Source organism: Microcebus murinus, chromosome 1, assembly GCF_040939455.1.
Source record: "Microcebus murinus isolate Inina chromosome 1, M.murinus_Inina_mat1.0, whole genome shotgun sequence".
Classification (NCBI taxonomy): domain Eukaryota; kingdom Metazoa; phylum Chordata; class Mammalia; order Primates; family Cheirogaleidae; genus Microcebus; species Microcebus murinus.
In genome coordinates, this window is record NC_134104.1 from 74,614,008 (window position 1) to 74,686,096 (window position 72,089).

Sequence of the window (72,089 nt, forward strand, 5' to 3'; positions counted from 1 at the left end):
GCTGCCTGGAGGCATTTCTAGAGTTCCTTGAAAGAAAATGTGGTCACAGCACACAAGCTTCAGATTTCTTTGCTGCAACATGCACTATGGATTATAAATCTGAAGCGAGAAACCCAACCCAAAACTTTTTGCAAACTTGAGTGGTTAGGAAAACTTAACTGAGAATAGATTTGTGAGGGGATGTGTCATCAGAAAACCTAACTGACTCTCAACTTTCCAACTTCCCAGTCATATGATCTCGGTTAAGTTATTCTATTTCTTTCTATTTTGATTCCTTTATCGGAGAAACAAAGATATTAACTTATGGGCCTATAAGAAAAGCCACAAGAAATGTACGACAGATCTTTGTAACCTGAAGACATACAAGCAATGAGATCTTATTTTTATGCCAGAAAAGTAAGATGGAGAATGCAAGTAAACCAGCAATAATTTAAGTTCCACCACTACTTCCCTCAGACTCAGTAGGTGCAGAAAAGTACGAAATACTTAATATGGTCACAGGACCAAATGTAAACGTTTACAACCTGAATAATGTAGGTTTAAATGCATGTTTGACAGAAGACAAGAGAGAAAAGTTGCTGTAAAGAAGGCTAGGGTTTTCTCACTAATATCTTTATTTCCATGGACAGGAGATGAGATAGAAACTGAAGTGGATAGAGAAGTAAAAGTGAAAAATCTATTATTTAAGTAACAGACATAATCAGTAGTGAAAATAATAAACATTTAAGAAAAAAGGGAAGGAGGTGTGAAGTAAAGTGTATGCAAACTAAATCTTATTCTTTCATTGAAAGAAGTCAATAGATAATATCTGAAGTTGGTTAGTCAATACATAGACATATGAATATATTTTTCAGAGTTATGGAAGTAACCAACAGCAGACCCAGGAAGAAAGGCTATTAGAATAAGTTACCACTATGTTGGAAGTAGAATGGGGTGGGTTGGAAAGCTATTGGTTTCAAACATAAACTCTTATGTATCATTTTTCTTTACTATTTGATAGACTATAGAAGAATAAACAACCCTTAAAGGCTTATGTTTTAGCTTATCGTTGGTAACATCAAGATAACTTCAAACATTGCTATTATTGCTATTATTGCAGATTTCATTCTCAGTCATCTCTTTTCTTTATTCTACATACGTGCTAATAGGACACCTGTGACTATATAAATTTAAATTAATTAAAATAATTTCAGTTCTTAATTCTCACTTGCCATATTTCATAGCTAGTGGCTATTATGTTGAGTAGCATAAAATTAAAGACTTGTAGAATTTTCCATTATTGCAGAAAGTTCTATTGAATGACACTGGTCTATACCCTTACTCTAAGCAATCTTATCCACTCTTAAAGTTTTTACTACCACTCATTCTTGGATGACTTCCTGACCTTTATGTCTAGGCAAAGACCCTGTTTCCTGAGCAACATGCTTTCATATATACCTGCTCAGTAGACAAGAATATTTTCACTTAATGTCCCATAGCCCTTCAAACTCAACTTATCCAAATTTTAACACATCATATTTCCCATGAAAGTCACTCATCTTTCTACATTCCCTGCCTCTACTGTTGAACCATCATTTGATGAGTCACTAGAGTCAGATGACTGGTATCTTGCTTGCAGCTCGCTCTCCTTGAAGATGACAGCAGCCCAGGAGAGCCTCAGCTTATCTCCTCTTCCTAACACACTTCTTCTGCCCAGAGTATCTACCAGGCCATCATGTTCTGCTTACTCTAGGTGTGACCTATGTTTCTGCTAACTGAGCTCCATTCTGGAACCAACAAGCTCCTGACTGCATCTCTGGAATTCACCCAGCTAGTTGGATATGCTTCTTTTTTTCCTCCTAATAAAATGCCATTCCTCACTTTCTGCAGCTATGACACATTCTGAATGTTGCTATGTGTTTTTTTATTTACCCACAACAAAGCCTTTGAGGAATAAAAAGGAATTTGGTGAAATCAAAATACTATTTCTTTCTAAAGTCAAGGAGAAGGCCTGAGTTGGTCTGCTGCTCTGTAAAACCAGACCACAAAAAGGCAGTGGTTTCACAGAAGCTTAAGCATGTGCTACTGAAATGGGTTGAAACCAAAATGCCTATGGCATCAGAATCATAAAACACATGTACTGATTGCCTATTATAAGTAAAGGACTGTGCTAAAGGATAAACAGAGATACCTTCCAGGAGTTCACAGTCAGTCAAGGGGGAAAGAGTTTAACAATATCTTTAATTAAAGTTGGATTGTGGATTCAGTACACTGGCCAGCTCAACATCTATCCCAACCTTGGTCCAGTGGGCTTTTTGTACTACAGAGGTTAGAAAGTTAAATGTAGCAATTCTCATATTCTTTTGTAGCTAGATTCTGGATGTAATTATGTTCTAATTTAAACCAGATCTTCTACCTAGGAGTATACAATTTTGGCCAAGTGTCTTAGTCTGTTTGTACTTCACTTACCTCATCTCAAAATGGAAGTGGTGACATTAATATTATATTCTGGGGAAAGTTATTTGTAGATTCACTGATATAATTAATGCAAATACCTTAGCATACTGCTTGGTACATATTAAGCACTCAATAAATCTTTGTGTAATTACTATTAAGAGGGAGGAATGAAATGCCCTTCCCAGTCCTGCTTTAAAATAAATAAGGAGGACAGTGTCAGAATATGTCACATCCATTTTTCTGGTGCAGATCTAGCAGACACAATGTGGTTCTGGAGCCAGTAGTCTAGCAGATGCTCCTGATCATGAGATTATAGCTAAGGCGGTATGGTCCTGGTGCCTGCTATTGGAAGAGCAGCTTCCTGATAGGACACTCCTACATATGGCAGACATAAATAATTCCTTGGTAAGCCAATTGTGCAGGGTTGTTCTGAGAATCACTTCTGGATCCCAGCCTAGACCTTGTGTCTCCAGCTTTTCTAATGATGCTGTAAGTACTTAATTCTATATATTAAAAAACACAAATATGTGGTGTTTAAAATAGTGAAATGGTTTGTGTTATGTGAAACTGATCCCAATCTGATAGTGGCAAAAAGGAAGAAGTAGCATTATGTCTCTGCCACTAGCAAGCTGTGGTGGCTTTCTCAGGTACGTATGACAATAACTGAGTCATATCATTATTTCATATCTCAGTTTCTTCATTTATAAAATGGAAAGCTGTCCTGAGGCATGATATGGAAATGGCATTCCATTTATTCTGCCCACCAGGAAAAATTTCCTTCACCACTCTCTTTCATTCAGGACCACCATGAATGACTAGGCACCACAGCTGTCCACGTTCAGATCATACAGCATAACCATTTGTAAATCAAGTTCAATTCCATTTTTCCTCAGTCCTCTGGTCAGGGGAACCATAAAACCACAGGTGTGGGTTAAGAAAGAGAAGAAAATGTAGTAGGAGTAGGTGCCATATTCCTCTGGGACACTTGCTTGTGCAACATACTTGTGCCTTCAGGATCTGCTTGAAACTTATCTTACACATATTATCCCAACTGACAATAGAGTACCATTTTCTGTGCCCAACTTTATGGTTTCAAGGGTCACACAGTGTCTGGTACATGAAGGGCAGCTTAGGCTGTATGGTAACTTGGTGGCCTATGGTCAGGTATTCATATCTATTAGAGCCCAATAGGAAGCCAAAAGTGGTTTCTGGAAAGGAAAATAGGTATCTGGGAGGATGGCATATCTGTGCTTAAAGTCCTACAGTCTACCCAGTGATTCATCTAGAGGAGCTGACCAAAGTTTCCATGCAGCTTCTCTCTAGCTGCCACAGATAATTCAGGCAGCATGGGATCTGCTAGAATATACAGCCCTGTAAATATACTTTACAGGTAAAGTAGTCTAGACCTATTTTGAATTCTTCTCCAGTTCTGGGCCCCACTCAAAACTGGCAGCCTTTCAGATTACTTGGTCAATGGATTCAAGTAGCAGACACAAATAAAATATATTTATCTAAAAACAAAACAACAACAACAACAAAAACCAATTAGCATTATGGCTCTTTCTTAGTCATTAAGGGCAGCAATATACCATTTCCCTTAGGAGGTGTATATTGACATGTCCCAGACCACTGATCCCGTAGAAAAGTCATCAATGTGACTTTTTTGTGAAAAACATAAATTTTTGAGGGAATATATTTCTATGAATGTGTCTTGCACAAATTTTAGAATAGTTGCTACTTCCTGCTCACCTGGTTCAATAAACATGATATCATTGATGACATGGACCAGCGTGAAGCCTTATTGAACAGAGAGGGGATCAAATTCTCTGTTGACATAGAGTTGGAAGGTTGATATAATCCTGAGTGTTTTGCTGGTCCTGCCAGCTGAAAGCAAACTGCTTCTGATGATCTTAATAACAGGTGAAAAATAAAGGAAAGAAGGAAGGAAGGAAGAAGGAAAGAAGGAAGGAAGAAAGAAAACAAAGAGGAAGGAAGGAAGGAAGGAAGGAAGGAAGGAAGGAAGGAAGGAAGGAAGGAAGGAAGGAAGGAAGGAAGGAAGGAAGGAAGGGAGGGAGGGAGGGAAGGAGGAAGGAGGGAAGGAAGGAAGGAGGGAAGGGAAGGAGGGAAGGGAGGGAGGAAAGGGAGGGAGGGAGGGAAAAAATGCCAGATTAATAACTGCATACCAGATGCCAAGGAATGTATTGTTTTTCTCAAGCAATAAAACCACATCTGGATCAACAGCTGCAGTTGGAATCAGCATCTGAATAAATGTATGATAATACATTCTCATTCTGCATTACTTCTAGACTTATAACCAATTCATTCCTTAAAAGGTCAGTTAAAAAATATGCTTCAAGAGAAATTATATTATATCTCAAAATAACTGTGAAGTTTTTCCAATTTATATCAATCGAAAACTGGGAAACATGTATGGGCACTGATTCCAAGGGTATTAGATCAGAAATGTAATACTGGACCAGAAAGATGTATTGATTAGAGTGCACTAGGCCAGGATTCTTAATTCAATGTGTTTGAGACACTAAAAGTGGCTTTAATGATTTGCTTTGTTAATTAACTAACACATAGATTCGAAGAAAGTATACATTAATGAAGCTGAAATGCCAGAGGGAGGCATCTAAAGACTTACAGAGATTGGGATGCTAAAGTGGATTTATTATGTAAAACCTCACCTAGCCTCTATGTCCCCTAAGAAGGTCCAAAGATACCTCCTTCCCCAAGGCCATGAGAAACATTCTTGGACATCTCCATGGTGGCTGTCTTCTGTAGGCAAGAATGACAGTGGCAGCTGCTGCCATTGAATCAGGATCCCTGAATTCAGTGAGAATGATGGTATCCTGGAGTGGCAGGTGCTGATCCAAGTAAGACTTCAGATCGCTTCCGCATGTATAGATGAAATAAGACTGAAGTAGGCTGCCCATCTGTTTTTGTTTTAGAGACATCATATTCAGCTAACCGATGGCAAAAATCTCTGTGGACCAACCCCTTCTGTTTACTGCTTTGGCTCTGCTGTCCATTGTGATAAGCATGCCCACCTGTCCACTAGACAGAAGACAGAAAAAGTCCCATTTAAAAACAATGTTAGTTTCCAGGTGCTAGAGAAGAGTGAGTTTGACACGGACTCAGGCAAAACTATGGAATAAAGTTTTAAACAAATAATTTAGAAAAAAATTAACAAATAAGTTAAAAAGGTACAAAAGAAAGCAGTGATTACTAGTTCACTAAGGGTAACCCATACTGAAGTGGTCTCATCTATTCCTTGAGTGAGCTTACCAAATCAGAAAATAAAGTTCTATATTATATATAGTTATATATGAACTTAACCATAACTTTTATGTGAACAAATAGTATAATAGAGAAAACCTGGATTTCATTAATAACAATATAGTGGCAAATAAAGAACAATTCTACTCTATTCTGCACTGATCAGTCTATATTTGAAATGCCATGTCAAGTGTTGAATACAACAATCTAAAAGAAATAGTGGCCAAACAGAATAGTCCACAAGGAAGAGACAAGTTCTATAAGGCCTCTGGATAATGCATCACATGAGGCATGGTTATAGTAACTGGAGTTCTTGTCTCAGAAAACAAAAACAAAACAACTCCTATTGCCTTTTGAGAGAGCACTGGTTAGCTGCCTTTATTTGAAGTGTAAGAATATGAAATAGGAAATTGATCTGCTTGGGATAACATCAAAGGATGATCCAGTACCAAATCAATAAATTTCTGAGGAGGAAGTCTTGAGCACAATACTCAGAAAAGCCTTCTACTTGCTGTAGCTGCTTAGTAGTGGAATTAATTGCTTTAGAAAGCAAAGGGTTGTATGCCCTGGAAATGTTTATGCAGAAGCTGGCTCTCCATCTACTGTGAGTGTTTTGGTTGAGGACATTCCTGCAATCAATAGGAGACCAAACTAGATGGTCTTTAAAGTGTCTTCCAATCTCAGAGTAAATTATTCCATAAAGAGTGAGTAGGGAATATAGAAGGAAGGAAGGAAAAGTAATTTCCAAAATGCATGGGATAAGCCTGTGAATGGGACACAAGAGACAAGTTGGTGGTGCAGAGAACTTGCCCCAGTGCATCTACAATATAGCATCATAATCTCCCATATTTACCATAAAAACACAGGAGTTCATTAAAGTGGACTTGGCAAATTCCATTTGCTTCACTGAAAAGGGGCCTGTGAGATGTTTACTAAAAGGTTTTTAAAAATTGGGTGTAGAATAGCACATAAGGTACAAGATCTATGTTGAGAAGCAGTCTCACATTTCACGTTGGCTGCAGCTCTGAAATGAAATACAGCTCACATTCTTTGTCTTGAATTTTGAGGCTAAAGAGAAGAGTTAGGAGAAGATATCAAAATTTCTTTTTGTGGCTACAGAATTATACTAAGGAGTTGCCACAATCAAGTGGAATGAGATACATATCAATCAACTCTCAGTCACTCCCAAAGCCTCAAGCAAAGTTCTTCCTTAGCCTCTGGGGAACTGATATCTGCAAGGAAATCAGGAGTCCTGGCCCCCTAACTGCTTTCGGAGCATGTTGTGGGAGGTGCAGACCAAAGGTGAGTTTACACACCAGTGACTAAAGTTTCCTGCCACTAAGCATAAGAAGTCACTCATGAGCAGCGTCCCTAAACCACAGCTACAGGATGTGGGCACAAGCCCTTGTACAATTGTTGGCCAAGAGCCAATGAGCATTCATCCCTGTGCAAATACTTAGGCTTTTTTATGTTGTTGTTAACCTTTGAAAACCACAGGCATTAGTCTGTCTTTTTCTTCCCCTTGGCACAAGTCATCTCCTTTTCTCCAGCTTGGTCTCTTGTGTGTAAAGAATTTCTGAGGAGCTTTTAAGCCTAAATTTAATACTTTTGCCCTCCCCTCTCCTGCCCCACAGAATGCCAGGCAGAGGTAAATCTGCCTTACAAAATATCTGCTGGCTCTTCTGGCTTCCGCAGCTTTGTTTGGGCTTTTTGATCAGATAGGAAATCAGAGAACTCCATGAGTGGCCTTAGCCTTTAAGAAAATAAAGGCAATTTCTGGAAATTCCCCATAAACAATTGTGACCTATTGTTTTCTCATCTCAGAATTAACCCAGCAACTATGATACATCAATTCAAAAGACATGTCTTTTCCAAGGAATGGAGACACTATATTGGAAAAAATAGTGGGGCCAGAAACAGGAATTGGAAGATGTATTCTAATCCCAGTATTTCCAAAAATTCACCCAACTTTTGGAGCAATTTCTTTCTAGTTTCTAGGCCTTTGCTTTACACTCTGTGAAATGAAAGCATTGGATTAGATGGTTTCTGTGCTTTGAGGTTCTGTGAATTGGCTCCCTAGAAATGCTTCAGCAAAGGGACAATGAAAATGAGCCTCAAGGCAGAAGATCTAAAAGTAACCAATTCATAAATTAGCTTCTCTTTTCTACCTTAGTTGTGCTTAGGATGGCCAAAGATTAGGCCTCCAAAGAGGCCCAATTGACCACTGGGGGTCTGACCATGGTGATTTTTCACAGCTCCCCTTCATGTAAATGTTAAGGAATCCATCAGTTTTGACTGTGTATCCAAATGTCCCATATCGTGACATGGAAACCCAGGCTGAACCTACTCCAGTCCACAGGAATTTTGGTGGGTTTATTTTGTAGGGTTTTTGTTTGGTTTTTTGTTTGTTTGTTTTTTAGGGAAAGAGATATCAGATAGACGGCACAGGTTCTAAGTCAACAGGAGAACTTTCTAAACATCAGAACTGCCAAGGATGTATCAAAAGACTGTGAGGAATTTGTCAATGCAAATGTTCAGGTAATTTCTGAAATAAAACTTATTGGAGATTTTCTAATGGGAATTCCTGAATGAGACAAAGATCAAATAGAGAAGGTCACCAACCATGACATTTTTTGTGGTGATATGCTTTATACTATACTTAAAGCCTTTTGTGTCTAATTCTATTTCCAATTAAACTTACCATGCCCCTTTGACAAACTTTAGTGGTACAGATAGGCTGAAAAAAAAAAAAAACTAGGTATACATACAAGTCCCCTAGTTTGTGGCTGTCTGTTGAGCTCAGGGACATAGAGCTCAAGTAAGAACACCAAGTGTCAAATGAGAAAACCATAGGCCATAGATGCATCGTGACAAAGAAGCAATTTCTGGAGGGAACTGAATTTAGTTTCCTTGGATATTGTCCCACTTTCTGTTGCAAAAGTCACATCACTCTACAGGCAGGTACTCAATGCTTTGTATTCAATAAAAAATTTAACCTCATTTAATTGAGTCCACACCACAGCTTTATTAAATAGGCAGAAGTAATATCATTGTATGTTTCCATTTTGCAGATGAGGAAATTAAACTTCAGGAAAGTTAAAGTAATTTTTCAGGGTCTCACATGATTGATTCAACTCTTTACAAAGGAAAAGGAATCTAATTATCTAATCATTAGTAAAAATTATTTGGAGAATCATAAGGTCACTGGCCTTAAAAGATTATACCAATGATTCCACCAAGTGTTATAATGCAGCAATCCCTTTTATAGTATCTACTTTATCTAATCCCTTCTTGAGCATGTCAAGGTATGGTGAGCTCACTACTTCAAGAAGCAACCTGTTCTGTTATTGAACATCTATACCTATAAGAAGTTCTTTCTTATCTTGAACTGCTATCCAAATTCTTGAAAACCCTAAACCTCTGGTCATAATCCTGCTTTCCAGATGCTGTTTGTCAGATAATATTCCATACGACAGTCCGAATGAAATGTCAAGATAGTTCTCTGTCCTCTCTCAGTTTGCTCTTCTCCATGTGAAACAGCTTTGGTTCCAGTAAATGCTTATCTTATTGTCACAGACTGGTCTCAGGACTACGAAACATCACCTCCTCTTGTCCCTTCTGAGTTGCTTCCATTGATGATGCTTCACTGTGTCCTTCAGAAGGTCATCTGGGAATAGTCTGGTTTAGGTTCCAGGGGGACAAATGTGCAGAGAGAAGTGGATTGTCAGACTGATCCTTAAATGGTAACTCAAAAACATGTGCTGGACATTTTGGAGGCTTCTGCCAATACATGCTACTATCTTGAGGCAAATGGGGATTTTTGGGCAGCAGTATTATAATAATTTGCCAATTATGCCTACTTCAGAACCACTGCCAAAATAATCCAACGACTTTTCATTCCACTCCTGTTGACAGGACAGCTAAAGATTTCAACATTTCCTTTCACAGTCTGAATAGAAGTTCCCTGCCTTGGGGACTGTAACAATATTTACCATCATGGGGTGAGTAAAGTGGGAGCTGTAAAGTGGGAAGAGAAGGAAGGAAAGAAATATTAATGGAAGTAAACAAAGACAAAATAAAATGAGTGTGATTCAAGGTTTGGGTTGTGAATACCTATATCAGATTTATGTTCATGAATATATCAGAGGACAAATCCTCAAAACTGAGGAAGCAATCTTTTTGAAGAAAAGACTTTAAAAATAAACTTTACAAAAGCCAAAAAATAAAATTAGCTGGAATTTTAAACTTCAATATCAACCAAGGTGTATCAATTTTGGGTCCTGGAAAAATTAAAAAGCTTATTGTGATAATGGCTATGGTGTTCAACATAGGTTTAGGTTTCTAAACAAATCGAAATAGAAATGTTGTTTCTAAACAACAGAGGTTTAGGTTTCTAAACAAATCTAAATAGAATAAGGTTTTAAAATGAAAAAGAAAAGAAATTTGAAGAGATGCAGATGACATAATCTCCTGAGTTGTTCAACATTAGACCTAAGTCAGAAAGAAACAAAGAGGAAATGAGAGAAAAAAGAGGAATAGGGATAGAGTGAGTTAGGATAGTGTTTTTGAAAGCATAGTCCTCAAAACCCTCGGAGATCCATGGGCATTCTATATGGGGCACATCTGAAGCTTGAAAAGGAAAGGGCCAGTGGCATTCCCATATCCACTTTGACCACAGTGGTCCTACTTATATCTCGTTGATGTATTGGGCTTCTGAAAAAGATATCATTAGACGGAAAGGGTCTGCTTTTAAAAAAATATTTGATCAAAAACAACAAAAGGAAATGGACTATTGAAAGTTCTTGATCAAGTTAGTGATATGTTCAAATTTTCTTTGAGAGTCTGGAAACCAAGTGCAGAATAGATTGAAACGGGGTTGGTCTTGGAGTTGGGATTCCAATTAAAAGGCTGTGGTAATAATCCCATGAACAGAATTAAAAACGTGATCCAATAATATATCTATGAGAGTGGGAGGGAAAGGGAGTATATCAACAATTGCAAAAGAAAAACTGAGCTTTAATTCTGACATTTGGGAATTGGGGTACAATGCTAAGCCATATACAGATGTGGAACTATATGGAATGCATTTGTCAATGAATTTAGAGAAATCAAAACTGAGAGATTTCAGGAGTGAATACCTGGAACCATAACAATGCCACAGAAAAATCCAAGATTTTGAAGATGCTGAATGTGAGGGGCCATTGGAACACTGATACGTAGATGATTGGCATACAGAAATGCAAAATTGAATCTTGGAATAAAAAATAAGGATGGAAATACAGACTTGGAAATAATTTGCATAAAAATGATAGCTGAAGTAATAGAGACAATGAGACCCCAATGAATGAGACCCCACATCAGGATCAGATGGCTGAAGAGTAAGACATGGAAGATGCCTATATTTAGCGAGCAAGAGGAACATGAACCCAGAGAGTCTTCCCCAAGTTTATGATCAGGAACTCATTTAATAACATTATTTTATGGGCTTAGCAGTATTTATTTTCTAGTATTAAAGAAATTTGATCATTCTTATATGAGGTCTGAAGTGTGTGGATCTATCAGTCCAGTCAAGCTTTTAGATTTCCTAAAATACTGAATATTCAAAATAATGTAGTACTATTAAAAGTAATCAATTGTTTCAGTCCAAAAATATGGTGGGCTGAAATGGAATCTTCAATAATGACATATTTGTGGATGACATACTTATGGTACCAAAAAAGAGTCTCAAAAACCAATACTCCCACGGGCAAGGGAATAGCCAAGTTTGTTGCGGTTTCCAATGAATGACATCAGCCCAGTGTAGGTCTCAATCAAAATGGGTTCAGTTAACACCATCAGTCTCCTTCCTTTTCCAGACCCAGTGGAATCCTTGCAGGCATTCTGGATAGCTGGAACAAGCTTAGACGTGAACCCAGACAGCTAAGGAAGAAATGGAGAAGGTACAGAGTTAGCGAATGCAGAGTTGGTCCACAGACACGCGCCCCCTTCCCAGCCAGACCTCACAAAGTTCGACCACTCTCCTGGAGCTACAGTTACTCTTACTTCTTAAATATAGATTGTTCAATTTAACAATCTATTAAGTTAATACAGTTAATCACGGTGTTTAACTCTATTAAGACTAACTTTCCTCAGGCCAAATTTTGCTTGTTAACATCAGAAATAAATAATATGTGATTTTTCAGTTTGTCTGTTATCCATATAAATTTACCAAGTGCCATTTTAATTTTAGCTGCTTTAATTTTTTATGTGTTTATACAACTTGTTTCCATCAGTATTAGTACTTTAAAGTGATTCTCTGTGTTTCTAATAGATGAAATGACATCTGAAATCATTCATGAAATATTGATGCAGCACATCCTAGACCATATTCTGGGCATGTACTAAGTGCTTGAATAGATAGGCAAAAATCCTGCTTTCCTAGAGCTTACATTCTTGTGATAGGAGACAAAAAGTAAAACAAACAGATACAGGGGATTTTCAATAGCGATAAATCCTAGGAGAAAAGAAAAATGTGGTGAAGGCATAAAAAGTAATGGATGTGACGGTCACTTCATATAGCATAGTCAAGGCAAGTCTCTCTGAGGAGGTAAAACTTGAACTGAGACCCAAATGATGAAAAACAGCAAGTCAAGTGGAGAAAATATTTCAGGCAGGAAAAAAAACAAAACAGCATCTGCAAAAGCTGTGACTTAAGGATAAGTTTAGTTTATTCAAGGAACCCAGAAGAGGGCTATTTAACTGGAGTATAGAGATCAAAAGAAAAAGGTTGGGGGGCACTGGGCACAAAGACTCTTTGGGGCCACATTAAGAACTTTGTATTCAAGTGAGTTTAAGAAGAAGTTCAACTGTTGTATAATTTTTTTTTTTTTTTTTTTTTTTTTTTTTTGAGACAGCATCTCGCTTTGTTGCCCAGGCTAGAGTGAGTGCCATGGCGTCAGCCTAGCTCACAGCAACCTCAAACTCCTGGGCTCAAGCAATCCTCCTGCCTCAGCCTCCCGAGTAGCTGGGACTACAGGCATGCACCACCATGCCCGGCTAATTTTTTGTATATATATTAGTTGGCTAATTAATTCATTTCTATTTATAGTAGAGACGGGGTCTCGCTCTTGCTCAGGGTGGTTTCGAACTCCTGACCTTGAGCAATCCGCCCGCCTCGGCCTCCCAGAGTGCTAGGATTACAGGCGTGAGCCACCGCGCCCAGCTATAATTTTTATTTTTAAGAAAGTAATCTTGGCTGCTATGTAGTCAACAACGGGATGCCACTAGGATGCAGAAAGAAGCCAGAAGGCAAGATGAGTTTGGGAATCACTTCAGTAGTTCGGGCAAGAGATGAGAGTGGCTTAGACCAAGGTGGCAGTGGAAACCACAAGAACTGGTTAAATTAGGAATATTTGAGAGGGAGGGACAGAGCCACAGAACTAGCTGATATGATTGAACTTAGGGGTGAAGAAAAGAGAGGAATCAAAGATGACACTCAGATTTTTGGCCTGAGAATCTGGATAGTGACATTGTAACTGAATTGGGAAAGCCTAAGAGAGGTAGAGATTGGAAATGGTGAGGCACAGGGATGAAAAATTACATTTTAGATGTATTGTTTGAGTTATCTAACCAGTAAGCCCCTCACAGATTTTCAATAGGCAACTGGACTTGTGAACTGGGTGCACAAAGAAACATACAGATGAAAAGTTCATGCCTGTAGTGAAAACCTCTATAATAATAATTGGATCCAGAAGTCAAAAATGGTATTTCCAAAGTGAAGTTAATAACCTCAACAAGATAGGATATGGGACAGAGGGTAGAAATCAGCAAATTCAGAAAACTCTTGTTGGCTAAGATGCTAGGCATTGTGGGCAATGTAAAGGTGATGTGATAGATAAACTGAGGGTGTAAGAGTTAGAGATTTGTCCAGTGCCAAATAACCAGTAAATAGCTGAGCAAGGGCTTAGATCCAGGTCTCCTGACTTCACTCCTAAAGTCTTCTCTTGTATAAAACACTGCTGTTATGAGCAGTATTACAAATTATATTTAGGAAATTTAGTATTAAAATTTTAACATTTAGGGAAGTATTCTTGTTTCTCATTTGTGAGATGGATAGGTAAATATTGGACTCATTAATTTTCAAATTATTTTTCTTAGAACACTATATTTCTTCATAGGTTAGCTAACCACATATACTTTATCACCCCATCCTAGATTCCTTAGAAAAGAAAGAAAGTGTGGTTGTGATAATGTTCAGATAAAAGGTTTCTGAGGGTTTGGGGAGAGGATGTGGACAAAAAGGCAAAAGCTAAGCAGGTACCATGTTTCGGTCCTTTCAATCACATCGATCAGAGTTGATTTTATTTTTAAAAGACTTTTTAAAAGATGAAAAGCACTGGACCAAAGCTGCCTAGGAACCTATGATTTAATCCATAAAGATCTACAGTGTCCACTCTCCCACTGACCTTTCAAAACCAAGCTCAAATCCTTTCTCTTCCACAATGCCCTCTCACACACTCAAGGTAAAAATTGATCTTTTCTTCTGTTACATTTCACTTATACTTCCACTCAAATATTCCATCTCATTTTTCTAAGAAGTAGAGTCACAAGGGTGGCTGTCTATACAACTAATTCAAGGTGTCTCCACCTTGGGACTGTTGCTATTTTGGGCCAGCTAATTCTGTGGTGTGGGGAAAATGCCCTCTGTGTTTTAGGATCTCAAGTAGCTTCCTTAGCATCTACCCACCAGATACCAGTAGGGCTTCCACCCCAGGTGTGACAACCAAAAATGTCTCATCGGGACACTGGGACATTGCCAAATGTCCTTGGGGCAAAAAAAATATCACCCCTTCTTGAAAACCTCTGAACTAAAAAAAGTATAGCATGATGTATATAATATGAGTGTTGGGATCAGACAGATCTGGTCATAAGTTACAACTATGGCACTCACTAGCTGTGTGACTTGATGCAAGTTATCCAACCTCTCTGAATTTTATAATTCCTTTTTCCATAAAATAAATATGCCAATAGCACCAAACTTAAAGAGTAGTTGTAAATATTAAGTAAAATAAAGGGTTTGTATATAATCTGTGTGTGCATGTGTGTACATGGTGCACCTGTGCTCACATATTGCATGAAGGATTAGAAAAATGGAATGAGAAGAGGCTGGAATTTGGAGTCACATTGCAAAAGCCATAAAGGAAGCTTGTTGCCAATAATCAATACATATTAACTGTTTTTTATCATCATTGACATCCTCATCATCATTATCACCCTCATCAAACCCTGATCTCCTGAAAGCCAAAGCGCAATTCTTCTCAACATTTCCATTGGAACACCCTCTGGATTATCAGGATGCCTTTTCAATAAGTTTGTCAAATTGGATTATTGAATGCTTCCTCAGTCCTCGTCATAAGCTTCATTTCACCAGAATCCTCCGTGGCCTCGGAATCAAAGTGCTGGAAAGAAAAACTTGACACTATTTCATACTCAGTGAACTTGGCATTTCATTAGAGTCAGATGCACTTCATTTCCAGTCATTTCTGGGAGCTCTTTCAAAGAGGGGGGCAAGCTTACAGAGAGACAAGCAGTGCATTGAAGGAGAGGCAGACAAAAGGCCAAGGCCCCAAGCTGGCTCTTGAGCATTTCAAGCACCTGAACTCAATCTGTGTGACAGAAACGCTGTGTCATCTGATATGAATGCCACCAGCCACATACTTTTCTCTAAAAGCTTTTATACACCCACCTCTGGCTGCCTCTTTTATTCCAGTCTCAAAAACGAAGGGTCAGGTTTTAACAACTCCAGTTACACAGGGGTTGCGTGCTGGTTAGGATAAAGTATAGCTGTGTCTGTGGTGGGGGCCAGGGGGAGTGGAATATTCTTCTTGACTTTAGAGCGATTATTTACCAGCTGGGTGCCTGGGCCACAGGTTTGCTTCAGGTGCTGTCTGCCAGCAGTTCACCACCTAGAGTCTCAGTTTTCCTTATTACAACCATCACTTGCTTCCTGTTTACACTGGGTAAAGAGACCAGGTTTCATGCCTGCAGGCCCACATTCCTCAGCTGAGCAGGTTTTCCAAGCCTTCAGGCTACAGGTTTCAGCCTCCCTAGTGGGGAGGGAAGCATCCTGGCACAGGAGCCAGCCATTCAGTACCCAACACTCGAAACCACTTGGGAAGTCACACTGCTCCACAGACTATATATACCATCCTTGCTCATTTTACCTGGATTTATCTTTATAGAGACCCCATGACTGGGTAAATTCAAGTGTATAGAGAGAAATAAGAGGAGGAGGCAGAAGCATCTTTGTTTTCTACAAAAGAGGTTTCTACACATCCTAATTTCCAGCCTCACCCTATTCTATCTACCCTACCTTCCTCTCTGAACACAGGCGTGAGCAAGCACGTGCTCACACACACTTTAAACTCCAGCTAAACTGAATTAGTCTTTATCCAAGAACATTTCATATACCTTTGTAATTTGCAGGTTTTAACCATGTTTCCTTTACTTAAAATGTCTTTTCTCACCTTCTTTGACGCTTAAATAACCCATACCTTGAGTTTCACATCAAATGTCATCACCCCTGTTAACTTTTGGACTTATCCGTTTCCTCTTTGGGGTTCCTATAACCCCTTGTGAATCTCTCTATTAACGGTGGTACACATCAAATTATAGTTTGTTAATTACATTTCTGCCTCTTCCTTCTACACTATAAATTTCTGGAGGGCAAAATCTGTTTTATTCTTCTTGGTATCCCAGGTTACTAGCACATTGCTCATCCCGTAGTATTCAATGCCGTGTAGGTGCTCAATGAATAGTTGTTGAATTGTTGTGCAAGGAACCAAAGGGCTCAGGATAGACGGTTGAATTTACTTGCTAAAACACTGGTTCACTTTCACAGTTCCCTTGAAAAGATGGGTAAAAATGCCAGGAAAGAGTAAAATCAGTTGGTCTGTAGATCACTTCGATATGGTTGTAGAGCATCAGTAATCCACTCACTACTATTCACTATTATTCACACTCTGGGCTCAGTTAATAGTCCTTCCCAGCAGTACTCTCCATATACTCCAGGAGCCCCGAAAAGCAATGGTTGGAAAAGAAAAGATAAGGTTACAAGTTGCAAATACAAAGTGGATGAAACAATTGAGAATAATTGGGCCAGGTTGTAATGTATAATATTATATTATAGCATATCATATCAATTCATATGAGTGCACACACAGTTTCTCTCTCTCACACACACACACACAATTCCTTCGGGTTTATACCCATTTCCCTGAGTATTAGCAAATGTTTGGGTGTGGACATAGAATTATTATTGTATGACCATAATCAATTCACTTAATCCCTCCAATTAAGTGTTCTCATTTTTAAAATAAAGATAGCTATCCTGGCCTTCCAGGGCTTTTGTTAGGTGAATTACATGAAAATATCATTCAAACTGTAACCAATAAACATAAAATATAAATATAAACAGTATATGAGATTCTATGTTCTGTAATATTAAAATAAATGGCCAAAAATTACTATTTTCTATTTTCACAATTATTTTATACAAAGTAGGTGTATGAACTGAATAGATTGGAAAAGCTTGGAGGGGTTGAGATATAAAACTGTCTGGGAAGAGGCCATTTGACCACCATGTTGGCCAGATGTGGAAGTGGTGTAGAATTAGTGAGATGGATAAAAAGAAAAATAATATATTTTAATATAGTATCGTATAAATTTGATGGTGATTTTGTAGATCAATGTTAAGAGACTTAGAGAAAGTACAAATCTAAATTTGAATGCAATTATGCCCATAAATGCTCCTTCCTGGGGTACCTTCCTGACCAACCAGCCCCATGACTCTCAACTTTGACGCAATGTCATATGATCTGAAATCACTACTTCAGCTTTCTTTAATGAGCTTCAGATCCAAATTTCTAACTGACTGACAACCCACTCAACCTCACATTATATGGATGTTTCAAAGCCAACACATTCTAAATGGAATCCCCCAAACTAATACTACTCTTCCAGTTTTCTCCAATCAAATTAATGGAACCATCCACTCAAGCCAGAAACCTTGTCATCTTTGACTTCTTCTTGTCACCTTCTATACCCTGTTAGTTACCTGCTTTCATCAATTCCACATTGTGAATAGCTCAAAACCTCATCTTCTCTCCCTTCCTACTGCTTCTAACTTAGTTTAGGCTCTTAATTGTCTGAGCCATTATAATTATAGTGGGAACCATATAGTTTATACTCGAGCTAAACCAAATTACCGTTTATCTAAGAACCCTCTGTGTACCTTTATGTACTTCCTTTTCACTTGATCCAAACTTCTGTTTTAGTTCATTAGTACCCATTTAAATATCTTTGCATTTTTATCTGCCTCCTCTCTTAAGTGATGCCTCCCACAAGGCAAGAATCTTGTCTCATTTCTGTTTAGATCCTTAGCAACAATCCTAATACCTACACATTTTTAGCATCAGAAAAATTTTTTTGAATAAAGACATTCTAGATGCTTTAGAAACAAACATTCTGGTAAGAATAAGTTTGAATATTTTAATGTATTTTTAAAATAATAAGTTATTCCATTATATTGTAAATAACTTGAACATTTTGACTGTGTAACTCAGTTCTACATTATTGCTGCCCCTGCACCACAGTAGGTCTGTGAAACTGAATTAAACCACTTCAGGTATTTGATTTAGTTGTGCAGTTCCCCCTTATTCCTCTACTTTTTCCTATATCATTCATAAGAGAGATGGAAAAACCAGTTTATCACCCCCTTTCAAAATCTTATGTGATGCCAAAATATTCACATTAAAAGAATTCTAGATCCCCCAAATTATCTTTCTTCTCATTGATTCTTTTACAGTAATATAACTGGGTCTTAATCAAAGCCAGCCTTGGAAAATGTCCTAAACACAGATAATATTGTGACATAAAAACCCACAACAAAAGAGAAACTAAGACTCAAAGAACTGGATCAAAGTCCTCATCATCTCACATTCCAGATGGAGATCGTTTGTTTTCCTAGAGAGCTGGGACTTGGGGTAGCCTTTGAATAAGAAAGTGCCAGACTGTTGCCAGGAAGGTAAAAGAATTTGAAATAATAATTTAAGAAGAAAGGCCTTAAAGGAAATATACTTAACAGATCCATAAAGTAGTTTTATTGACTAAAAACTAACCAACCAACTAACCAACCATCCACCATGATCATGTGTGTGTGCACAAGCTTCACACTTGCTGTTCTTACACAGTAAGAGCTATAGGAACATCAATTTCCTTTTTTGTCTTTGCCAACAAGAAGGATAGGGCAAACTTTAATGCTCTAGTCTACTAAACTACATCTATAGGTATTTGGAGAATAATTATTCCATGTCCCTTTTGATATCTGAAATGAATGATGAATATAAAGATAAACATAAAAAGGACAGAGAAGGTAAGAATTTCTAGGCTTATAACACACTTTTATGTATATTTGGTTTCGTTGAAAATATGAAGTTTGGTCTTTCACAGCATTTCTAGCTCCCACTGTTTTACTTCCTGACTCCTTAGAGTGTCCTAGCACTGCCTAAGGTACATGGGGGAGATGAGAGAACAGATGAGAGAATAGCAGAAGACTGTTCTTACCACTAATGAGTTTAAAATCTACTTGAGGAGATGATATTTAAAGACAAAGAATATTCTTAATTACCTTACACTTTATGGAGTAATTATAGACACGGCATCACATTTAGTCTTACAGTGGTCCAGTGAGGTTGGGAGGAAGAGCAGTTTTCATTAGCTCCATTTTAGAGGTGAGACTATCAAGGCCCAGCCAGAGAAATGACTTAACAAACATGATCACAAAGCCATATCTGACTATACTTTGCACTATTCTGCATTTTTCCCTGAATAAAATAATTATAATTTAATTAAATATGGAAACATTTATGTACGCTATAGGCAATAAATGCAATTAGTAAGAAGAAAGGAGTATATGTCAATATAAATATGATGTATGTTTATACATATAAAATAGCTCCAGTATTTACTTTAAAAAGTTCTATAAATCTATTTAAGTTTTTGTCTATATAAACCCCAGGTTGTATTTTTTTTTCTAACAGCATGTGTTCTAGAAGCACATAGCTCCACCAACAAAGGTAATCTAAGAGTAATGCCCAGGATTCCTCCTACCTTGCAAATTTCGAGGAACTTCTCACTGGTGTATTTCACAGGGTGCTCAGTAAAAGTAGCATAAGGAACCTCAGTGGACCACGGATTCCAGCGGGACAACAGGGACTGCTCCTCTGGACTCCCCCAATAGATTCTAAGGCCTTCTCCTTGTCTCCTACAAGGAAGGAGTTTTCCATTAGATTTACCAAAAAGAAAAAGGTAAAAAAGGAATGTAATAATACTTCAATCAGCCTTTATATTGCTGTGGAGATAAGTGGCTTACCTCCCATCTAGGTAAATTATACAAAGGAATTTAGGAGGTGAGAAGAAAAGGATGAATTTTGTTTCAAACATAATGAGTTCAAAATCTTGTTGAGAATTCTATGCAGAAACGTTTAATTAGAAATGTAAGTCTGATACTCAGAACAGTGGCAAAAGCTAGAAATGTGAATATTGACCTCGTGCCAATGTTCCGATGTTAAGAGTTCAAAGAGAAAGAGAGGAGGTATCAAAGAGCTGGGCCAGGAACAGAAACAGTAAAGTGGAAGGAAGTTTTAAGGAGAAAGGAGATGACATAACAATAACAACTGTTTCCACAAGGCAGTAAACCTAAACAACTGAGAAAAGACATGGGACTTCCCAAACATGATCTTTAAAAGTGATGAGGACCAATTCAAAATGCTCTGTGACCTCAGCTTCTGTATCTCCTGGTCTATTCTCTGCACACATTCCATTCAGTAAAATTGCAGCAACGAACATGTCAAAGCTTGTACGGAGACTGTGCCTGCCCCTTCCACTAAGTTCACAGTCCAGATCCACAGTCAGTGGGAAGGAAGTAGCTACTATCTTGCATAGCCCAGGCTTGGTCATTTAGTAAACCCACGTGCAAAGTAAGAGAAAGTCAGCTCAGGAGTAGAGGGAGAAAACTTATGGCAGAGATTTGGGGCAACATTGAATAACAAAACTCATTTCTGTGGCCTCTTCCTTTTGCATGTGTCCATCAGAATCTATGGTTTGTAGTTTTGGACATCCCTGAATGCAAAGCGATGCCTGGAGGTTAAGCTAAGCTCAGGTGCCTTGCATTCAACAAGCTTTACGTTGCTTGTAATTCTAAACAGTCCCATGGAACATCACAAAGATCTCATTTCTTCTAGAAATTAAATCCTGGGATTTCTAAAATGAAAAATCAGAGCTTAATTGTGGTGCCTTCACAAAGCTGTCACTTCCTGTATTAAGGAAGGATTCCTTTGGGAATGCTATTGTGGTTTCTGAATGTTTATCCATGTGGAGATGTGTATAAACACAATTTCACACATACGCATATAACACCTCCCTCCCTGGTTGGCTGATCCCGGAGTTTCTCACAAAGGAAAAGTAAGAAAAGAGCCTGGCACATGTTGCTGGCCAGTTCTCAGATTTTTGACGATTATATTTGATAGCTGGGATTCAACTTTTTCTGTACTTAATCCTTTACCCAAAAAGAAAAAAGAAAAAAAAAAAAGGAATACAAAGAATAGAAACAGAAGAAAAACAGAGAAGAAAAGACAAATATTGAGCATAGCTCTAAAGTTTCCTTTCTAACACTTCTCAGCTGCTGTACTGACATTTATTATCTTCCCTGTACTTTCCTTCCTTCTTTTATTTTCTTCTGGCCTGGCAATAAACCCTAAACTCAATGAATATTCTATCTGTGCTTGTTAATGGAGCATTCTGGATTGAGTCTGTTAAAACAACTTGCACAATGGAATTATTTATTGCTTCATATGTCAATTTATGTGCTGGGTGCAATTTTACTTTTATCCAAAAGGGATGAAAATCTGTCAAATAGCTTCTCTAATAAGTACACATTATATTCTTCTACCTTAAGGAAACCCTAAGTGAAGTTTAATCATGAAAATCAAGAGAGGCCTTATTTCTAAATAAGTGATCAATTTGAGCATAGCAATGACCTTTCTTAAAGAAAAAGTATGCTTCTAAGTATACTAAGACAGAAAGTTAGTATACTTCTAACTATACAAGTTCAGCCAACCTCATTTCCTGAACTTCAGAGGTAAAATCTAGGAAGATAAATCTAAAATTAAGTCATCTCTCAAAGGTAAAACTAAGGTGAAGCTTCTCAGGCCCTCCAGCAAAGCCTTTAGCATCTCTTCTACCAAATGTCATTAGGGCAATTATGGAGACTATAGATACCTTTATGACCAGAAATACTTTATTTAAGAGTAACTTGTGCTTGACATGAGAAAAGTCATGTGAGGTGACAGAATGGAGGAAAGAGTGCAATGAACAGGATGTCCCATGTAGGTCTATGTTAGAGTCTTGGTTTTGGCACTTAATACATTGTGACAAAAGAGAAGCTCACTTCTCTTTCTGAATTTTTTTCTGAATCTAAATCATTTCTCTTTCTGACTCTTCTGACTATGTTTTCTCATATTAGGAAAGAATCTGACTTCCCCACTTGTTCTCCATGTTGCGACATCCATGACCTCAGTAGCTGTGTGAATGCTATCAGCAGCTAGGGTCATAATGCCACCAACATTCACCTAGGCAAGTCATAAACCATCCATAAGAAGCCTGTGGGCGAGGCTTCTATAGTTTAGAGGCATCACATTAGCCCCCCTGAGCAGAATACATCCTCTGCTGCAAAGGTCACAGCAAGTATTGTTCTAGCAACCCTAGGAAATTTTAGGACCTCCCACGATATTTTACAGACATGTGAAAATGCAAATCAGCAATTATTTGATGGAATAGCAGATTAAGATTTACAAACTGTAGAATGTCAGAGCTAGAAGGCCTCTGAGAAGTTATAGCCTAGTGCCTCCTTTCTGTAGATAAGAAAACTGAGACACAGAAAATACCAGAACGTTCCCAAAGCATTGCTTTAAGATAAGGATGAGTATGTGGGAATTCGGTCTCCTGAGACCTCGTTCATTGGTCTTTTCACCATTCTAGGCTATAGCTTCTAAGTATTTTCAGAGTTAAGGTCCTGCTATCACACAACACAGCCTTATTTCCAAACAGACACAAAGTTGAAATCATTGCTCTGAGGAGTCTGCCATTATTCACAGCCAGGAAAAAACAAAAAACAAAAAAAAAACCCTGCCCAGAGATCCTAACTAATCCCCAGAAAGAAAGTCTCTGTCTCAAAACAAATTATGTAAATTTTTATATATACTCAATAATATAAATAAGAGATTGCAGGAAAATTAGGTAGCACTGAAGTAAAGGGGAAAATTATAAAGAAGTTACTCTGTCTGGGTAAGAAGACTACATCTTTGTCACTGAGCTGCTATGGCGGGTTAATCCAAGTGGTGGTACAGTCCGGAGTAAAGATTTTTTTTTCCTGAATTCATACTCTGGGTGTACATCATGGCTTTTACTAGCTCAGTGTCTTGGGCATTTCACATCACCTTCCTGATCTTTAGGTAAAAATAATTTCATGAAAAGCAGGAGGATTAATGGATGAGAAATGTTTTCTATGCTATAAGGCATTGTTCAACCAGCAAATATTGAGTGCCTACCATGTACCTTAATGCCTATTATGTACTGTTAGAGTATATGCCTAGTTCCTTAATCACCTTTTCTAATGGGTTAAAAATAATCTTTTAAATCACCTCAGAGGTGGTTCCTTAAAACATTCCTAAGTTATCTATCTTCAGTTCCAGCATTCGCTTAGCACATTCTGTGTGCAGGGTATTGCTGTGGCAGAGAAATGCATAAGCCTCAACCCCTGAAATCCAGAAGTCCAGAATCCAGTGATCTCTAGGTCGATTTTTTCTTTCTCCAAGACCTCAAAAAGGTACAGATAGAAACCTGCAAGTCTTATTACAGAATCAGAGGATCACCCATTACAACTTATTTTAGTCCCACTTTCTATTCTCAGGGAAACCAGTTGGATCTGGTCTCCATTTCCACAGTAGTGGAAGCAAGGAGGGCAACATATTCTTTACTTGAGGTAAATTCTAGAGCCTCCCAGAAGGTTGGGAGATGTGGGGGAAGGGTTTCATAAGGAGTTAGTAGAAGAAGAGGGTTTTTAATAGAGATTTTAGGATCCTAGACTAAGGTCCCTTAGAGGTCAGTTTCCATTTCTCTTATTTTATAGTTACAAAACTGAAGACCAGACTTCTCAAAGATCACAGTTCTTCCTTTAGTCATGTTAATTACCTCTTCTATTCAGTGACTCAGACTCAGAACTCTACCCAAACACCATTGTTGGTGGGGTGGAAGACCTAACCAATTACTACTTTAAACCATCACAGTAGACCTATAGATGTTTTACCTTCTACACCAAAAAAGTAAAGACATGGAGAAGAGGTGAGGAGGTTTATACAGAAGAAACTACTCATATTTGTGGCAAAGGACCCAATCATGAAAAACAAATATGGTTCAACACTACAAAAAGTAGCTCCAAGTTAAAAAGAGGGAAAACTTTCTTTGATAATAAGAAATTATTTCTGTTTGGAAGGATTCCTCTCCTTGAAGTCATTTTTAGCTGAACTAAAAATGCTAACTAGTCACCAGTCCGGCTTAATATGTTCATTCCATGCATTCTTTTTCCTTCAGAAAGAAGCCATGGATCCTTTTGCATAGGACAACATAGCCAGCTTCCTGTCTTTTGACTCCCCACTCTCTTCTCCTGACCGGCAAAGATTCTCTGCTGTGGCATTAAAGGACCTGTTTGCAGAACCGAGTAAGGACGCTGAGCTTCCCAGAACTCAGATGGCAGCTTCCACTATTACCTCCATCAGGGGCCCCTCCTTTCCACTCATCTCAAATCTCAAAGCTCCACCACAGAATTAAAAACATAGCTCCGGGCACCAAACAGAGATTTATGAGGAAGCACAGACATTAACTCTTGCTCTAAACGCAGGGCGTGTGCTTGTAAGTATGGGTGAGCAAACAGAGGGAGGCCGCAGGGGAGGAGGCAGGCAGCAAGGGGGAGAGAGCAGTTCAGAACAACACAATCTAGTTTCTGAATGTCTCCTTTTTTCCTCCCTTAGGTTTATATTGCTGAAAGGCCAGCCTTCTAGGCCCATGAAATGTTAGTCCCTTGCTTATTTAATCTGGACAAAAGCTGGGACAGAGTTGGCACCCCTGAGGGTATTCAATGCTCCTTTGCTCATTGAATGACCTCAGAGGAAATATTTTCCATGACAAGAACCCAAAAGACGCTGGCACAGAGTCAGACAATAAGATTTGCAGAATGTGTTTACATTCTCTCCATGTCCTCGGGCTGTTCCAAACCCATCGGCAGGTGCTGCTTTATCTGCTCTCTTTGCTCACCTGGCTCCCTCCCAGAAGTTTCCAGGGCCTTCAGCTCAGTGAGATTAACCGTTTACTGACATGGGTAACCAAGACATTCTATGGGTTATATTACTTGAGAGGGAGGAAGTGAAAAATAAAACTCATCAGTAATGTCCATAAAGACAGGATTCCGGGGCATTGTGGTGCCATGGTAAGAGCCTTCAGTGAGAATTAGGAGGCCTGGGTTCAAAAGAAGATCTGCCACTAACTTTCTGGGTAATTTGAACCCTTTACTTCTTCTCTGTGGGGTCCAGGGTCTATCTGTAAAACCAGGTAGTTGAAACTAGATCATTTCTAATGTCCTTTTCTACCCCTTATAAATTAAGATCTATGATGAAAGACCAGAATACTTTGTATTTTACTGGTTAGACAAAAAGCCAAAGGATAACTTAATGAATATGAGAAATTATCAGAGAGTCACTGAGACCTGGTCTTTTTTCTCCTTAAAAAAAAAAAAAAATCATCTTAAACTGAAGAAAAGACCTGGAGTTAATTCAAGAGCAGAATTCAGAGAAAGTGAAGGTGAATAATTTAAAAAAGTGTTACCGGAAAAAAACAAACATGAAATATCCAAGGATGGAAGTTCTTAAATGAAATGTTTATCTGCTGGGAAAACTTTAGACATGCTTGTCCTAGACATGGTCACGTTCACAGCTGAGGAAGACTAAGTTTCCAAACCAAAGGTCTAATTTAACATTTCATGACTCAATGTTGGGATGTAGGGCGTGTGTGTGTATGTGTGTGCGCACACGTGTGCACGCAGCAAATACTTATGCTAAAATAAACATGGCCACTTATGACACCAGGTACAAGTAAACCACTTAATAACCTTTGTTTAATGAATATGAATGAATGAATAAATCACAGACCAAGTTAGGATGTCTATGAATTTGAATGCCATATTATTCCATTTTTAGAATGTTATATGTTATTATGGTAAGATCTTTGGACTGGCAGTCAATAACATTTGCATCTAATTTAGCATTTATAGTCACTTTCTTTGTGGTTTAGACCCAGGCACAACATTTATAAGCACCTATTTCCCTTCTTATAAGTAGTGGAGGCATTGGGTTAGGTAGTCTCTAGAGGACACTCCAACTACATGCAAATCCAACACATTGGACCCAGGAGAACAGAGGATTGCCTTCCTTTGAGTTTCATTCAAATAATACACAGGAAAATTTTTTTCCACAGCACTAATATGAGTGGATTATTAGGATGGAAGTCATTCTAAAACTCATTTATTTTCTTAGATATATTACACTAAAAAATAACTTTTTATTACTTAACAGAAGTCATCACATACCCACACATTTTAAAACCTGGAAGGAATTTATTATTCATCATTTATTTCCTATGCCCTTGACTCTTTAACTTAACCAAAACATGGACTGAAATCTAGGAAAGTACTCAAATTAATACTCTAAACCCTATAATATTTCCCTATACTCTAGCACCTCCTTTTACAAAAGCCAGCTGCTGTATATGGAGAGTGAGACTATTTGCCTGAAGCTCTGAAAGACTCTTGACTGCGAAGTTTATTAGTTTTTATGTCAGCTGTCTCTCCCATCACCATCAGGCTGCCATTTCTTGCTGCTGTCAACATTCCTGACTTCAGCTACTCTTCTTCTAATTTGCTTCTCCTAAGCTTCTATTGACAGGGAAACGATGAAAACATTACTACTGGGACCATGGGCAAATAAACAAAAATGTACTCTTGCTCAGGCTATTTCTTATAAGAAAAACGTATCCAGTTTATAGGAAAAGTTTTGGTTTCTCAGATTCCATTTATGTGGAAAGCTAATACAGTGAAGGTGACAATCAGAAACTATACGGTACTATTAGTCATGAGCATCAAAATGGCCTATGTGGAGTCCATGCCTATAAAAATAAAACAAATGTGATCCTAGGATTAAAAATGATAACCTTCTTTTCACTGATGGGGATAACATGAAATTTTGTCATTTTTAGAGTCATACCTTGGAAGACACTGGCAGTGTCATATTCTGTACAAAAAACCCTCATATCCGGATCTCTCCTTCAAACTTTTTAGGGTGTAACTCTCCCAATATTGAACACATATTTTAAGTGGCAATATTTTAAGCAGATCCCTGATAGCATTCTTCCATAAAGGCCAGAAAAAATTGCTCTCGATAACATTTTAATGAGGATTCAGGGGCAGAAACAATCTCTTATAGTTGAAGGTATCAAAGAAGGCTTCATTCATTCAATACATGTTTATTAATCTTCAAATTTGTACCAAGTACCATGCAAGGACCTTGAAAGATACATAATAAGCCCTCAAAACACTCAGAGCAGTCTAATGACTTTATCAAATAAGGGGCCTTTTAGCTGGGGTTTGATGGACATGAGGATTTTGATAAATCGAGAGGGCAACTGAAAGAGAATAGCATTAAGTGCAGTGAAGACAGAGGAAATCACAAGAACAAGGATCCACATAAGAAAATTTTTGCATGTGCCATGTGCTGTGATGATTTGTATTTTCATGGTGATCATATTTCCAACTGGGCTACACATGAGGAAGCAGGATGGAGAGAGAGAAGCCAGAAGAAATTTACAGAAATTGGGAGAGGTTGCGGTGGAGGGTGTGGTGGTTGAATAGAATACTGAACGGTCTGGAGTAGCTTAATCCTAATGTGGAAGCTAGTGAGGAGCCACTGGGGGATCAGTGGGGAGTGTTTTAATTAACTGGGGAAATTTGTCTCTGACTGCCAGGTGCAAAACTACAGAATGAGGAGGCACTGTGTGTTCAGAAGTGAGTGAAACACAGGCTAAGCAGGACGCCTTCCTTGGTGCCCAGGCCAAGAGTGATGCTGAGCCTTGCTCTCTCCCAAGCTTCCTACTGGTGTTATTAAGAAGACCAAAAGCAATCAACAAAGAGTAAAATCAAATACTTGGTGGTAGTAGTGGTGGTAGATAGCAGAAGAAGAAAAGGAACAGAGAAACATTAACTATAACTTTTATCTTCAACAGACTCAATTATGGTTAATTCTCTCTTCTGTTAAGTGGGAATAGTTAGATGTTTCTCAAAAATATACTATAAGGGTTCAACATAATTAAGAATGTCAATTCTCTAACAGTGCCTGATACATCGTAAATATTCCATTATTTGCTCGTTAGAAAGTGCCTTCTAGCACACAAGACATTTTCTCATTCATTATCTCATTCTCTTCCTAAAGTTGTTGTTACCTGAAAATTAGAAAGGAGTTGTGAAATGCCTAAAAATACAAAGCTAGTGAAAACTGGGATTGACATCCAGCTATGACTGGTCCAAAGTTAGATCTCTGACCTGGGCTTCCAGTCCAGAGCCCTGAGCTCTATTTGCAAGGTATGACTGTTGAAGAGATCTGAGGGTGGTTGACAAAAAATACATTAGGAGCATTGCTGGCAGAGGTCGCTCACTCCTAGCAACGCTCAGATTCTAGGTCTGGACCAGGACTCTGTCTGCAGTGCTGGAAAGCAAGATGCAGGAATCCAGGCTTTATCTGCTCCAGTTTCAGTTCTTCTCCTTACAAACAGCAAAGCAAATCTGGCAACAGGACGAGTAAAATCTTAAGAAGGGCAACATTTAGGCTGCTTCCTTTCCAGTCCATTACCCTGGCACTAAACCTGAGTGGGAATCATATAAAAAGATTAAAAGAAACACACTCAAATATTAATGCTGTTGATGCAACTATGATATTATTTTTCTTCTTTTAAAAATTCTTACTTTCTATTATTTTTTCAGGGAAATGATAACCTGTATATTTAAGATGACATCATACATCATAACAGCAAGGACTAATCAGTGCCAGGCAGTGTGCTGAGACCTCTATATTCATTACCTCTAGTCCTTACCACAAGCTCACAAGGTAGGTGCATATTCAACATCCAAAGCCATCAAGTAGGAAGTGGTAGAGCTGGTACTAGAACTTAGGCCTCTCTGGTCCCACATCCCCTGATAATTCCATGGTATGCTATGGCTACACAGTACAGTGAAGAAAAGAAGCATTTATATAAACCAGTTGTTTGGTCCTCCAGGGAGCATAGGTAAAGATAATTATTTGGGAGGTCACTCTTTTAATTGCTAAGTTCAGGTGGTGTCTCTTCACCTGAACTAATCTATCCTCTGCCTTTTCCTACAGTTCTTATCCAACCAGCTCAGAAAACTAAAGGTACTTCTAGTTGCCTACCAAATTCAGAAACAAATTCAGGCTTTGATACTCAAAGCCTTTCAAGTACAGTTCTAGCATGCATTTCCATTATTCAAAACCACAACTCCTCAGGGCTCCCACCAGACAATTGAACTTGCTGAGCCTGTCTTACAACCTTTGGGATAATTTGAAATTATCCCAAATTTCATACCAATATGAAGTTATTCTGTATGCTTAAATCATCAAATGAACTGTGATCTGTTCAAGAATAGGGTCTATGTCTAAATCACGTCCATTGCCAACATGATATGCATCTTGTAGTAGATGGTCAGTTTGGAAATGAGTAGAACCGTGCATGGTCTTCACTGTAAAGAAATTACAACTCAAAACAAAATGAAAATGTTCATTTCTCTGAAGAGACTGATCTGGCGGCTGCTGTTGCTTTTGTCTTTCCTTAGTCTATACTTCTGAATTGCATTGTTTACAAATGAGGTTTAAAGTCTTTCTTATTTGTTTGAGGCAGATGAGAGAAATCCTTCATTAGTTTTGAAGTGTACAAAAAATAAGATTTTTAGAGAAATTCCCAGGACAGAAAGAGTTGTACCTTTGCCTCTAGGTATCCTATGACCCTGTTTGGAAGCATTTTGATACAGATGCTGGCTTGCCACATGTGTATTGAGGCCTTTCTGTGCCAGGAGGTTGTCAGGCACACAGAGGAAAGGGTGACTTTGGCAAAGCTACCAAGAAAAATGCCACACTATAAAGGAAACATTTTGAGGCAACTCCCTCTATTATAGATTGGGACATTTAACAAATCACATGGGCCTCAGGCTTTTGTAAAATTTTGTCTCCCCTCTTAAAAGGAAGTTACTTTCGAGCACCCTAAATTACCAAGTTTCAACATGTACAGAGTAGCTACGTTAAAAAAAACAAATACACAACACCTCTTCCGAGAAAAATGTTTTTCTGAATCTCATCTGTTCCCGTTTCCTCTCAAGGAAGATTGAGAGCAGGGGGTCTGGAATGCACACACGGGCTATAGACTAGCTAGCACGCACTGCTGGCCAGCTCTCCATGGCCCCTGAGGAAACGCCTGGGCCACTCTGGGGCTTAGTGGGTGCAGAGGGCTCGGGCTGAGGCATCAGGAGCCCAGGTCTCTCCTAACACATCCCTGTGGATCACACTCCTAGGGTTGTAACAGTGTTGCTTTCTCCACTTTGGAGAAACTTGAAATGGAACAAATTTCAAGAGATTATATGTGATACAAAATTGTTTATTTTTCCCTTTAAGTTCATGACAACATTTCCTGAGGGAGTTTGTTTATGGTATTTCATACAGTAAAAATGCTTTCAAAGCAGGGTCATAGACTACCTGGATGCAAAGGTGCAACTCCTTTTGTCCTGGGCGTTTCTCTAAAAATCTTATTTTTTTGTACACTTCAAAATTAGTGAAGGGTTTCTTTCATCTGCCTCAAACAAATAAGAAAGGCTTTAAAACCTCATTTGTAAACAATGCAGATCAGAAGTATAGACTAAGGAAAGGCAAAAGCAGTTATGTGGACAAAGCGAAAACGCTCATCTTTAATGTCCACACATAGACCCTCTTGGCCGTGGTCAATGTGAGCCACTCAAACTGTTCAGCAAGAACTGGGTCTTCAGCGGTCCCTCCTGTCCCTGCTCAAAATAGTCTAGACTACCTCCACAGGTGAAATTCAGACAATGAAAATCCTGCATTACTTACAAGGTAGTTTGATGTAATAAAAGAAGTCATAGAGTTCAGAGGATGGAAATCTGAGTTCACATCTCAGCACCTACATTACTTGTGACCTTGGAGAAGTTATTTTAACATGCACAGTCTGTTTCCTTATCTGAAAAATGGACATAAGGATGCCTATTTAGCAGAACTATGATAGGACGGTATGTAGAGTTCCTGTGGTGTCTTATCATAGGTTAAAAGAACTTCTTTAGAAGAATTCTGAAAAGTAAATCAGAAGGAGAGAAATTTCTGAATTCGTTTGCATTCCTGACAGCTTTTTTTGCTCCCACCATGACATGCCAAATCAGAAACTTATAGAGGCAAAGAAAGAGAATTGTATAAAATAGTAAACTATGTACAAAGTCAAGAAATTCCAGACATTTCCTGAAATAGAATGATTCACCTACATTCCACAGTGTATATTTGCTTTGGGGTAAGTCAGCTAGGGTTGACTTGGAGTTTTTGATTTATCTTCATGTTGCAATAATATCACTTTGCATACATATGAGTTGGGGTTTTATGATTTTGATTTTCTTTAAGATTAACCTCTACCACAGAGCTTTGTATTTCCACCCAGGCTCAGAGCAACAGTGTAGATGAAGACCTAGGATCCTCCCTCCCTTTCTCCCAGTCCCAGTGTTTTGTCCTACAGTGTGGCAGGTTTTGCATACATGAGTGAGAAAAAACAGCCCATGTTTCCAATTTCCATATACAGGTTAACCCTCCAATGGTAACCTCTTGGTCATCCCTCAGCCCTACGTATATGACAGCACAGGCTGCTCTTGGTAGGACAGACCCACTGAAGAACCCACATAGGCCCTGAAAGCAGATGCAGGGCCATTGGGAAGAGAATTTTATTGCTTCAGTCACTCAGAGAATGGCCTAGAAAAAAGCTTGACAAACTTTCATGTGCATTTGAATCACTTGGGACCTTTTTAAAACACAGATTCTGATTCAGTTGGTTTGGAGTGGGCCTGAGGTTCTGGATTCTGTACATCCAACAAGCCCCCAGATGATCCCAATGCCACTGGACCTGAGAACAGGTAGCTGTGGGTGGGGGTGAGTGGGGTGGGCTCCAGGTAGGCAAATCCCCTTGGCCCTGGGGGCTCCTCATGCTGTGGGGATGAGCACAGCTTGATAAAGATCAAAGAAGGGCTGTCTAAAATATGAGCCTAAGGCGTGGGCCCCAGATGACAAGTGGAAAGCACCATAATTTTTACTTGATTACAAGACAGGACTCTAGGCAGAAGAGGGTTCTATCGGTGAACTGTGTTTAAAGGCAAACTCCAAAGACTACAATTTTGACACATTTCCTATCATAGAGTAGAATTATCAAACATGAGTCCTCAAGAAAATGTATTTTTCATTAAGAAAACAGACTAGTAGAAGGTTTATCTGAAGATTATTTAGGTGTTTACAGTGATACAACTTTTTTATAATAAAATCTATATGTGTGTGTGTATATATGTGTGTCCATATATGTACATATGTGTGTATATATAGTTTTATATAGAAAGAGTTTTATTTATTTTATTTATTTATTTTTTTGAGACAGGATCTCACTCTGCCACTCAGTCTGGAGTGCAGTGGCATGATCATAGCTCACTGCAGGCTTAAATTCCTGGGCTCAAACAATCCTCCTACCTCAGCCTCCTGAGTAGATGGGACTACAGGCATGTGCTACCATGATTAGACAGTTTTTCTATTATATATATTTTGTAGACATGGGATCTCACTATGTTGCTCAGGCTGATATCAAACTCTTGGCCTCAATTAATGCTCCTACCTCGGCTTCCCAATGTGCTAGGATTACAGAAGCGAGCCACTGCACCTGGCCTATAGTTTTATTTTAAAAAGCAAGAACAACTACAGCAAACCCCTGGTTCCTTCAACCACTCCTCACTTGACAAGGTCAAAATTTCTTCGCCAGCCAAGTTCCCTTGTTCTGAACATGTTCTAGTTCTCCAATGTCCTTATTAAAGTATGTGGCCAAGAAAGAAAACAATACTCCAACAGTGATCCAATCACTGTAGAATATGCCATGAAAACATTACACCTCCTTCTGGAGGCTGTATATCTGCTAATTTAGCTAACAACAACATTAGCTGTGTTGGTGACACACCTGAAATTCACCATCCAATACAATTTCTTATTTCTAAGTCTTTTTCACACCTGCTGCTTCTAAAAGACGTGAAGAGCTGGTTTTTTAAATTAACTTTTGGAGAAATTAGGCATGGAAAACACAGCTCATGGTTAAATTTTGCCTTTGGCACCTGATCTTTCATAAAGAAGATTTTGATCAGAAACTGTAAGGCAGAGAACAAACAAACCCTCCCAGTGACTTATTTAGGCTAAATGCTCAAGGCAAAAGCAAAAGGAATTGAATGTGTTATATCCTGGTAAGACAGGCATTGACTTACCAACTCATCAAAAGCGTACCTCCATTTTAGGAATAGTTCCTGAATTATGGGAGACAAAGCCACAAATAGATAACAAACAAACAAACCAAAAAATATAACCTCTTTATCCTGGTCAAAGCTTAAGGAATAGTCTAAATGTTAAAAAGAAAAAAAAACAGTATTTAAAATGAAACTAAGGAAATAATCTTTCCACAAAATAATTAGGAGGAGGCAGAAACATTTCAATGTCTGGCAAGTTAATTCTATTTGCATTATAAGCATTATCCAAAACACTATAAGATCCAGAAAGACAAGGTTTGAGCACAGTCTTAATTAATCCTGCATCGTGCCTGGTACAGCACTGAGTACCCTTGGGAACTTGATCATTTAAATTAAAATTTGCATGTACATACAATTCCCTAAAGATGCTTGGGGTACAAATAATGCCTTCATCCGCCACATCCTCATGTAGTTTTACAAAGAGCAGAGAAGACATGAGTCCCAGAATATTAAAGCAGCTTCTTCATAATAATTCAAAAGTCCAAGGGACCAAGGCCTTTTTTGGCAATCTGAGTAGAGCTCAATAGAATTTATGTCAACTAATGAATATTAAACAAAAAGGAATCTTATGTAAAGCCACAGAGACAATGTAGTTTAAAAGATGTAAATTAGTGAACTATAGCTTAGCAATGATATTATTCATTCAACAAATGTGTGGTGAGTGAAACTATGTTCAAAACACAGCCTTGACAGCATTCATCAGAGATGCCTCTACATTGAGGTTGCTCAGTCTACTAGGCAAGACATTAAGTATTCTGAGATAAGAAGAGAAAACCATGAGAAGAGAAACTGTCATTACAGAGGGGGAGATTCCACACATGACTTGAGGATCAGTCAATTCTGAAAGAAGTGGCAATTTAATTGCAACATGCAAGTGTCATAAGAAGTGGGCATTCAAAGATTAGGGGAAGGGCCTTACAAATAGAAACACATGATATAAAAGCATGAATATGGGACAGTGTTGGAGTTTTTCTACTTCTCACCCTAGGTGAGGCAAATAATGAGTATTGTCCTAAAGTTTAAAGTCTTTAACCAGTTGCTTCCTGCTCTAAAATGAGAGAGAAATTCTCTCTCTGTCTCTCTGTATATGTGTGTATATGGTGGTAAGTGTTGAGTAATTGGCAATGGCATAGAAACGGGAGCATTCATTGTCTACACATTTTCATGTTCATTGTCTATACACTTAATAGCAATCTTGTAAAGCAGATATTATTTTCTACATTTATGAGGAAATTGAAGTTCAAAGAGCCTATTTAAAATTACTAAAGTACTGTCTTTGGTCTATTGGGCTCCAGGCCTGTACATTTCCCCTATGGCCTACAGCCCACATACTATCTCCCTAAAAGAGACAGAGGCCAAGTGTGGTGGCTCTCGCCTGTGATCCCAACACTTTGGGAGGCCGAGGTAGGAGGATTGCTTGAGGCCAGGAGTTCGAAATCTCTAAAGGGGACAGAGTGGGGTTGGTAGTATGCTTTTTCCCAGCTAAACTCCCCACAAAAATCTTATAGTATAGTGTTTCGATAATGTTAATTTATCACTTCCATTCAACCTTTGCTCATTCTCTTCCACTCAAGAAACAAAGTGGGCCCCAAGCACAAATTGTACTATTTTATATGTCTTATATGGTCATAGCATGCCATAAATCTGGTTATTATATAATTTAGAATTGGTTCCAAGAAAAAGCTGGCTTTTTCTTACCCCCTTCCCCCCTGCCATAGGATTTTTCAAATCACTGCAGAGGTGATATAGTGTCTGAATACTTGATTCTGAATCTTCTCCACTTTTATCATTCTCTGGAAACTTAAACTTCAGTTTTCAAAATCATCAGCCAGTCCTCCATGGGCATAACCATTTGATAAGAAAGGGAAACTGATAAGGAGACATTGATATGTTTTATATATCCAACTACCCCTTTTTCTCAGCACTTCATATAGCATTCCCAGAAAAAATTGTAATGCATTGTACAGGAACTGTGGAACATTCTAGTGTGGCTTAAACTCCATGTTCATAGGGAAGAGGTCAACCAAAATGTTATACAAAGAGATCAGAGTCAGGTAATAGAAGGTTTTGAAAACCAGGTTAAGGAGTTTAGCCTTATCATGTAAATAACTAGGGACTGAGGCAAGCTTTTAATAAGGGAAGAGATATAAACTTGACCTTGGCTTTTAAATGGTCAGAACTTGAGAGACAGGATAGACTTTGCAGAGTACAGAGTACTAGAGAACAGGTAGGAACCCCTGTGTAGAGAACTCGTGAGGACCTGAAATAGGACAGTGACAAGGAGAATAAAAAAGAAAAGGAGACAGACTCCAGAGTCAAATATAACAGGATCTTAATCTTCATTTGCAAAGATCTTTGAGAAATCATGTCACATACCCTTCCATTCTATGGTTCTGAGGTTTTTAGCCTCAGTTAGTGGGAAGAAGAATGCTGCCCTTAACCAGAGCAGTCAGTGCAAGTTTGAGAGGGAAATGAGTTTAGTACTGGGCCTGCTGAGTTTGAGGAGTCTATGGGGTAGCAAACCCATCCTTGACACTTTTTGCTCCCTTTCCTGATATACTTCCCCCATCTTCCCTCTGGCAAACCCTCTCCAGGGGTGAAAGAGCTTTAGTTATCCAAGACCTCTTTACTTATCCAAGACCCAGTTCAGGAAGCCCTCAGTTTTTAAGTGCAGAAGAAAAGAAGGAAGAGGCTAGCCCCTCCAAGCACACTGTCACCAGTGTGGTTCTCGGTTCGTGAAGGTGGAAGTGGGAGGTGAGAGCCTCCAATGCAAACAGACCAAGTCTCCAACTCTGTTGGAATTGGGAGCCAAGCGAAGGACACTGCCAGAAAGGAGCCTGCACATCACCTCATTTGTAACTGGGGGAACAACAAAACAGATACAAGTGGTACGAATCTCTCCCCACAATCTGGCATCAAGTCACTGACTTTAAGGAAAAGAAATGCCTAATGAATGACGTTAACCAATTAGAGCTGCCTAAATGGAGCCCGAGCTCTGAAACAGAGGCTGTGGGTTCCTATTAAGCAGAGTGACCTGAACAAGAGCCAAAACAAGCAGGCACGGAACCCTGAGATGCCTGAATTCTGGCCTGTCCCAGAAGCAGCCCAATAAGCCCTGCAAAGACCCCTCTCATCCATCCCCTCAGGTCCAAGGACACCTTTTTAAACAATACTTCCCAGCTTTCCTTCTAGGATACTCTGTCCAGGCTTCTCTGCTCACTGCCAGGTCCTGCCACTACAGGAAATGGGGGAAAGAGTTGAGATTTGGGATAACTTGTCACCTTGAAGCTTTTGCTTGGTTGTTTTTATGAATTTGTATAATTTTTCCATATAGAATTTAGAGCCATCAGTGACATTTTTTTTTAGCCCCAAATCATTATAAATATGAAGGATAGGGAAAGAAGACCTAAGGGTAGTGGTAGATATATATGTGCTTTTATTTTATTTATTCATTTATTTATTTACTTAGAGACAGAGTCTTGTTATGTTGCCCAAGCTGGAGTGCAGCGGCAATATACAGGCATGTCACAACACACTGCAGCCTCAAACTCCCAGGCTTAAGGAATCCTCCCGCTTCAGCCTCCTGGGCAGGTGGGACTACAGGTACACATTGCCACACTAATAGACACATACAATATTAATTGAGCACTTATCTTTTGCTGGGATCCTTACATTATATTATTTCTTTTAATCTCCAGATAACCCTATGACCTGTGTATGTTTATTATTCCTATTATACATAGGAAAATTAAAAATCAGGGAGGCAAAAGAAGTTTTCCAAGGTCACCAAAATAGTAAGTGGAGAAAACATATACTAGTTTCAAAGTGTGGTACTATTTCTAACCCAATGCAATTACTATTTTTACATAAAATCTGATGGGAAGAAAAAAAACAGGTAGAAAGTACAGATAAGCAAAAAAGCAAAAAATAAGAAAAATTGCATCTAATCCCAGCACCCTATTCTGTGTAAATCCTGCAATTGCAGAAGTTTTAGCTGCCTTTTTGGAGTTACTACACTGATGCTGCAAAAAGGTTTGAAACAGAATATGTCTTCTTGCTATATTCAGATTCATCAGGAAATAACATGGGAGATGTTTTCAGATTTTTTAAAAAAATGAATTTAAGAAGTAGTCATCATGTCCTACTATGTATTAATACTTGAATGCTGCTTGGCATCTGGCGAATTAGAAGGCATTTGTGTTTTTTTAGTACCTTTCCTCTAGAAGCTCGCCTGAAATGACAGCCATGAATAAGTAGAGGCCTAGCCAGGGTTCCAGGAAGTGTCTGCCATATCAGCTAGTGGAGCCCCACTGTACCCATCAGAAACTTTCTGTGTAACTATGGTCAATAAACAATGCCCCCAGCTTCAGTTTGTCCATCTCCCAATTGTTGATTTTCACTCTACCTCTGTTTAATGATCAGAGATTTTGGGGGGAGCTAATGAGATACATATTTGTCAAAGCCCTTTAAAATAAACAAAGCACTATGCAAACAAAAGATAATTGCCAAAATCTCTAATAACTAAGGACTCAGCTTCTGAGATGAAGAATTTGCCAAGTTAAAGGATTCACAGTACTATCCCTTTATACCACTAAGTCATTAATTAGGGGCAAAACAATAACCAAAGGGATTCCATAATAATATCACACTCATTCATTGGCATAGAACATGCATAGTAATAGTGATGAGGATAATATTGATGGCTACTACTTATTCCCTTGAGCACCAGAGTTTCAAATGCCTTGTAAATGCTTTGCACGACTTTTTCATTTACTCCTCATAATAACCCTATCAAGGAATATAGTTTATTTCCATCTCACAAATAAGGAAAGTACATTAAAATTCACAAAGTATTTTTACATATAAATACATCATCTCATTTCATTCTCATATCCCCGTTTTGTTGAATGATGGCACTGTGACTTAGAAAGACAATTTCCCTCAGGTAACATAATTTGTTGAAGTCAGATCTCAGTTTAGAAATGAGTCTACCTAGGTTTTTTCAACTAAATTACAACTGTCTCAGTGTTCAGTCACACAATCTTAGAAAACTTCCCCATCCAATTAAGTCCTCAAACACCCAACATTAGCACCTGTACTCATCATTTTGAGACGGGCTTACCTGACATAGACTCAGCCTACCTAAGTCAAAAGACACCTGAAAAGGTTCTCCAAAAGGGCCTCATCTCAAACCTCTTCTATACCTATGATAGTATTGCAATCCAACATGGCCCAGCTTTTCTGCCCTGGAATCATTCAGAGATATTTTTCCTTCATAAAATATTATTTCTTAAAAAATAATAAAATAAATAAAGCCGGTAGCCCTTTAATAAATGTCCCCACTTAATTGCTGATTTTGCCAATGGTAGACATACCCATTTGTTGTATTTATCTCTAATAGGAATTAACCCAAAGCTTTCTGTATTAAGGTGCTCAATGAAGGAAACCTTCAAGTCACCTTCCATACCTCTCTTAACTTTATCATACTTTACCAATTCATCACCAAGCCTTGGGCTTCAAGACATGGAAGAATGTAGTCATGAGTGTGAGTGAATGTTGCTGGGAGTTGGTTAAGTGGTTTAGGATATGTGAAAGAAAGGAACCTTGTAAATCCATTCACCGGCAGAGGAAGGATGGGACTTATATGGGAAACATTGACATGGCTGATTTGATGAGGTTATACATTATATAAATGGAATCCAGGAATGGACAGACTAGAAAAATAGGGACCATATTGCAATTGGGACCATATTGCAAAGGTCTTGTAAATCAGGCTGTGAAGCTGCACATTGCTGCTTCTCACACTTTGCCAGTAGAAGACTCCCACATCCACAGGGCCACGATCACTTACCATAAACAAAATTTATTTGCAATCTTTTGTCTTATCATTAAAATCATACAATTATGTATCCTACTGCATTCATGTACATTGGTTGATTTTAACATAAAAATAATATTCTAAAATACAAGCCATTTAACTGATCAAAATGTAGGCTGTATGTAGATAAGACATGTTTATCCTATGGCTTCTCACAGCCACCATCACAGCTCTCTGTTACCTGAGATGTTCTGTAATCCAGTTTGTGAAGTATAAGTAGATAATGGAACATCATTGGCAAAGTTTTGAGCAGAAAAAAATGAGTTGATCAGAGCAGTATTTTAATAAGATAATCTGATAGTGTGAAGTTGAACAAATTTAAGAACTGGTGGAGACTGGAAGCAGGGTGATCTAATAATCTCATAGTACCTCATCTTTATTTAATGCTTTATTAGGTGCTTTAAATAGTCTCAATTAATCCTCACAATCCTCTAAAGTACAAACTATCAACATTCCCATTTTACAGATGAGGAAATAAAAGAAAAGAGAATTTAAGTGGCATCCACAGAACATACAGTGGGTAGGTAAGTGGCTGACCCTGACCTTCGACCAGGGCAGTAGGTCTCCAGAGTCCACGATCTTAACCACTACACAGAAGCACAGCCGAGAAACCAATATAAGCATTGAAGTAAGAGGTAATAAAGATCCTAAGTAAGATCACACCAGTAGGACTGGAAAGGGTTAGGTTTGAGAAAGGTGGCAAAGATTGACTTGATGGAATTTGACAATCTGATTAGACTGGGGGAGAGAAAAGGAAGAAGTCAAAAATGACTGATTTTTCAAGCCTGGATAATTGGGAAAATATTGTGGCCATCCTCATAAATAAAGGCCTACAGAAGAGAAGCAGGTTTGTTGAGGAAACAAGAGATGGGGAAGATGACGTCTTGAGTCTGAGATGCCTGTGGGGCATGCAGGTGGAGAGAGCCAAGGGGAAGAAATGCAGGTGCTGCGAGTTTCCCATCACTCGGCCTCCAGACTTGCTAAAGGTCCAATCAGCTTTTGTCAGCCTAGGTTTGCAGTCTTTTGTACTTACCCTATAATACAGAGCACATTGTTGAGTGACACAGGATAAAATTTTCCATAAACGCTTCCATAAAAGTTGGGGGAAAAAAGACTCACATATAGATACAGGCAACCATAAACTCAGCCACCTCATCACAAGTTGCAATCTTTTGCAAAACTATCTTAAGCTGCTTACTTTCAAAACTCATATTATTAGGCACAAATCAGTGGCTTGAGGATAGATACAGTAACAGCTGAGTAATTCCTTTCTTCCCTGCAGCAAGCTGCCCTTATAAAGGTTAATTTGCTCCTGCATGATAATGAACTCTATTCAGAGTTCTGAAACTGCAAGTTGGCTCAAAATGATACTGTTTTCCAGGGTTAGGGCTAAAAGGACTCCTGATCCAGCTGAGGTGGGAGGATAAAAAAAAGGCAGAAGGGGACACTGGAGAGAAGAGTCACATGTTGGCTGGAGGAAAGAAGAGGTGGGATGCAAAACTACCAAGGTCGTTTACAAAGCTGAATCTGTTTCAGTTACTAGAGATTTCTGATTGGGAGATTGACTGGGTTTGCTCCTTCTAAAAAATAAGTTATCCCCAAATTATATGGTGAATGGCATATAACTTTCCTTAGTCATCCTGTTTGCTACACGATTCATTCCTTTCCTCCTGCAATGTATGTTGACCTTTGAAGTTTTGGCTTTCACTTCCCACTGAAATCTCACTACAGAATTTAGAGACAACTAAAGAAAATATATAGATTCTGCTATCTCAGTTTATTACAAATAGCAGCATCTGCTTCTTACATACAATATGTTATCAGTTTTTTAAAGAGGGAAGCAACTACATTACCGATCCAAATCTAAACAGTTTGAAAACTAGTTTTAATACTTAGCTAAAGTTTGGACATGTACATAAACACACAACCACACACACAATCATACAAACATATCATATCCCTTCTCTCTCTCTCTCTCCCTCTCTCTCTCTCACTCCTTTCTCCTTGCCCCTTTTCTTCTCCTCTCTCACTGTTTCTAATATAAGCTTTCCGTTAAAAATCAAAATGCAATTTTTGTGATTTTGGAATTGGGTGATAAAGTCATATTTCATCACTGTGTTCTCAGTTCTCTTAGTCTTTGCCCACATTCCCACCTAACTTATTTTTTCTTTAAAAATCACATCTTAAATTTTGGGTAATATATTCAATGACAAACGCTTTGAGTTCTGCTTTAAGATTTGACTTTGTATTGAAAATGCTGATATTTTAAGCATCATTACAAAAGCCAAGCAATTCTTCTGGGCAATATTAATTCGGCATCTTTAACCACAATAACAGATATTTTGTTCACAACCTCTTTCTCCCTTGCCATCTGCACATAGAAATCTAAAAGGCCAAGATACTTGATTGCCTGCCTAGGGATGTCCCTGTGACACTGTCTGGACCACCGGACAGATACGAGTAGAATTCCCTGAACAAATTTTTTTCTCCAAAATGGAGAAAGGCAAAGCCTCACTGAGAGAAAGCTCTTTGCCTCTTTCTCCTCCCCTTTCTTCATGTCTGAAGTGCAGAAGTGAAGTCACGAGGCACAGCTCTGTCTTGCAACTGTGAGATGACAAGCATGAATGTCACGGTCTTCAGGCAAACAACAGCAGAATGGAAAGATAAAAGGAGGTTGGGTCTCTGATGGCCTCAGTGAGCCATCACTGGATGTCAGTCCTGACATCTTCATAATCAGGTATTTAAGCCACTGTTAATCTTAGGAGCTACATAGAATCCTTACAACTACACCACTCAAGATGACCCAAGTGAAAAACCGGAGTTCATTATAAGAATACAGGGGTCTCTCCCAAAACCTGATAGAGAAATGTGTCCGTCTCATAACAGAGAGAGAACAGAAAATAGAAAGCTGCCCAGGATCCTAGACTGCCATTCCATCTCTCTCTATCCCAGGCCACAGGGTTTCTTATGAAATCTTTACATTCTTATGACTGATCTCTCCATGCAACAGCACCATTATTCTTTGACAAGAGAATGGAGACATCCCTCTGCTTCCTCAGGCATGAGGCTGGCCTCCAAATCTGAAGTTATGTCTTTTCCCATTCTACTCCCAGCCCCAATTCTCAATCCATGTCTCTCTATCCCAATTCCAAATACTTATGCAGGAGATCCTAATTAATCCTGCTTGGGAGAGATATCTACTCCCATGGCCCAGGAGTGGAAGGTAACATGAAATAAACATATATTACACTTAGTCACATTCAACAACTATTTGCTGAGTTCCTACTCTGGGCTGGCGCTGTACTAGACATCAGGGATGCAACAGTGAACCAAACCAAGTCCCAGTTCTCGTGGCTTACCTTCTGGTTCATGGCGATAGGAAGGAAGGAAACACACAAGTGTATAATATGTGGTGGAAATATGTGACATAAGAAAAAATAAAACGGGATAAAGCAAACAGACCAATATCACAGGGAAAATCACTGTCTTTTGTAGGGCATTCAGGGTTCTGGTAAGGTGACATTTGAATAGATATTTTTAAGAAAATGAGGGACTTATCCTTGTGGTTTCTGGCAAATAGCATTCAAAGCAGAGAAAACAGCAAATGCAAAGACTCTGAAACTAGAAGCATTTGTTTGGCATTTTTAAAGAAACACAAAGGATGCCAGCATGTCTGTAGCAGAGTGAGCTAGAAGGCAAGTAGTAGCAGGTAAGTCAAGAGAAGGGTCATGGCGTAAGTCCTGGAGCTCCATCTCTGAAAAAAGGGACCCCACCCAGGCAAGACTAACACAGACTGGACAATATCCCCCCAAAGATCTACTACAAACAGATATAAGTGGATTAAAGTACTTGGAAATTTCATTTCATTTGTGGAAAGCCAGAGAAGTCTCTATGGAAGGAGTACAAGGCAGGATTGTACCAGGGGAATATCATGGGCTTTAGTTAGAGTCAGAAAGACCTGAGTTTGAATAAACAGACATAATAGTAAAACAGACAATATCTACCTACCTTACAGATTAATAAATTATGCATAATGCTTATAATATTTATATGAGAAATATCTGATATGTCTTCATTGACTTGGAGAGTGAACATTTTTTTTGTATGTGTGTGATTCCATGGAACAAATCAGAAAGGATATCCTCAAAGGGCCCTTCTATCTCTGACACATGGAAAGTCTGCCATTGCTGCCACTACAGCATGGGTCTACCTCCCCTCGGTCCAGGTCTTGGAGAGAAAGATTCAAAGTCCACCAACACATTCTCATACTGCTTATGACACTCTTATTCTCCCAACAATGCAACTAGTATTGTAGGAAAGTAATAAAGTTCATTCTTAAGAAAAAGTGAGGAATTCAAAAGGAAAAGGGAAAAGGGGGGAACATGGGTTGCAGGAATAAATATTTCTTCCTGAAGTTTGCAGAGAAGCATTGATCAAGAGCTGGGAAACGTGAATGACACTACATTATTGGATACCTGTCCTTATATCTGTGCCATTTTTGCAAGATGTCATTGATCTGCCCCTATCTTTAACACAATCTGGTCATAGGAGAAAGGGGAAATCTCCAGTCATCTTGTCTATTGCACAACATAAAAATGACTAAGTACATTTAAATGATAACTCCAGTATCCAGCTATTTGATTTATTTAACACAGATTTCAATTTTAGATTCTGGCTCTGCTAGTTACAAGATCTGTGATCGACACAAGTAACTCTATCTCCCTGTGCCTTACTTTTCCTTAAAAGAAGAAAATATTTTTTACCCCCCAGGGTTATTATGAGGATTAAACAAAATAATGTGGGGTGGTGATCCCTTACCTCAGTTTTAACTAATGAGTTACTCACTGGTCACTGCTGACCATTACCCAGCATCAAACCTTCTTTCTAGGCTTCCACAAGTCCACTTGATATTATTTTTAAGGAAACTGTTGAAAATGTCAATTTCATAGCAAATAAACCCTAACTGCATTCAGTTACTCTCTACTAAAACATATTCATTAAAAATAAAGCACTCTGATTTCACGGTATCAAAAATTTCCAACAAATCATATTATAGGACAATCTTATTTTGTTTATTAATTTCTATTATTCGTATAAAAGAAATGGCTCATTGCCTTTTTAAAAGAAAGACTGGAATAAAATGTGAAAGTCATATTTTCAGAGTTCAGAAGCTGGATGCCATTTTCGTGGATCGGAAAATCATTACCCGTCAATCAAATCTGAGATGCCCCATTGCTTTAAAAAACTGGCACAAACATGAGACACAAGTAAGTGAGGTTTTATATAAAAATGAAAATGAGTGGTTAAGAAACTCCAAAGGCTTTAATACTTAATAAATAAACTTTCTGGCAATTTAAGTTATGGGCTACGTAACTCAGACCCAATACATTAATTTACCTTGAGAGTGGGTTGATTTACAGTTTCCTTTTTAGATATGCATGGTTTACTCAGTAATGATAATAAAAGAGAACCACAAAATTCCACATGTACAGCATCACTACCTCCAAACCAGCCCCAGCATGCCAGGTTGCAGAGCCCTTAAACCCACACACCAGGAGTTTAACTTCAGCTTGGCTAGGGGACTTGGATGAGACTTTCACTATTCAGATACAGAAAATATTAATTATCATCAAATCTGTCATTATCTTCCCATCCCCCCTTCCACATCCCCATCTCACCTACTAGATCCTTTCTCCCACCAGCCAGCAAAATGAAAAGCAGTGATTTGCTTAGTGGATTGTGGTTTTACTCAAAAAGAAAAAGGGGCAGCTGTGTATGCCTATTCAGAGTAATCAAAATAGGGAGATGGGAAAGGTATTTGTTGAAGTGCCCCAAGGCAATTTTGTAAAAATACAGAAAATATCATTTTATCGAAGCAGCTACAGAAGGAAGGCAGACAGAAAGAGGAGAAAAAGGAGAGAGGAAAATAGAAAGAGAGATAAAAGAAAGAGAGAAAAAGGGGGGAGAAAGAAAGAAACAAAGAGGGGACTAGAGAGAAACAACATGAGAAAAGAAAGAGATGGAAGGAGAAATGGGACAAAAACAAAATGAGGCACAAAACCATGTGTTTAATACCCTCCCAGCCCCCACTCTCTGTCATTTGAACTGCATGTCCAGGCAGATATAGGGGTTAGTAGAGTATGTAAAAGCAGCAACCCAAGTTAGCCTGGTTTGCTGAAATAACAGACAAACGCCTACAGGATATTACTTTAGGAGCACCTGAATGACCCACTGCCCAAAATAACACCACTTCATCAACTGCTGGTGCCCAAAATTCCACTATTTATGCTGCCTTTTTTTTTTTTTTTTTTTTTGGAAAGGGCTATATTGCTTATGGCATTTCCCTGGATTAGAAAACTCTTTCTACCTATTTGCAACTATTTAAAATCTTCTTGCAGCTATCTTTCAGGGTCATCCTGGATGCTGGTTTGGACCTTAAGAGAAGAAAATATGAAGCTATTCAGTGTCTGAGCTGGAAAAGGTGTCAAACCAGAAAGCTAAAGTCATCCAAGATGAAATTTAATTATTCAACTGGTGTTCAATGCTTGTGAAACCAGGCTTATAATAGACATTTAGTTTGTATTTATAAATTAAGGAAGGTGGAAAAATACCTGTTACATTTTGATTTTATATTTTTAAAATTATATGTCACATAATTAGTATAACAAAAAATGCCCTAATACTTTTCATACTCACACTCACATGCATAAACAGACCCACAGTAATACAGCTGGAGGGGTGATCAGCTTGGGAGCTAAATGTGATTTTTAAAAATCAAGTTTTTTCCATCTTTCTGTTTTGTTGTTCCCTGCATTTCACTTAGTTCCTTTTAGGGTAACAACATGGCTAAAGCTATACGAGGTTTCACATACAGACCCAACAATGGAGGATTTCTTCCCATTTTTTTTTTTAATCAATAAAGAAAACTTCTCCCATAAGTTCACTAGCAGACTTTTACTTATGTGAGAAGTGATATTGCTTAGTGGTTAGAAACACAGACTTCAGGACAAGACTCCTGGGTTTGAACCTAGTTCTGCCACTTATTAGCCCTGTTTTCTTGAACCAGTTCCTTAACGTCTATGTTCATCAGTTTTCTCATTTGCAAAATGAAATTGATAATAATATCTATCTCATAGCATGTTAACTGAGTTAATGTATGTAAACACCTTCTTTAATTTACTATTTCAATAGATTTAGGGAATATAGGTGATTTTTTGATACATGAATAAATTGGATAGTGGTGAAGTCAAGGCTGTTAGTATAACTGTCACTGGAATAGTGTACATTGTAGCCGATAGATATTTTTCTTTAGGTAAAGCAGCATCTATTAATAGTTGATAGCAAGTCCTATCATATGTTAGTTGTTGGGCCTGAATTGGGCCATATATTCATGCCTAAGGTACTGATAAGGGAGAAAGCTTGCCAACATTCAGTTCCTGAGGCTTGAGACCACCTTCCTTGAATTTCGTGGCTTCTCAAAGAAGAATAGATACATAGACAAAACTGGTTCTGGTTAGAATGGAGGACAGGTATAAGTGGCTGTTGAATATGCAGTCAAAATTATTTGCTACATGTATTATATCCCTTAATCTTGTTATAATCCTATAATGCAAATAGTATCATCCCCATATTACAGAGAAAATCCATGACTTAGAGAGGGTCATTAATTTGCCTAGGGTAGTAGAAATAGCAATGGTAGGGTTGGTGTTTTAAACCAGGCTGTCTTCAAATCTTGTGTTCTTTCCATTGTAACGACAGTTTCGCTTTAATAGAAGACCCAAGGTTTCTCATAGTTATCCATTTGCAAGGGTTTCATTTAGCCCTGTGGAGGCGCATGCAGAAGGGCTTTGTATGTTAGTCTCTATACTACAGCTTAGAGTGGAAAGATAGAAGATGAAGTGCGTAAGAGGGGCACAAAAGTAGCTACCAGTTCTTTGATGCTTAATACATGTGTTAAATAAACCATGGGTCTGCTCTCATTCATGACACTCAGGCTTTTAAAAAAAAACATTTTTTCCTATACAGGAAGGACTCAAGCTGGCCTTAAGTCTGTCATTGTAAATAAAGCTGAGTTGGAACACAAGATGCATTCATTAATTTACTTATTTTTCATGGTTGCTTTCATTCTACAACACCAGAGTTGAGTAGCTGAAACAGATACTATGTGGTTCATAAAGTCTAGTATATTTACTTTAAAGTCCTTTAGAGAAAAAGTTTGCCAACCTTTGGCCTAGAACAACCCTGATATCAAATACATCTTAATGTGTTGGATTTGTGTACTTTTATTATTTCATGCAATATACATGCTTCCTAACAACACTGAACATAGGTGCTTGGGACTAGAATCAGTATACTAGATGTTGATTCTAGTCTACATCCATCATTTTAGGAAGGGGGTGATAGAAAAGAAAAAATGAGTCCAGATTTGGAAGACAGGCACACCTGGGTTCAAATTCCAGAACATGACTATCGAGTGGTGATAGTTATACCTAGGCTATAGTCTGTGAACATGAGAAACACAATCAATAACGCACTAGCATAACTCTTGGAGCACAGAGAGATAGAAGATGTTTTCCAGATGGAAGAAACTGAGGCTATGTGAGATCCTGATATTTGCAAGAATAATAATTTAGGTTTCCTAAGGCATGTTTTCCCCTCTATGATGCCACATCTAAGCTTATTTAATAAGCATATGCACTATAGAGATGAATAGAAATAGGCATTTGTTCATAGCATCATTAACACCTTTGCTGAGAAGGGACATTATGGATCTGGATGACCAATCTGCTCAGTCTGTGAAGCAATCTGCTTCTCAGCACCAGCTTCCAGCACCAGGAACTTGGCTAGAAGACCCAGGTCTTTGAGAGTCCAGACTCTTCCCTACCCCTAGACCGCTGCTGCTCTCCCCCTGCCCAGGGGCTTGAACAACCATTACCCAAATGTTCACCTTGAGAAGACTCAATCTGATGAGCCAGGCAATAGGTTACCCAGGAGCTTTTACTGCTCCTGAGCTGTGGGGTCAGAGCATCATTTTAACTCTACAAAGACAGAATACCATTAGAAGATAAGCCACAAGGACTAAACCAAGCAACCAAGTGTACAAGGAAGGAGCATGGTGATGGAGTTTTTTGAGTGCATGTCCTCTGTGGAGAGGGTCAGTCAGCCTACAGACACAAAGTCTGAGAAAGCATAAGATATAATGTTCATAAATCTGAAACATGTTTAGGGATACAAAGAATTAGGCTTCTACGGAGCTACTGATGAAGCAGATTTGTAAAAACAGGAGCTTATAAATACTATAGCTTATTAATAAATGGAACAGGCTGCCTGAGGAGGTAGTGAGTTCCCCATTTCTGAGCATGTTGAAACAGACAACAGTCTCCCTCGTGCCAGATAATACAATAGTGATTCCAATACACAATGTGGAATTGGACTAGTAAAACTGTAAAATGCATTTGAATTTACGGATTGATGTTACCCATGCTTCTCAAACTGTTATTTTATTTGGTTTGAAGTTGCTTATGCATTTTTCCCATCAATTGATCTTTCGAATTGATTGATTGGTTTTTAGCACTTCAAGACCATAAATTTTGAGTGAGTCTTCTCTATTCTGTACATTGGCCAAACATGCATCCACTGAAAAGTCCTGGTGAATGACACATTTTGATTTTGGGAGGTTTAAGTCACAAATGAAAAAAAACCCATATTTTTAAAAAGCTTGCTTCTAATGGAATAGGGCTGCGTTTATTCCCATTCTTAACTTCATCCTATTGTCTGCATTTTTTTCCCACCAAACTATCAGACCACCCAAATCAATTCTTCTCTTTATTTTGAATTTACTGTTTTTTGAAATATGTATGTGGTTTTGAAATTCCCCTAGGATCTTAGGGTATGAGGCACTGTGTCTGTGTGTGTGTGTGTGTAACGTGTCTCCTTCATAGCTTGATAATTATATTTGGGTTAAGTATAGCATATGGACTTACCCCTATCTCACACTCAATGTTTTAAAACCCCTAGGAGGGCTAGAAACTAAGGGAAGCTGCCTTGGTTGGGCAGAAAGCCACATGGCTACACATTTCACACAGACCTCCTGTTCCACGTTACTTCCTCTCTATCCTTCTGTTGCCAAACCACCACAGTTCAGCTAATTCCTCCTCGAGCAGAGTCTCACCAGTGCAGCAATTATAGTGGAGACATAAATGGAGTTAGAAATGAAGTAATAAAGAGGCAAAGAGAAGAGGCTACCATGATTCATCTCTAAAGCATGTGAGGTCATTAAAAATATATATGTGGTCCAGTAATCACTAATTTTACCCAATAACTAAAAGAAAGGAGGAAGAAACTAAAATTGGGTGTTTTGAAAAAACCCTGCCTTTCTTGGTCTCTTCCCAAGAAAGCAGCTTGCTTAAGGGGGCATATATATGTTCTAAGCAGAATGCCAAACCTGTCATCATAAATTATCCCAAGGTATTATTTAGAATAGCCAAGCCAAGGAAGAGAATAGGAATTTTTAACAATGTATGGCTTTCACACTTTCCTATTAATTCTTACGATGTACTAAGCTTTTACTAAAATGAAATCCCTGAGATATCAGTACTTTAAAGTATGCTTAAGGCAATATTTGGGTACTTGTCTTATTGTCTGAAATTTTCCAGGAGAGAAAAGGGAGAAACTATGACATCATAGCCCAAGAAAGTTTGCTCATGACCCAATTTCACAGGAATTTGCTTATTCGGCTTTCTAGTAATCACTGAATTCTGCACACTTCCCTTGAAACCAACTTCTCCTGACTGTTACATCCGTACGAATAGCATCTTCCTTGTCCCCTCAGAATTCCAATCTTACCCATTTTTGCTCTTTTTTTTAATGCTCTTCCACTTGTTCAATTTCCACTCCAACCTCCCACTTCCAGCATCAAGTCAAGATTTGCTGTTGTGCCTCTTCCATGGCAGTCACTACCTCTTCATCCTCACAGCCATTTCAGTAGTACAGGCTCTCATCTTTTCCTACCCACCTGTTGTGGCAGCCTCCTAACTGGTCTTCCTTCCTCACCCTTCCTCGTTATTCTATCCTCCCACTTAAATCACCCATTCCGGTGGACCTTGTGTTATCGATCACATAAGTTCTTTCAACAGTCTTATTGGAGTAGCATTTCTCATTTTCTCCACCTATAAAGCCCTTATTCAACATTTAATGTTCACTTTCTTTAAGAAGCGTTCCATGATTCCCTAGCTACCTGAACAACATGCCCCTTCAATACTCATAACTTTATTAAAATACCTGTAATTGCCTCTTTTCAGTCCTGAAGGCTTTGACGTAAGATATTATCTAGTTTTTTTTAAAATTCTCAACACTTTATATAGTGCCTGACCTATAGAAGATGTGTCAAAAATATCTGTTTAAATGGATGTAATTCCTCATTTAAAATTCAACAGCTTTATTGCCACCCAGAAAGTACAAACTGGCATTTGGAGCCTCCCTCTTTCATCTGTCCCCATTTCCAGAGTTATCATCCACTGTGCATTTGTTACACCCAAGCAAAGCCACACCCACTCACTATTCTCTGAGTTTCTACCCTTTCCCGACCATGTGGCTTTATTCTTGCTGTATCTGCCACCTGGAATAGACTTTTTCTCTAACCTCCCAACTTACCCCCTAGGATCCATCCTCCAATCGTTATGTTATATATAATATCCTTTATGTTTCCCAGATACAGCCACAGCTATATGAATTCTCTCTTCAGCATCAATTCATCTCCACTGGCATAACCTTATTGCACCTTATAACATAGCTGTCTATATCCCTGACTTATCTCTGCTATCAAGAACATGCACTATGTATAGCAAAGACTGTATTACTTAGCTATATATCACTCCAACACCTAAAGTAGTGATGTAGACATATTCATGCTTAGTGTATGCTTATTGTATTTGAAAAGATCGCTTTCAGTATACTGCTATACTGAAATATTGCTTTGATGCATGCTGTTTTTGGTGTCTAAGCCAAGCTGTCAAGTAGAACATTGACTTGGAGAAGTTTGTCAAAAAGAAAAAGGCCTCAGACCTCCCTACAGGTGATTGCATTCCCTTCTTTTTAGAGCAATCAAAAGCATAAATATGTATAGTTTCTTAACTTTAAAAAATATTTGATAAATGATTGGTTTTATGGATTACATCTGTTATAGTCAATAACAACTTTACACACACACACACACACACACAACACACTAATTAAATTCTCAAGATATGCCCTTGGGAAAACCTAGTGTCTTTTTTTTTTTTTTTTTTTTTCAGAAAAAAAACACAGATCAAAATTCTGTTTGAGGTAGAAATTAATTATTCATATGATTTTTGAATGTGACCAAAATTAGTCAACATTCTCTAAATGCTTTTCAATTGTGAAAAATACCTACCTCCAAAATGAGAGACAAGCCTTATTTTTTTAGTCTAGGGATAAGAGAGAAGATAGCAAATCCTAGGGATTCTTTTGCAAAAATTTGAATCAATGGTCAAAGTTTGTGGAAACTACATTAGAAAGTCAATGCTCTGATTCCATGTTCTTACAGAATTCTCAGTGCTACTATCTTAGCCCCATGCCTCAATTACTAGTCTCCCCAATGTACACATGAGAGTCATTCAAAACCCCAAAATTAGTGAGATCACTGTCCCTTTGAGTGTATGTCCTTATTTAAGTTCTGTTTAATATAAAAACTCCCAGGGAAGAGTAGCTTTGACCTTGAAATTTATCCAGACAGGCTGAACAAATGGCAATTACATATTTTCCCATTCCGAGGAAAATAATATTTTATGTAACTGGACTTAGAGACTGGATTTCATATCCCATCATTAAGGGATTTCCCTCCAGCGATTGTAAGATATCCTACTTAGCCAAAATTTTCATTTCACTTTAGCTCCAAGAAAATTATCAGAGCTTGGCTGAAGCAGTGGGAGTAAATGTCTAGCCCATTTCTAACAGGCTCATCAGACCCCTGGGTCAGGGCCATGAGCTGTTTTTCCAAAAATCTTTCCATGGACCAGAGAAAAAAATGGCATGCATGAATTTAAAACATAAAAGATTTGAGGTATCAAGACATTTGGGATACAATATGGCCTGTCATCAGGCCATTTTCAACATACATTTTTTTCACTGGCTTCCAGACAAATACAACATTGTTTCCACATAGGAGTGGGCAGACACTGCCTTAGTCATCTTTTTTGTACTGGTCAATGGAAAGATCCCCAGGGGCAACTGCCAGTGTGCCTGGGCACGTTCGACATTTCTGTGGGTTTCTTTAAGTGTGCTTTTCATTTAATAATTGCTGACACTGTTACAGGCACATGCTCAAGAACACCCCAATACAAGCCCATGGCTTGGAAGAGGGGACAGAAAGAGACTTGAAGGGGCAGACACAGAGAGAATGAAGTACTGATTCTCCACTGTATGCCAATCAGTGAGGAGTAGAAATGAAGAAGGGAGAAATCCCAGGCCATACCCATCACATGAGTGCGCCCCAAACTGGGATTAGAGCCCAAGTACCCTGAGTCTTTCTGTGACTTCCAATAATACACTGCTTGTCACATCCCACAAGTACAGTTAGCACAGGGAGGATAGAAAAGAAGGAGGACACATGACAACTTTTGATTTTCAAACTCTTTAAGATATCCTTCCTGCCCACCCCCATCAGAGTAAGGTGCGTTGGGCTGTGTCCCTACAGTGTGCCACGATTGCCTCTAGCAGCACTTGCCACATCACACTGGAACTGACATTTCACTCTTCTATTTCTCCAACCACACTGTAATTCCTTGAAAAGAAAAATGTTATATTTCACCTCTCTAGAGCTTAGCTCTGGAGTTGTTTGACATGTAATAGAACATGAATAGTTACTGAATTAATAAATTCACTCTTGATTCTGTGTAGTGACAGAGAAAAATACTAGGGCCAACAGGTGACAGCTCCAAGAGGAGATGGTTTTAACTTAACACAGGAAAGACCATTCTAACCAGAGCCTCCCAGAGTCAAACGGCAAGGCAGGAAACAGTGAAGCTTTCCAACAGAGACAGAATACTGGAGAGAAGATGCCTGTCTGGGGTGGTCTCCAATTTAGTGATTCTGTGACTATTCCATTCCAGACCCCAGGCCTCATCATTAATCTCAGAGAAGAGTCTCTAGCACCACCTTCCTGTAACCTGGAGGACTTTATTTGTAAAGGTCTGTAAAGTCTATGCTAGCTGGCTAATGGACTTACCGATCCTATTTTGTATTTAAGTATTGAGCCTCTGCAGTAAGAAAAAAGCGTTAGTCAAAGAGGTCTGTGGTTGGGAAGTCAGCTTAATCTTCTACTACTGAGCTGATTTGGATTAGAAGGATGACATTTACCCCTACCCCCTGAGAAGCATTGTACAGACATAATAAACAGGAGTCTCAACATGTGTTAGCAGAAGAAAACACAGACAAATTAATCTGAAAACTGATCAGAACGTTGTAGCTCACCTGAACTATCATACTGAGGCTTCAAAAGGAGACTCATCTTAAATCACACAGCTAGTCCTGGTAGAGTTGGCACAAAATTCCGTTGATTACAAGGCCAGAATTCTTTTCATTACCCAATGCTGTGAAGCCCACTATAATATAACACTTAATTATACAGGTTCAGGAATACAAGTCAAAGCAGATCCCAAATGTAATAATAGATGCTTAAACTACATATGGGGAAAGCATGCTATAACATGGTTAAGCTATGACATGAATAAATTATAAAGGGATTGATTGCGCTATGTTTTTCCCATCAAGGACTGAGCTGTACTCCTACATCTTGCAGATCATCTGTGCTGTAAACTATAAAACACATGATCTCATTAGAATCCAAACCAAATGTTTTGGGCATCAGGGTGTATAGGAAAGGTGAGGTACACGAGCACCTCATTGAGCTTCTCAACATTCTAGCTCATTTAGACTTTCCAAGTACCCTGCAGAGTAGTTATTATTATCTCTATTTTTACAGATGAGACTGGGGCTCAGAGACATGGAGTGGTAATCTTTTGTCACACCACCAGTAAATGACAGAGTCAGGATTCAAATCCACATTTATTTGGTTCCCAAATGCATGCTTTTCCCCAAGAGATCAGAACACTTCAGTTTTCTGTGCCTCAGTAAGTGCACTTAACTTTACATAAGTCAGTTTCCCTCTTTGGGTGTTAGACAATCTCTAAGATCCTTCCTGGTTGGAAAAGTTCCTGTGACACACATATTCAAGATTTGAAAAGAAGTTCTTATGTACATTCTATCCAAAAATAAATAAGGTAAAACATAAGCATACACAATTATCCAAGATATCTAGATTACTTTCTGTTCTATTTTCTGCTAACGTATATTTATCTAGGTTTGTCTGACTATTGACACCAACTGAGAGCCTTCTGTAAAGAAGCAACACATTCACAATTTCTTTACATGTACAGGGCAAGCTTAGTTAGACAACTATGTGTAAGGCACTGCAAACAGCTTCAGCTTAAACAACCATCACCAGAAACATAGGCAGGAGTCATTTAGTGCTGAAAAATGAAGGCCATCAAGTAGATAGAGACTATCTTAATTCTGCACTAAGGCAGATTGTCCCTCTACCTTTGAACCAACCGATCTTAAATGACTGTCCCTGTAGAGAAAAGAACCCATCTTTTCAAGGCACTGTGGTGTAGTAGAAAATGCATTACTTAGCTTAGGGATCAAGAGACCCAACTCTGCCATTGTTTACCAGGGCCTTTGGTAAGGTAAGCTCACATCCAAGGAGGCCTCAGTATTTTTCTAAAATTCAACATTTGCCACCTTCTTGCCTTCACTATGGGAGCCTGTGTGTGTGTGTGTGTGTGTGTGTGTGTGTGTGTGTGTGTGTGTGTGTGTGTGTGAATCCGATCAAATCATGAATTTGAAAGGGCCCTGTGGATTCCAGGATGCTAAAGTACTGAAAGCTGAGATTATTATTCTCTCTCTAGTAAAAATTTTACCTGATACTTTCACTTCCATTGATTTATTCACCTCAAAAACAAAAATGAGACTTTTGCTGCAGGCTTTATCTTTTTTCTTTCCTTCTTTCTTTCTTTCTTTCTTTCTTTCTTTCTTTCTTTCTTTCTTTCTTTCTTTCTTTCTTTCTTTCTTGTTTGTTTGTTGTTCTGTTTTTTTGAGAAACCTCATGGGAAAAGCATGAGTTTTTGTGTCACGTGGATCTGTGTTTCACCCCAGACAAACCACTGGCTGGCGTTGCTGCCTTGAATATGTTTATTAATCTTTCTCAGCTGTAAAATGACATAACATTTCCATAGTGGTGACATTTGAAGTCACAATGACATATCTAAAGAGCCTAACCCAGTATCTGTTTTAATTGTAGTGGCTGCTGTCATTATTTACCACCCTTTTCACATGGCCAGTGACAATGAGACCGGAAAGACCCCCCCCCCCGCCTGCCAACCCCAGCCCTGCCAGCCACCCCTGCCGTGTCCCCCACTTGCTGTGGGGCCCCAGGCCCACCCTCAGTGCAAAGGGAGCCAGGAACAGGCAGCTCTGCGGTTCTGCACGTGCCACAGGCTTCCACCAGAGCACTTCTGCTGCCACCCAGCAACTGCCCAGGGGAACTGCATGGATTTCAGACGAGTAGAATTTAAAGGGATAGTTATATGAAATTTTAAGAAGCAATGAAGGGAAAACATTTTTTGGAAGTCTCTTTCCTATCCATAACAATTCACAAAGAATTAAGTTGCTGAATAAGAGTCAAATTCAAAACTGACATCTATATTCAGGCGTGCTCCCTCCCACATGGTATAATTTCTATAAAACCACCTGAATTTTTTTTTCTTCAACATATTGTTATTAGTATGTTTTAAGAATACCCAATTATAAATGTTTAGTTCTGAAGGAGACCTGACCTAGAACATCATAGCTAGACTGTTTCTCTACATGTGTTTATAATAGTACATAAATAAGGTTCAGACGAGAGAAAGATCACAAAGGTGTTGATGAAAAGTCAAAACTCTATTTCCACGTCTACTATCTGCTCCATTCCCTAGACGCTTCTAAAGAGCAGGTTTTCTGTATCCAATAACATAAGGAGAAGAAAGCCCCAAAATGCTACGACTTGTAGATTTAGGCCAGTGAACACCTCCTTAGTTGGTTACCCATCTTTAAGTTCTCTCAGCCCTGCCACTGGGGCTCTTGCCTACAATCTACTAAGGCCACAGTTTATATCTGTAAATTGAGGGAGATTAAGCCAGACACTCATAAGTCCCTTCCAGCTCCAAAAGCTTATATTTCTTATCAGTCACCCTTATTCTTTGAATTATAATAATAGCACCTTGGAAGGATTTAAACACATCATAATTAACATTTTTTTCTGCAATAAATCTGAAGAAACAAATCCTGAACTCTGACAATCTGCCAAGTGTCCCCAGACCCCATGCCATTCTTCCAGATGTGTTCTCAGGAGACATACCCTACACAGCCCCAGGGCTCAATCCAATCTGTTAAACGTGCTCCTTCTCACTTGCATTTCAACTGGTGCACATGGGTAAGGTCTCCCCTTTTTGAGGTGATTTATGTCAGTAAATATTATTACAACTCTTCATGAAAAAGAATTCAAAGAGTTAGAAACAAAAACACAACAATATGGCTGGTGATTGAGAGAACTTTCAGAAAATTGTGGGGAGAGAGAGTCACATCATATGGCCTTAAGATCACACATTGTTACAGAGAATGTATGTTTAGGGTACATTTTGATAGGAGGACCAAAAACATTGAACTTTCACCCAGAAAGTTAGAGTAGTACTCTTTTTTTACTTATGTTTTTGCCTTATGCTCTGTTTTTTGCTATGTGCTTTCATTCTTGTTTTGTTTTATGTTCTTTTCTTAAAAGACAAAACAGAGATTGCTTGCAAGGTACTTCTAAAGATAGATGATTCCCCAAAAGTTCAAGCTTTAATCGCTTTTAATTGCTGAGTTTTACCATCCCATTAAGTGAAGGAAAATGCGTAAAATAAGAGGATTCTTCCCATAAAGAGAATAGAAAAGCTAAACTGACAGGGCTCGAAAGGCCAACATTCACTGATTACAAGCAGTGAGAGCAAAGCAAGAGTGCCCTATATCTGAGAGACCCAAATGTCCTAAGTTCCTAGATTCCAAAAAAAGGACCAGCTATTTCTCAGAGAACCAGTTCCTCTCTTTAATGCCAAATCTTTGACTCAGATTCCATTTGTGTTTCAGAATCCTGCCATTCTGACACTGAAGACCAAAAGCACTTCCTCAGAAGAAATGCAGTGTCTCTAACATTGATGAGTTTTCTTGCTATTCAGAAAAACAGACTCTTATAGAACCTTAAATTAGGTGCCTTCACACCAATGGTGAGCGCAGCGTAAATGTTGGCATAGTCCTCAGGCATTCCCCAGCGGGGATGGGATCCTGCCCTCTGCAGGAATTCCTAGGCAACAACTTCCTAAGGAGGTATTTCTCATTTAAATATAACCTCCTGGCAACCAAATATTTATCTGGAAGAAATTGGGAGTGGCCCTGTCCAATCAGGCACCTGGGTTCAGTCCATTACTCAAAAATAACAGGATTGTGGCATTTGGGGAACGCCTCCCCACAGAGATTTGCCAAGAAATAGCTCAGCAATCCCCCATCATCCACCCATCCTTGTCAACATACCTCCCTGGGCATTATGAGTGAGTGGACAGCACCACACCCAAGTTCAAATCCAGGGCATTCTTGGCACAGATCCCCAAAGGCATAGTCAAGAGTGTACATGACAAAATCCTAGCCTGCTGCCCTGCTCATCACAGCATGTGATGTAACTTGATCCTTGCTGAGGATGGTAGGTTCATAAGCCCCAAGGCAATTCTGTTTTCAGAATTTATCTCCATCCAAGGAAATCTCAAGTGACATTGCTCCACTGGATTCTAAGACTATTAGTGTTGCCCTCAAGAGGGTGATATTCAAGATCTCATATATAACCTCTCCTTTCCACACCAAAATCAAGCATCCAATACCTTTCACCAGGACTGACTCAAAGACCTGATCAAACCTTTTTCAGTGCTCCAATTCAACCCACACACCACTCCCTGTTCTAACCATTTACCATTCACTGAGCTTTACAGCAATGTGCCTGCCACATGTTAATGTTGTGCTACAAGGTGTAAGGACACAAAAATGCATAAAGCCTTCATGCTCTAAAATATTCATGACTCCAGTTGGTCAATCAAAATAAATAAAACCTTCTATCCTGCCATTCAACACTGTCCATGAATATGTCCTCCTCTCTTCCTCCACATTTCCTATTTTTCAGGCACCCAGGAGACTAGACATGGTTTCTTAAACGATTTTTCACACTTTTATATCAGTCTATCTTTATGTCAGAAAGCTCTTCCCTCAGCCTATGAGCCATTTTCTTCTTCTTTACCAAAATTCATCAGTCTGTTGTTTGTTCAGCAATAATTCCTGCCCCTAACAAAGATCACCTTATCTGTGCTCCCACAATGTATTGCTTCCATCTTCTGTTTAGGGGTTGCCACATTGTGCCTTCTGTGAAAGTTATATGAAAGTTAGTTTTCTATGTATTTACTCTCCTAGTTCCCAGTAAGATCTCCAGTTATTGAGGCCAAGGCCAATATATAACATATAGGCATGTGTCACTTAATGACAGGGATATGTTCTGAGAGATGCATCCTTAGGCACTCTTGTTGTTAAGCAAACATTCTAGAGTGTATTTACACAAGCCCAGATGTTAGATGTCTACTATACATCTAGGTTATGTGCTATAGCCTATTGCTCCTAAGCTGCAAAATGTACAGTATGTTACAGCTCCTAGGCTATACAGTATGTTACTCTACTGAACACTGTAGGCAATTGTAGCACAATACTAAATATTTGTGTATCTAAACATGGAAAAGGTACAGTAAAATATGGCATTATTATCTTATGGGACTACCACCATATATATGATCCATCATTGACCAAAATCATGCATAACTGTATTTTATTTCTCTTTCCCTACAGAGACTACTAGGCCATTGTCCTCCATTTGTTGACTCATCATATAAAAACTATCACAACTAAACCTTGTTTCCAGGATTGGGGTGGAACAATATCCACCTGGTCCGTGGTTTCTACCATGAAGAAGAAAAGAGACATGGAAAACTCTTAATGACTGTAACTATATGAAATACCTAAAACAACATTTTAACTAGAAGGAATGTCAACTAGCTAATGTTCTTAATTATAAGTTATGTTCTATTCTAAAACAAGCTTTCTCTGGTCATCAAATGATACAAAATATAACCATTGGTGTTTTAAGTGGCCATGTATTGGGTTTAAGGTCACTGCTGTGTATACTTACAGACTCATGGCTTTTTATACATGCCTTTTGCTTAATCTGAGTTGAGGATACCATCTTGTTCCTGAAAGCATTTCTACATGTGATTTCCTAATCACAGAGAAAGATTCTCTATCTCCCATTAATAGGGCTTAGGCTCTCTCAGACCACTGAGTTCCTACTTCAATCAGAAAACTGGTCCAGCTCTCTGTAAGTTTGTCACTGAATAACAGGCCTTGACTTGAGTGAATGATTAACACTCCTTTTCTGTTGAACTCACAGCACAGACCTGTAGTCCTGACTGCTCCACTCTGTGATTCAGTAGCTCTTAGGGAATAGTCATCTACCAGCATTTTGCAATGCCTTAAAGGATACATGTGGAGTAACCACCATCTTCCTAATAAAAGCAAGCAATTAGATAGCCAAAGGAAGCCAACATATATGGAGTGCCTATAGCAGCCACAAGCTTGGCACTTCTCATGTGTTCTCATTTAACCCTCAAAACTCATGTTGTAGATGTTATTAAGCCCATTTTAGAATTACTATTATACACAAGCCTCAGAAGAGTAATGTAGCAATGCCAGTAAGTGACAAATATGGGATTGGAACCATGGTCTGTGGAATCCTAAACAATATGAATATCATACAATATCAAACTGCAACCCCCACCATTTCCAACCTTCAGGAGTTACCAGAACCCTTTCTTCTGTTCTGTGGATCTATTAGTTAGAATTAAGTTTGGCTGCATATAACAGAAAAAATCCCATCTAATGATGAAATGTACGTCTCTTCTCTTAGTTGTGGAAGACCAAAGTGTGGGCAATACAGGAGTAGAAAGGCAGCTCCACAGAGTCACTAGTAAGCAGGCTCCTTCCAGTTCCCCGCCATGCTGTCTCTAGGCTTGTTCCTTGGATTCACCATCCAAGATGGCGGCCAGAGCGTTTCCTCCACACCACAGGGCGAAGGAGGGGAGGTGGAAGGGTTGGAGAAGAGTGCTTTCTTGCCTTTTGAGAATTCTTTCCAGAAGACCCTCCCATTTCTTCTGCTGACATTTATTTGACCAGAGCTTTGTCAAATAGATAGATTTAGCTTCAACAAGATGGCCACTCATGGTGTCAAGCTTTATCAGCTTGACACCACTCTTCAGAAGAGGGGATGCCCTTCACCGCCAGTCCCACTACTCACCTACATTAACAACCATGCTAATACTTTGTGACACTAAGCACTGTAAATATCATGGCTTTCCTCTCTGCTCATGTGCAGATCAAAATATAGACCATACTAAATCACAAAGCAGAACATTTTCATGAATGTTAAAATTAAAATAGCTTCTTTCGAGATTTATAAATTTCAAATTTTTGAAAAAGTGCTTTAAGACTGAACTTCTGTCAGTTTTTGGTGGCCACATTTTGCCATTACCCTACCCCATGTGCTTTTCTGCCTGTTGGATAATCCAGCACTGTTTACAATCTCTCTTGTATTTCAATTGTTCCCAGGGCTTCATATGCTGAATCCTATGGATTACATAAATATTTCTATAAATAATAGTTAATTTGAAAGAGAAAAATATTGTATCTTTTCATATTATTTACTGAGGAATATTTGGGAAAGGAAGGAGTAAGAAATCAAGGAGTGACTTCTTAGGAAGAAAACAACCTAGACCCTTGTCCAATAACCTCTTGCCCCACCATCCACCTAATGGAAACTGCTTTACTTTGTGTTTAAATAAACATATTTTTTGGTGATGTGAACACCCCATTGATAAATACTTCTACTAGTCAGACATGTCTAAATGAAGAATAACTTAACCTACTCCACACCATTCTGAGTGTTTTTAATAAATAGTCAAAAGAGGAAGGGTATGAGAAAAGAAATATGAACTATATAGGTGGGTCTGGGAAGTTTTGACTGAGGAGAAAGTAGAAAGAGAACAAAGACAAGAAAGAAAAATATGCCAGCTGAACCTGGAAAAATAGATCAAACATCAATTCCGGCCTATCCTCCCTCATCCCATTCCATCCTTCTCTCGGGTCTATAAAATAAATACGCAAATGCTCAAATCCTGCTACAACTTTCCCAAAGCAAAAACTGCCATTGGTCACTGTACTGCTTGCCTGCTGACAAGAAATTCTTATTTTTCTCATTTCATGGAAACAAAACTAGAAAGACAGTTATAAAATCTTGGTTAACAATTGACCCAGGAGATGGCAGAGACGTTAAGTTCATCTAATTATGGAGACTTCACATTGCATTTCTAAATATTAATAGTTGCCATCACTTAGTTAGAATTAACAAGGACAAATGTTCTTCTTTATCAGAGAGAGCGAGCTAAAAAGAGAGCACTCCCCACCTCAACCCAACCCCACCCACCCCCGCCTCTCCAAGACTACACCCATCCTTACCACCTTCCAATACCCTGCTGCCTCCATTTCTTAGCTGAAACACTTCTTAAGAACTCATGCAAACTTCACAGGTCTCTTAGTCTGGAGTAAAATGCCATAGCATCAAGATACTCCTCTGATTTTAATCTCTCAAATCTCTCCATCATCACTGATAAAGCCTGGTGTTTGTAGAATACCTTTCCCCAAGAAAAACCCAGGGTGATTTATAGACATTATCTCATTACACAATAAGTAATTATCCTAAGGGATAAGTGGGCAATTTTATTCATTTTATGCACTGAATCAGACCCATTTCCCAGCAGTGCCAGAGATGGCCCCACAGTTTACAGCAAGGTAGTTTTAACCGTGAACCACTTTACTCCTAGTGAATGCCAGCACAAATAGCAGATACAAGCCGAGTTATTCTATCTCCTCCAAAATGGCCATAGCTTATCAATACCCAAATACAAAACTCAGCTCTCCCTCAGTGTTCTTCAGGCTTGTCATATTTAGCAGGTCCAAGTTGCACTGGCCTATTTGCAGTTCCTCTGAGGAGCCAGGCCCTCTCCCCCCTTGGCACATACTCTCCCTGAAACACTCAACATAACCCCCTTCACCTTGTTAACTCTCTGTCTCCTCCTACTAATCCCAGCACCAACATTTCTTCCTCAGTGAAATCTTTCCTGATCTCTCCCCCTCCAAATTAGGCCCAAATCCTGTAGTACACACTCTGCTATCCTGCGTGTGGCAGGCTGTCTCTAAGACAACAGTGCCTACTTCCTCTTCTTCATGCCTTCCGGTAATAGCCTGTCCGTGAGCGTGGGCCACATTCAGTGACTTGCTCTATGAAACAATGTGGCAGAGGAGAGGAGATGTCACTTGCTGGATTAGTTTGTCAACGTCTGTGGCTTCTATCTTACTCGACCTCTCTTTTTCACCTCTTGCTCTCTCCGGTGCTCCCTCTGAGGAAGGTCTGTAGCCATGAGGTCAGCAGCCATGAGGTCAGCAGCCTTATGGGAAGGCCCATGTGGCAAGGAACCGATAGGTCTGGCCAATTGCCCGAGAGGACCTGGGCCTGCCAACAACCACATGAGGGGTTAGAGTGAGTTTAAAAGTGATTCTGTGATTCTGCCGAGGGCCCAGTGACACTTGACTGAGGCGTTTTGAGAGGATCCAGCTAAATCCACATTCCCACCTAAAAACTGAGGGATAATAAATGTATATTATTTTGCACTACTAAGTTTTGAGTTAAGTTGTAATATCACAATAGATAATTCACATACCCTGTGTATCTTTCCTTTAAAGTACTTATCACTGTTTTAATTTCATACTTATCAGCATGGTTATTTGATGACTATCTGCTTGCCCCCGTGACTGTCACCTCCGTGAGGGCAGAGAGTCTGACTCTTTGAGCACAATAGTATCATGGTGCCCAGCATGGCACCTGACACATGGCAAGTGCTCAGTACATGTCAGTTGAGTGGACACTTTATTCCAACCATCCTGTTTTCCCATAGCCTCTCAGGTACCCCAAATAATAAGCATGAAATGCATCCTCTACTTGTATGCTCTTATATGCTCTCCATAATGTTTCCTGACCCCCTTCCTCTCCCACACCAGGAAAATCCAGTCCAGTCATCACATGCCAGAGCTTCTACTACTGCCAAGTCTTCTCATACCCATGCCCTCCTTTTCTCACCCACTGGCCCAGTGCAAGTCCTTGTAATTTCCCTATCTTATAATCCCTTATAATTCTGCTATCAAAGAATTGTTTCCCTAGCTGGCCCCTTTCTCTACTCTCTGTTTTCTCCAAACCAGCTCTTATACCGTTACCACCCTTATCTTTCTGACACAAAAAGCCAATCATTTCAGGCTTCTCCCTGAAAACATTCAGTATCTCACGTCCTCATAGACTAAAACTGAACTTCTCATACTAAGATTCAAAACCATTAAGAAACTTCCACTATACCTTCCAAACAGCTGGGACCCAGATGCTCCGGAGACTTGGTGTGATCACACCAGTTGGGCTGGACTATCCTGCCCCTCCCTGTCTCTCTGCCCAAGTTCTACTTATACTATAATGATTTGATCAGATTCCACCTCCTCCATAAGACCTTCCCATCTCTCCCAGTAGAAATTATCTCTCCCCATTCTGCACCCATGACACTGTTGGCTTCCCGCTAGAGCCCCAAATAAATCCTGCTTTGGGCTAAAGAGTGTGTGTGTGTGTGTGTGTGTGTGTGTGTGTGTGTGTGTGCGCATGTGTGTGTGTGTGTGTGTGTGTGCCTCCCATAAGACTGTGAACATCTTGGTGGCAGAGTCCCCGTCTTGTCATTGTGTTATGCACAATGCCTGCCACATGCCCAGGGTTCATTAAGTACTCATTGAACATAAATCAAATTACTACTTGCAAATAAAATATATTTTTAGGGGGGCTGCTTTTATTTTCAAAATGCTGCTGAGAGGGCAGATTATTAAATCAATGGCTTTTAAAGCAAAGACCAAAAACTACCTCTGAAGCCAAGAAAAAGATGTGATTAGTGGGAAATACATCGGTACCTTTAATTCTCCACTGAGTTTGGAAAAACAACAAAATGTTAGCTTCCACCAGATCGTTTCTTCTTAATTAAAAGTTAGCCAGATTCTTTTGGAGCACTTAGGTTTCTGGTCAGGTCAACAAAAAGTAAGAAACACCACTCACCCACACTCTCCTCTCTTCCCCGCCTCACGCTGGAGTTATGCAACCCTTGGGGGCGGCATACACTTCAGCTATTTGCCCTGCATTCATAATTAGGTTGTCTAGACAGGAGATGTTGCTGGAGCAATAGGAAAATATTTTACAAGGTGTTCCGCAGAACCACACTTATAATAGTGATTAGAACGCACTGACAGACGCGAAGCCAGCAAAATCAGCCTGGGCCTCGAGCCGGATTCACCCAGAGCAGAGGCTCTTTGAAGCTCTCATCTGAGGAAGAGATGCCAAATTAGAACTCTGAGGGCACAGAGGAGGTCCCTGGCCTTTAGATGCAGGAAAGCAAGGCTGAGATGGTACAGTAATGTCTGAAATGCCCTTCTTTCGCCTTCCATATGCTAACAGTAGGTCAGCAGGGAACGAATAGTAGTTGCTGCTTTCACCAGCATCTCTACAAACAGGATGCATGGAGCCCACAGCACAAAGTTTCCTGGGTCTCACTTCTGCAGCTTAGTCAGTTCCTTATATTTTGAAGCATGCAAATTTAAATAGCACAGAGAGATGCATGTGCAATGCCTACTCTTGCAAGAAGACATTTCTTGGCCTGACCTCCCCTCTCAGCTTTTATTGGCATATCAATATGACAGAAACAATATTTTCCAGCAGAAAACCTCTTTAGAGATATTTTTCACAGGAGGAATTGATTAGGTGAAATCATTTAGCCCTTTAAGATGAATGGCTTTTGGAAAATTGTTATACCAATACATTACTATAAGAGTATAGGATTTAAATGCAAAAAAATAAAAGAGAGAGATTTTATAAATTTAGCAAGAGGACATTCAGCAAAGGGAGGGAAATTATATCAGGAAAGTAGATCAGGACCCAGGTCCCTGAATTCCAAACCAGTGTCTTTCTATCAAAAAACTATATATGCTTACATCACTCAAATGCTTACTATATACTAGATATTGTTCTAAGCATTTTATATGTATTATCTCATTGAATCCTCAACACAGACCAGTGAGAGAGATACTATTATACCCCCCACCCCTATTATACAGATGAGGAAAGGGAGGCAGGGATTGTTAAGTAACTTGCTCCAGGTCACCTTAAGGTAGATCTGGGATTGGCTCCCAGTTAGTCTGACTTCAGAACCTCCTAAGCCCTATGTTGCCTACATCTACCTCCTTGTTAGAGTTCAGATGGGAACAGGGGTAAAGAAATGGGGCCCATTTACCCTCAGGAATGACAATGCATTTGAAGATAAGTAAGAATTAGGGCATGACAAAAGTAGGGGAGAATCTGAAATCAAAGAATCTCATGGTTCAGATCCTACTATCATCTGTTTCCATGATTATATGCAAGTCACACGACCACTCAGAATCTCAGTTCCCTTATTTTAATCTCTTATGAGCATAAAAAATAGGGGGAGTTAACAAGTAAATATGGATTTTTGGAACACTTTAAATGAAAACTTTATTCTAGTACTTTGCAAATTACAAAACTCTTTCACATCCATCATTTAAATCTGCAATGATCCTATGAGTTAGGCTTGGCAGGGATTTTAATATAAATTAGAAATTGAGACCCCCAAGAATTAAAGTAAATTGTCCAAATTCAAACAGCAAGCGAATGGTGTGGTTAAGATTAGTCATAGCTTTAACCTTACGGTTAGTTCTCACAGAAGCCTCATCCTCTCTCCCTCCTCCACTTTTCTGGAAGGTTATAGACACAATAGGATTATAGAAATTTGTTTTTAATTAAAATCTTGGAATAAATTCAATTATGGTAGAAATAAGATTTAGGGTTGCTGTTTCAGATAAGGAAAAATAACAAAAGATATGTACCAGCAACAAGTTACCCTGGAGGATAAACCAGGCCTTTTACTATTTCTGTCTCTGGTGATTGCTCTAATCCAAAGAGAATCTTCCTTTATCTCACAAATAAATGATCCATAGCCTTTAGTTGTCTCTTGCCGTCACCCTTTCCCTTCACATTAAGCCAAAGGCAAACTGAATAAAACAAAACAAATCTTGTTTTCTAAGCACCAATAAGTGGGATACATTGGTACATATTCTGCTAAATTTGGATAGTCTTCTTCATGGCTTCCTTAGAGAGGCAGAAGATACATTAACAGGAGGGGTTATCTTCATGCGGAGGGACACATGGAGATGAAAAGAGGAGAGAGATAAAAAAAAAGGAAGCAAAGGAAGAGAGAGAAAAAGAGGGAAGGGAAGAGAAAGAAATGGAAGGGCAGAGAAGGAAGGGCAAGAGGGAGAGAGAGAGAGAAAGAGTGAGAGATAAAATACTATTAAAATACTATTTATCCAAAGAAAAGAGCACTGGATAGAGAGTCAAAAGACTAGATTTTGAGACCCAGCTCTAACACTCTATAGCTGATGGTGTCTGAATCCCTGAACCCCTTTTAGTCTCACTTTTCTCATCTATAAAATGTAGTGAATCCACCTGCTTATTCTTGGGTGTTGAAGGCCAAATGGCACAGGGGAGGTAAAGGCACTTGACCGACAGTATCAGCATTACCACCCACAGCCAGTGGTGCTCATGTAAAATCAATGCCTTTTCTTCTAAGAAGGGAATTTGCACAGACTCTGTCCAGCCTGTACTCAGCTTGTCATTACTTAGCAGCTGACCGTTCCTTGGCTCCTGCTAATTTCTCTGCCTGCTGCTGCCTTGCCTCTGACCTCATAATGGTGACTTAATGCCTCAGAAGGGCCAACTGACTTAAAAGTAAAGATAACAATCAAATTAATCTATTTAGTTCCATGTTAACAAAAGCTTTAATCTGGGAGAAAAATCAGAACTTGTTGACACCTGATATCTACGAGGCATATTACAAGGTGCTTTCAAGTTATGTCATTACAGCATAACAAAAAGACTGTTAGTTAATGAAGCAGAATGACTCTAAATGTCACCTTTTAATAGATAAGGACATAAAGTTAACAGTTGTAAAATTGGGACTAAAACCCAAGACTCTATTTCTAGTGCAGTACTCTACTATGGATGTTTGCAAAAACAACCCTTAGCAGTACTTAAACAATCACACCTTCATCGCATTATGTTCCTACCTCTGGGTGCTTAAAGAGAGCCCTTTAACACTTAACAGCATGCCAGCTGCTGGCACAGGCTTTCTCACTGTAACCACAGCATGCAACTCTGGATAAGCTGCGTGGGTTAATTGGGAGGGCTGGCATTACATCAACCCCCAGTGGTAATGATTGGGTGCCTCATGGGAAATAAAATATAATATTCTACAAAAAATGAAATTTGGCAAAACTAATAAAAGAAGGGAGGTTAAGGATGAGAGAATGGGAATAGTACAAATATGTAGATTTCTTATTTCTTAGAATGGAGGCTTAATGAATACAATTTAGGAAAGCATATCAAGTGAATGTATATTATCAAATAAATAGCCATTAAAGCAACTAATAATGACCATTGGCCAGGCACAGTGGCTCATGCCTGTAATCCTAGCACTTGGGGAGGCCAAGGCAGGAGGATCACTTGAAGCCAGGAGTTCGAGACCAGCTTGGCTGACATAGCAAAACCCCTGTCTTTACTAAAAATTAAAATAAATTTTTAAAAAGCATTATTAGAAGCAACATTAAAAATTTAATGATGTAGAAGTAGGGAAAATGATGGAATGGGGTTGCTCATGTAAACAGGTTTATATAAGGGAATCAATAGGTAACATTCAAAAACAGGACTAAGAATATGTTGTGACACTTAAAATCACCAATAAAAAGGGAAACAGACAGCAATTCTTCTACGTTAGAAGAAAACAGCACTTAATAGAAAGCAAAGGAAATGTAGACAATATGGTAATGTATTTTAAAAATACAAAACTCAAGAAGAGAGAATTTATATCATAATTGTCATATCAATATATGTAATAAGTTAATCTTATCTACTAAAAGAAAAAGCCCCCTAGGTTAGACCACAAAGTAAAATTCAATTTATGCTATATGCAAGTACATATCAAAAACAGAGATTCAAAAGTTTAAAGTAAAAACTAGGCAAAGACATACCAAGAAAATTCAAAGAAAAATAACACAAGAGTTGCAATATTCAGCTGACAAGGCCAAAAAGCAAGTGATACATTAAAAGATAAATTATATAATGAAAAATAGTTTAATCTAAAATATAAATTCAACATCTATAGATGTTTTTACATAAAAAAATATGATATCAACATTCATAATTTAACAACACAAAAGTAAAAAAAACTCCACCATAATAGAAACATTTAATTCTCCTATCTCAATCTATGACAGATCAAGTAGCAAAATATATATTTATATATGTATGCCTGTATATATGTATCTATTTATATGTGTGTATATATTTTACATATATGTGTATATATGGAGAGAGGCAAAGATAGAGTAGACATAAACAACATAATGATAATGGATCTAAGTACCATTTATCAAATTCCATATGAAATCAGAGACAGCACATTCAAGTATTTGAGAAATTGATAAAAATTGACTATTTAAATTAAAATATTCAGTAAATGCCAGAGAGCAGAAATAGTAAGACAAGACAATTTCTGAATACAATGTAATAAAATTAGAAATTAATAACAAAATTTAAGGGGATAAAAATCCAACTTTATAAAAACTTCAATCTATTCTCAGGTCAAAGAGGGAATTAACAAATAAAAATACAAGGGTATATGAAATATAATAATAAAATATAAAAAAACAATATATATACAAATAATAAGAAATAATGCAGATAAATTGTAGAAAATAATCCATGAGAAAACAAAATAATTCTATTTTGAACAAGTAACTCAAAACTTACTTGGTACTTTGAAATCTATCAACCAACAAACCATTAGCTAACTTAATCCCCACGCAAGGAAGAAAGACAGTATATGCAAAATAATCTTTTATTATTTTTTGTCATGTCTTTTCATGCTTTCTCAATTCAGTATATATTTACAAGCTTGAAAAAACTGAGTGATTTTCTAATAAGTTATAAATAACAGAAACTGATTATAAAAGAGAGAAAAATCTAAACATGTCGGTACCACAGAGAAAACTGACAAAGTTGTAGTGCTACTCTATCTTTAAAAGCACCACATTCAGGCATTTTCATAGGTGAAACATGCCAAACTTCTAAGTAACAGATAAAGCCATTTCTTTACCTAATAAAGTCAACAGAGAAAAAGAAGAAACTACTTTTTAAGAAAAGATTATCAATATTTGCAATTAAATAGCATATTAATAATGATATGCTAATTCAAAGTAGAATTTATGCCTTGAATGTACCAAAATATATCACTGGTAGGAATGTGTGATATAATTCAACATACTAATTAAATTTAAGGAGAAAAATAAATATATGATCATCTTCAAAGATACTATGAAATCATTTGCAAAAATTCAGTATGTAGGCATAGGCTCCCATCAGACTGCCTCTTCTGAAAACAACAACTGGAAATTCTGCACACACAATACATAACTAAAGAAAACTCACTTCTCCACTCCTCTACCTTTTAGGTACCCAGAGGTCTACACAAAACAGACTACCTGAAGGCTCTGGAGAGTGAATAAAGGAAGTCTCCAAAATGTCCTGGAGGATTAAATCAGAAAGTATTTTATATACCAAGAATGAAAAAAATAGAATCCATTCTCAAGAAAAAAGGCAGTCATTGGAGGCAATCCTGAGATGGCCTAGAGGTTGGAATTACCAAGAACTCTAAAGCAATTATTGTAATTATGCTAAGTGAGGTATAGGAAATTATGCTCATAAAGAATAAAATGTATAACATTTCTTAAGGGAAATAAAAAATATAATAAAGAACTAAACAGATATTTTAAAACAAAAAGCATAATATTTGAAATAAAAAATACTGGATGGACTTAATAGCAGAATGAAATGACAAAGGCGAATTTCAGTGAACATGAAGATGGATCAAAAAAAAATCCAATCTGTAACTAGAGAAAATATTCTTCAAGAATGAAGATTAAAGAAAGGCATTTTTAGGAAAAAAAGAAAAACTAAGAAAATTTATCACCAATAGATTGTACTATAAGAAACGCTATAAGTAATTTTTATGGTATAGGCAAAATGACACCAAAGGAAAATTGAATATTCTAGAAGAAATGAAGAGCATGAGAAATGTAAACATGTTGAGAAATCTAGCCTGCCATCTGGATAAAAAATAAAATAGATTGCATACCTTATTTCTTACTCAAGGCAAATTTTCGGTGAAATATAAATCTAGATGTTTTTAAAAATAAAATTATAAAATTGCTGTAAAGAAACTTGGAAATTTATTTTATAATTACAGTGTGGAGGAAGCATTTCTCAAAAAGACAAATTTAGAAGCCTTGAAAGACTTATAAATTCAACACCCAACAATTAAAAGCCATTAAAATATAGCAGTATAAAGTTAAAGGACATATGGAAAACTAGAAAAAAATTACTTGCAGCATTTGTAGGCTAAAAGGGACCAAATTCTTTTACATATAAATAGCTCTTACAAATCAATAAGAAAAAAACAAAATATTCCAGTAAAAAAAAATATGGGCTATGGATATAAGTAGGGAGTTCACAGAAAAATTAATAAAATGACTTTCTAGCCTAAGAAAAACCCACTAAATGTTCTTCAAATTCTAGTGATGCAAATTAATACCAAAATAAGATACTTTAATCTTGCTTACTGGCAAAAAAGAAAAAATGTTTCACAGTATATGATAATGGGGAGGGTATATGGAAGAAAATACCCTCATACTTTGTGGGAACATCAATTGGTGTTACATTTTGGAGGGCAATTTGGCAATATCTATCAGTTAATATTTATATGACCTTGATCTAATAATTCTACTTCCAGAAATCTACATTACAGGTACAATTGCACATTTGTGCCAAATTCTACAGGCAAGGATATTTGTAGCATCACTGTTTGTAGTAACAAAGGCAAAAATAAATATACATCAATGAAGGGTTGGATAAATACAATTAAAATGGAATATTCTGTACCATTAAAAAGACTGAGATTGATCTATAGATGATTATATAAGTCTCCAAGTTATACTTTTGAATAACATATAACAACATGAGGCAGGACAGTTTATGATATGTGCTTTCATCAGGTAAAATAATACGTAGTAAATCTGTGTGTAGCTATATACTCTTAAATGTGTAGAGACGTATATATATACACACAGAGACATTTTATTCTTTTATATGCATAGATTTTTTTTAAAGTACACAAGAAATTACTATCATCTGTGGAAAGAATG

The 72,089-nt window shown here is 38.4% G+C and overlaps 1 non-coding gene across 1 annotated transcript; it reads right to left on the reverse strand.

Annotated features, from left to right (window-relative positions):
• Positions 1-9,720: 9,720 nt before the first annotated feature.
• Positions 9,721-54,038, reverse strand: LOC105860446 (uncharacterized). Its single transcript, XR_012919278.1, has 3 exons — positions 53,883-54,038; positions 19,867-20,020; positions 9,721-11,637 (listed from the first exon to the last, which is right to left on the reverse strand). It is a non-coding gene; the product is annotated as an uncharacterized LOC105860446 (transcript).
• Positions 54,039-72,089: the final 18,051 nt, after the last annotated feature.